This window comes from Pleuronectes platessa, chromosome 13 (assembly GCF_947347685.1).
Source record: "Pleuronectes platessa chromosome 13, fPlePla1.1, whole genome shotgun sequence".
Classification (NCBI taxonomy): domain Eukaryota; kingdom Metazoa; phylum Chordata; class Actinopteri; order Pleuronectiformes; family Pleuronectidae; genus Pleuronectes; species Pleuronectes platessa.
This window is the reverse complement of record NC_070638.1, coordinates 11,186,279-11,257,584: the sequence shown is the minus strand read 5'-3', so window position 1 is coordinate 11,257,584 and position 71,306 is coordinate 11,186,279. Positions and strand designations below refer to the sequence as shown.

Here is a 71,306-nt window from a genome sequence, read left to right as displayed (position 1 = left end):
ACATTAAATCATCACAGTACTCTTTTTGATTCGTTATAAGCAAAGAGGTAAATGTACAAAAACCAGGCAGGTCATCTGTAGTCAATAGAAAATGTACTCAGTACAGTTTAATCATAAATATCAGAGTTTAAGTAAACACTTAATCATGTCTAAAACATACTTTTAAATTGTTAACAGCAGTAAACAGTTGTTATAGAAGTCACAATTAATCCAGGTGAACTGCAGGTTGTCCAGTTCCAGCTGTTTAAATGAGTAAACACTTACCTCCAGATGCAGGTTGTGACTGCTGAAGTTGATCCATTTATTAATTCTAGGTAAATCGTTTTCAAGCCATGTTTTAGAAATGTTACTAGCACCTCTAAAAACAGCAGAAAGTAAGTTAAAGGTGATCAACTGAATCTAAGAATATAGAGAATCAAACAAAAAGTGCTGTTGGTCTGTCATCTCAGAAGGAAGTGAAGGTGGTTTATTGACATCATCACTACACGTGTGAAGTGTTTGAGTCCACAAAGCACTTCGAGAGTTTCAGGTGTAAACAGCGTTGCAGCCAAATCCAATACAATTGAAGTAACTGGCGACCACTTCGGAAATTAACATGGATAATTTAGATGCAAATATGCAACACAAAAGAACAAGTGGCGCCTCACATCAGCTCAGTTTAATCTACTTGTATTCGGTCGGATCAGTCAACAGGATTCAAAGTATCTGGAAAGTAACAATGGACAAACAAAACAGTTTGAACCAAGGAATAGGAGTTTAGTTTGTCATCGTACCTAATTGTTAGACCAACGATTTGATGGGAAAAGTCCAGTTCTGTTTGATACTGTAAATTATACTTCTCCTAAAACAACACTTGGTAACTTTTAATGAGCAACAGCTACCTCTGCAGCCACATGTAGGGATTACTTTTGTTGGGCTCAGAGAATCACTGTTGACCCGAGCACTGAATGTGAAGTCCCACTCGCTGCACTGTGGAAATCACCCATGATCCCCAGCTTCCTGAACCAGAAGAGCTGCAACAGGTACAACTAAACCAAACTGGGTTTAAAATGTTTGATATTTTAAGGTTCCTTCCTGAAAATTGGAGGGAAACACAAGTTGTTTATGATCTCAAGTTAAGCATTACTCTTACACTTGCTGTGTTTGATTCGGACAATTTTTAAACTATGACTATCAGTCAGTTACACACTTCTCACAGTAGATAGTACCCATGTATCAAAGTTGCATGACAAGGGCGTTCAGGGAGAGGAGTGGGAAAGAAGGCGGCACCAGTCTCCCTATTCCAAGTCAGTGAACCATCAAAGTAATTTAAAAGTTGATGTTTTAAGGTAAAATAAAGTTGCACAGTGTTGCTTAAACAAAAGGTGAGTTGGTTTAGTGCAGTTTAATGTTTAACGTCTTTATATATTTGATTCCACTGCTCTATCAGCTGTTCTTCTTTCTCTTCCTTTGAGTCTTCTGGGTCAAAGTCCGTGTCAGGGTCAGACATTCTGGGGCTTCCTCTTGATCTGCTTGGGCTCGATGTTACTTTCTCACTCATAAAATCCTCCTCGTTATTTGAGTCATAAGACATGTTGCTTTCGGGCGGCTCCTCCTCACTCTCTTCATCACTGCCCCCTGTTCTCTTTGACGTCCGTGCCTCTGATATTTCGGTCTCTGTGTATGAATCCAGCTCTTGATTTTCCTCATCCAGGATCAAGTGGCCTTCTTCATTTCTCTTAGGCCTTCCTATGGGTCTACCTGTGCTCCTTTTGCTTTTTGGCTTCAATTTTCTCTTCTTCTTCAATGGCTGTTCTTCATCGTGCTCTTCCCCTGGCCCCGGCACTGGCTCTGCACCTGTCTCGTCACATTTCTCCTGAGAATCAGTCTCGTCGGTGCTGACAGTTTTGCTTTTCCTGCCTCTCTTACGTTCGTGCGCAGGATTGGAAGTGTGATAACGCTGGATGTGACTCTTTAAGCTCACGTTGTGATTGAAGCACTTTTCGCACTTGTCACACTTGAAAGGCCTCTCCCCCGTGTGCAGGCGCATGTGGGATTTGAGGTGACTTGCCTGGTTGAAGCCGCGTTGGCACACAGCACACACAAACGGCTTTTGGCCCGTGTGCACCATTAAGTGTCTCTGAATAGACAGGGTACGGTTAAATTCAATCCCACAAAAGGGACATGTTAACTGCTTGGGGCCTCTGTGATCCTCCAGGTGGATTTCGCGATCCTTGTTTGAGGCAAAGGTCTCTGGACAGTCAGGGCATTTATAGGGCTTTCCTTCAGTCACGTGAATCTGTTGGTGGGTGATTTTGTCCACCTTTGTTTTGAACGTTCTGTGGCAGTATTTGCACCGATGCTCGTAGTTTTCATTGTGGACTCTGCTGTGTCGGTTTAGAGCAACCTCACTGACACATCTCTTGCCACAAATGTTGCAGGAATACGGCTTCACCTTGTGCTCGCACGTGTGAGGCCAACGTTTACTGAAAAACTTCCCACACTCTGTGCAGAGCTCGCTGTGGGTGGGCGCGAATACATAATAATTGTCCACTTCTTCCCCCTCGTCCTCTTCGGTCTCATCCGATCCGTTAGGAAGCTCGGCAGCCAGTGAACGCTGCTCTACTGGCTTCCAGTCATCATCTGATTCCACGGGACCCGGATCACTGGAATCATCCGTTTCGTTCCTACGATCGCTCTCCTCCGACTGCGGGGTACATCAAACCATTTATCAATATCAAAGCCAAACAAACAGGGAGGTGCATGGGTTCAAATACAAACTCAACTATTTGTCTCGTTAGAGCAACCACACAGTTAACTGCATATTCAACGAAAATTATAGTTAAAAAATTGTTTTTATAACATACACAAAATATTTTAGATCCAGTTTAAGCCCTCGGCACCCGATTGCTGATGTCTTACCTCTGAAATTAGTTTTGAGTCATATGATAGGTGTTGACCTTCAGCTCCTTGGACATCGACCCCGATCAGGCTTTTCCACTGGTGTCTGTATTTACACTGGAGGCACTGCCGTTTCACGATGATGAGTCCGCCATGGATAATCTTCTCCATCTTAACGTTAGAATCACATAAAGGGCACCTACTGCCAAACAACTGGAGGAGCTGCTTTTCATTCACAACAAACCTCCCCTTCTTCTGGAGAAGTGCAGCCCTGAAAAATAAAGAGTTCAATGAAATAGTTAAATGAGATCCAGGTTTTAAAACCATAACCTGGTGTTATCAATGTAAGCACTTACTTTTCCCTGATCATATCAACATTCTCAACCTTTCGCAGCATCTGAACATAATCCTCTTCGGGAATTTGGCTTGGCACGGGGCTAACTGGCTCATCTGCAAATACAATTTTGAGTTAATATCTTACATGATAATATTTGAATGTATACCTTATTAATTTGAAGGTTCTTACCAACAGTAGGGGTATTGTACAGGGATATTGATTCTTCTGAACCTTCAGATTGTTGTCGTTCATACTGGGAATCAGACTCTAAGATTTCCACAGGCTCCTGCACGTGAACAAAACAACAAGCTCTTAGTGGAACATCAGCAGATCATCGTGCTCAGGTAACGATCTCATTCACACAACAAGACAACGGCAAGTGCTCATTATCGAGTCAGTTGTACTACAAAAGCTGGTCGATACAAACATTTCTACTGAGACACATTAGATATTTATAATATAGATGTTATAGTAATATAATAGATATTATAACGCGATCAACTGAGTTTCACCATCTCCATTAGCTTTTTTCTATGTAGTTACGTTGCATATTTTGTTTGTATCTTAATAACTATGGCCTTTTTCAACATAGTAATTTTTTATAAGCTTTTTTCAATTTCTTTTATTTTGTATTTGTCTCTTGACCACCCATGCCAATAAAGCTTATTGAATCTGAAATGGAATTGATGCAGGAACAAACTCTGTAGAAAATACAACGTCAGCTGCTGTCTCTAGTGTTTGTGTTGATAAGGTGTGTGGGGACTATAGGGCTGGACCTTGTGGCCAAAACCAGTATCAAGATACACAATTTCAATCAGTCAGTATAGATAATTATCACAATAACTATCGCAATATTTCTTTAAGTTTAAAGGTTCAGTGTGTAAGATTAAGGTACAAGGGATGAAATTGTCCTAGTGATGTTTTCACTAATGTGTTTCATCTAAACTTTACGAATTGTGGTTTTCATTACCCTGGAATGGGTTATTTGTGTTTTCTGAATACTTTATATTTACGTCAGGAGCGGGTCCTCTCTACGGAGGCCGCCATGTTTGTTTACATATGTCAACTGAGGGTTACCACAGGTTCTCCATCATGTTGGGAAGGAGAGTTTGAGATCAGGGGTATTCAGCTGCAACACCACTAGATGTGACAAAATTATAGACAGTGAACCTTTAAAGACAGATTTTTGCTTCTGATTGTGGGATCAAACTTTTCTTTATGATCAGAGAAAAACATTTAATCTGAAGTGGATCAATCATGTGTCCCCCCCCCCCACACACACACACTCACTGTGCAGGACATTGCAGAACGATACATTTTGTTATACAACTATTGATGATAGAAACTCATTATTATTGATACTGCTTTATTGCTCCGCTTGAGTTGACACTTGTTTCTCCTCACACTTCACCTGCTCCTGCTGCTCCTCCTCCGGCTCGGACTTGATGCACAGTGACGGCACAGCGCTGCTCTTCATCTGAACCGCGCCGGTCTTAGTTTTACCGAAGCAGTCCTCGGTGAAGTGTTCCCTGCAGATGGTGATATCGGTCCAGTGCGACTCTCTGAGCCGCTGGCCGTTCGCCTCGAACACGAACTGAACCCACTCCAGCCTCTTCTCTGGGTCCTTCGGCAACTTGAACCGCTGCGCCCCGCGACGCGACGAACCGCAGCGGAAGACGGAGCACATCCCGGCGACAGGTCCCGACCCTACCCCGCGGAACGAAGAGGTCACACCAGGAGATGTCGGAGTTTTGCGGGGAACTGGAAGGTGGTGATCGGGCTGGGTCTGTAACCAGGATCCACAGAGAGGAACTACAGGGCAGCCATTACTGGTAGTGACGAGGAGGGGGCGGGGCTTCACGGCGGGGTAAGCGCGATTTGTTCTTCTTTTTGTCACTGATCATATTAACTTGTAGGTGTGGGACTTCCCCTGGCGTACCGGAGGATGTAGAGCAGGATCTTTTTATAATAATCAAATAACAAAATAATATCAATAACCTAGCTCTCTATAGATTACTTAAATAAATACATAAAAATATAGCTCTCTATAGTTGACTTAAGTATATTATAAAAACATTTATAATGATAATTATATTTTAAAAACATTTATAATATAATTATCATTAGGTTACTACAAAATAAATAAATAAATAATAATTAGCTATGTATATATACTTGACTTCCTCTCAAGCAGTTTAAACGCGTTATGAAGGCAGTAGTCCAGGTTTTATTTGTTTGTCTGGTCATGATACACATGTGTATCGATTTTCTTCCCCTGGTCTGATCACAGAGGTCTTCTGACGATGCTACGGCAACTTCCAACACAACACAATTGTCTCAGTTCATCACACACAGACACACACACATACACTGAGTCATATCCCCTATAAGCACCAAACCATGGAAAGAACAAATCATGAGAACGAGCATTTTTTAAATACTTTTTATTGTCTTTGCAAAAGAAAAGTAATAAAAAAGACATAAACATGTCGTCCTTCTGTAAGGACGTAGTTCTAATACGCCCTGTCCCCCTCGTCAATTAACTTTGGACTCCGCCTCCCGCAGCCAGGTGAAGAAGGCCGTGACGGTCTTAAGGGCCACGCCATTACCCAGCTGATTGGCCGGGTCTTTGCTCTAGCCCGACTTGCAGAACGCGTCATTGGAACTGACGTCCTTGTCATACATACACTGGAAGTAAATCCGGAGGAGGTCTGGAGAACAAACACATGTCAGTCATCGTTTCAGCTGTGACGAAATGGAAATAAATCACATTTTTCTGTGGAGTGAGAACAATTCCTAATCTTATCAATTAAATGAATGCGATTTGTATCGAGATAGGAATAAAAAAATGGATGGTTTAGAAATGACTGAAGACGGCATTGTGTTTTGCAAAAGTTAATTGGAGTCGGAGTGATGTTCCGAAAATTACCAAATCAAGTTAATGTCAGTGGAGAACAAATTTGAGATTCAACCTTTTAATCCAAATTGTTCCAAATGTCCTTAAAGTGCTTAAAAAATAAACTGAAATATGAAAATCTACAATTCCATATAACAAGGCAAAGTTCTTCTGCTGATGAGAATCATGTGACAAGAAGCAAAGCTCCAGAGAAGCTACTAAATGGACCTTGTAGTGAGATATTTTGGAGTGAACTCTGATGCAGAACTTACTTGGAGGCCGATCGAGGGTGATGATCAGCACCTGAAGTTCTTCAAGCGCTTTCTTCTGTTGCTCCCTCTCTCCGAGTGACGGTCCTCGAGTACTACAGGCAGTCCCTTCTGAAGGAGGGCCGCGTGCACTCGGCAGGTGGTGTTTTCTGCACAGTGAAGCAGGAGGCAGAGTAAATTCATTCGCTCGGCAGAGAGTACATATTGTAATCAGCGGTGCGATTTGAGCAGAGCAGAGGAGTCTCTGCTCCGGCTGGTGGGGAGCTTACCTTTCACTGCTGCCTGACTCACAGCCGTCATCAACTCCGTCAGGTAGGGAGACGAGCTCATTTCAGTTCTCTCCATCTTCTCCTGAGAAACGGAGAACAGAGGAGTATGTTTTCATTGGTTTAGTCAGTTTGTCAGCAGGATTCATCAAAAACTACTGAAGTGATTTCCAGGAATGTTTGTGGACCCGGGGAGGAAACCGTAACATTTTGGAGCACAGGTGGATCCAGGAATTGTATTGATGAGATCTTATCAACAGTAGTGGACCAACATTATAGCCTCAAGGTCCGAAATAGAAGTATATTCCGTTACTTTACAACGAGGTGTAACTCAGCCCTACTCCGTCTGCCCTTCAGGATTTTTACCACTAACTCGCAGAGAATGGTTGATGTCACTTTTCGTACCTTAGCACAGTTGAAGATGTCCTTGTCAGTGACCATGTCTTCCAGCATGATTCCCATCATCTGTTGCGTCAGCTCCCCGGGACACCAGCTTCCCTCAGACAGAGTCGCGTCCGAATGAAGACACTGGAGCTTCTGTTCAAGTGGAGACAACATTGATATGGTGAGGAAGTATAGAACAGAAGGACGGCATGGAAACAATAAAAACATTAGAAAGTAAACTCATTAGAAAACAAAGACGTATGTTCAAGACTTATACATTGAGTCTTCCCTTTAAGAGGGTTTATCTATGAAATTGAAATGAAAAAATCAGTTATCAGTTGACTGAATCTCAGCACCTTCAAATTGTTAAAGTGCAGGAGCTCCTCGACAATGGACGCGGGCTTCCTCACGATCAACTTCTCGGCTGAGGACAAGTCAGAAGAGAGTGACTCCCTCTCTGAGGGACGTTCACTTGAGTTTGCCCATGGGAGATTGAGCGGGGGGCTGAGCGAGGCGGGGAGAGGAAGCTCCGGTTCACTAGCTGGAGGAGTCGGCTGAGCTTCCGGTGTCTCCACGGGGGCTTCAGCTTGCACAAGCCCAGGTGAGGGAGACCTTTGACCAACTGGCTTCAGCTTTGGCGCATCGTCTGGAAGAAGGGAGTACAGATGAAAACATGTCTTCAGGATTCAATCAGCAAAAGGTGATATTTGTATCACAAACTACACTTAACAGTTCTTCACATATAAGTAATGTAAGAAAAAAATATAAATCTGTTTACAAGCTGTGACATTTTGTGACTGTGACAGCTTCAAGTTCAACAAGCCTCCTAATTAATGGATATTTGGGCTTTCCAAGTTTATAATTTAGGGGTTCTCTGACTTTGACTGGTCATATCTCCTTTAACATGAGAAATAAAGAAGCACAGTCACAACAGTGTGATGAATGGCAGAGAGTGAATGTGTCAGTACTATCGTCCTGTCTGTCCCGTGTTGGGCAGTGACGTGCGTCTCACCAAGCTCTGGGCCGCTGCTGCTGAGCTCCTGCTCAGGTTGGTCCTTGTTGACCACTGATGATGTTGATGGCGTCTTGGTGATCAGCGGCTTGTTCTTACGCTTCCTGCGGTTCCTGGCCTTCTTGCCTGAACTGCTTCGACTGGTGGGGGACGAATAAACAAAGAGTCAGGAAGGATGTGAGTATAAAAGAGAAACAGTGAATATCAAGCTTTTCAACCAATTTGGAACCTACTGCAAATTATTATCACTGACCTAACCAGAAGTGAAAAAAATCCCATATAACAAAACTAATTTATTTTTAAGTCAATGGAAACTAGTTAATCAGAGTTATAGATATCCTGCTAACAGGAGAGATAAATATCCGAATCACAGAGACACTCTCCTCATGTTTCAGAGAAACCTAACACCAACAGGATCCTGAAAATCAGACAGAGTTGTCATCTCATACCTTTCCAGAGTTATCCTGGCTTCAGAGTCCTGGTTCGGTGGAGGAGTTGGAATCTGTGCAGGACTAGAGGCGTGGGGCTGGAGTGCAGCAGGGGGCACGAGAGAGGGCTCATGGGCCGCTGTCTCCAGCTCAGTCCCGCACTCTGCAAGGCCGTGCAAAGCCTTGGGGGCTGCTTCACACAAGGCAGCCAGAGTTCTTGGGGCGGAGGGTGTCTGCTCCTTGGCTGAGGACAAGTCAGAATAGGCTGACTCCCTGTCTGAGGGACCTTCGCTTGAGTTGGCCTGTGGAGGTGGGAGATTGATCAGGGGGCTGAGCGAGGCGGGGAGAGGAAGCTCCGGTTCACTAGCGGGAGGAGTGGGCTGAGCTTCCGGTGTCTCCACGGGGGCTTCATCCTGCACAAGCCCAGGTGAGGGAGACCTCTGACCAACTGGCTCCAGCTTTGTCGCATCGTCTGGAAGAAGGGAGTACAGATGAAAACATGTCTTCAGGATTCAATCAGCAAAAGGTGATATTTGTATCACAAACTACACTTAACAGTTCTTCACATATAAGTAATATAATAAAAAAATATAAATCTGTTTACAAGCTGTGACATTTTGTGACTGTGACAGCTTCAAGTTCAACAAGCCTCCTAATTAATGGATATGTGGGCTTTCCAAGTTTATAATTTAGGGGTACTCTGACTTTGACTGGTCATATCTCCTTTAACATGAGAAATAAACAAGCACAGTCATAACAGTGTGATGAATGGCAGAGAGTGAATGTGTCAGTATTATCATCCTGTCTGTCCCGTGTTGGGCAGTGACGTGCGTCTCACCAGGCTCTGGGCCGCTGCTGCTTAGCTCCTGCTCAGGTTGGTCCTTGTTGACCACTGATGACGTTGATGGCGTCTTGGTGATCAGCGGCTTGTTGTTACGCTTCCTGCGTTTCCTGCCCTTCTTGCCTGAACTGCTTCGACTGGTGGGGGACGAATAAACAAAGAGTCAGGAAGGATGTGAGTATAAAATAGAAACAGTGAATATCAAGCTTTTCACCCAATTTGGAACCTACTGCAAATTATTATCACTGACCTAAACAGAAGTGAAACAAATCCCATATGACGAAACTAATTTCTTTTTAATTTAATGTAAACTAGTTAATCAGAGTTATAGATATCCCGCTGACAGGAGAGATAAATATCCGAATCACAGAGACACTCTCCTCATGTTTCAGAGAAACCTAACACCAACAGGATCCTTAAGATCAGACAGCATTGTCATCTCATACCTTTCCAAAGTTATCCTGGCTTCAGAGTCCTGGTTCGGTGGAGGAGTTGGAATCTGTGCAGGACTAGAGGCCTGGGGCTGGAGTGCAGCAGGGGGCACGAGAGAGGGCTCATGGGCCGCTGTCTCCAGCTCAGTCCCCCCCTCTGCAAGGCCGTTCAAAGCCTTGGGGGCTGCTTCACACAAGGCAGCCAGAGTTCTTGGGGGGGAGGGTGTCTGCTCCTTGGCTTCAGCCTGCACAAGCCCAAGTGAGGGAGACCTCTGACCTACTGGCTGCAGCTTTGGCGCATCGTCTGGAAGAAGGGAGTACAGATGAAAACATGTCTTCAGAATTCAATCAGCAAAAGGTGATATTTGTCTCACAAACTACACTTAACAGTTCTTCACATATAAGTAATGTAATAAAAAAATATAAATCTGTTTACAAGCTGCACATTTTGTGACTGTGACAGCTTCAAGTTCATAAAGCCTCCTAATTATTGGAGATATTGGCTTTCCAAGTTTATTATTTAGGGGTTCTCTGACTTTGACTGGTCATATCTCCTTTAACATGAGAAATAAACAAGCACAGTCACAACAGTGTGATGAATGGCAGAGAGTGAATGTGTCAGTATTATTGTCCTGTGTGTCCGGTGTTGGGCAGTGACGTGCGTCTCACCAGGCTCTGAGTCGCTGCTGCTGAGCTCCTGCTCAGGTTGGTCCTCGTGGTCGGGTTGTTGGGTTGATGGGCTGGACAGCAGCACTGGGAAGCAGTGCCGGCACACTGTGTAATATAGTTCTGTTCCAGAGATGAAACGTTACAAGAGAGATAAGTGAAAAATAACGATTGTTGATGGTCAGAGTCATGGCTAGGTCATTTAGAGGAAGATGCTTCACCTGACTCCATATACAGGATATGCTGTAAGTTACAGTTTTATTAATTTAAATTAAAACCTTTCTAAGAACATAATGAAGGAAATTCTCGTGAAATGTAATAGATATGAAAGACTGTCAGACTCCCAGCTTCTAACAGGTTTAATATCTTAGATGAATCAGTGACAACGACAGCTAACCAGAGCGGAACAGTTGAAACATTGTGAAGTGTGTGACACTCTGTCATCAAAAACTCTAAACAGCTACAACACAGCAGGTCATGTAGTGTGAACTGCACAGTGATCCGACAGCTTTAAAAGTCATGTGGTGTGACCTCACCTGATTCACTGTCCTCGTCCTCTCCACTGCCGCCCTCCACCCATGTGACTTGAGCCGGGGGGGCCAAATAAGTGTTCTTGTCCATTTGTGGCTGCAGAAAGAGAAGCGATTATGATCACTTGTACCATTTCCAGCAATAAAAACTACAGATCACAATAGTAGAAAATATGACAGGAACAGTCTAAAGGTTTAGACCGGAATCTACAGGTAAAGATTCCCACTCTTCCATGTTCTCAAAATGTCCAGCAGAGGGAGAACTAAGCTTCTTTCCAAAGCACTGTCTGAATTCCGAAAGACCATTGTTAATCAACAACAATTCCCAGCCACATTACTGCATCCATACCATATGTTGTATTTTGTAAACATGAACACGAGACGAACTTGTCACAGCATGAAGAACGAACTCACCACTTTATCTTAATTATAAAGCTGGCAATGTTTGACCGAAACGGAGTTTTCAAAACAGCCTCCAGATTCAGCACAGACCATCAGGCGCAAAAAATTTGCCTCACAACTTTTCAAAGTTAAAGTAATTTAAATATTTGAATTCTGTAGCCAATTCTCCCGATTTTAACCGGAGGTCACGTCTGATAATGGTTTTAGTTTCCATGGAACACAACCAGTTACCACATGGTAATTGTTTACAACGAGGTGTAACTCAGCCCTACTCCGTCTGCCCTTCAGGATTTTTACCACTAACTCGCAGAGAATGGTTGATGTCACTTTTCGTACCTTAGCACAGTTGAAGATGTCCTTGTCAGTGACCATGTCTTCCAGCATGATTCCCATCATCTGTTGCGTCAGCTCCCCGGGACACCAGCTTCCCTCAGACAGAGTCGCGTCCGAATGAAGACACTGGAGCTTCTGTTCAAGTGGAGACAACATTGATATGGTGAGGAAGTATAGAACAGAAGGACGGCATGGAAACAATAAAAACATTAGAAAGTAAACTCATTAGAAAACAAAGACGTATGTTCAAGACTTAAACATTGAGTCTTCCCTTTAAGAGGGTTTATCTATGAAATTGAAATGAAAAAATCAGTTATCAGTTGACTGGATCTCAGCACCTTCAAATTGTTAAAGTGCAGGAGCTCCTCGACAATGGACGCGGGCTTCCTCACGATCAACTTCTCGGCTGAGGACAAGTCAGAAGAGAGTGACTCCCTGTCTGAGGGACGTTCACTTGAGTTGGCCCGTGGAGGTGGGAGATTGAACGGGAGGCTGAGCAAGGCGGGAAGAGGAAGCTCCAGTTCACTAGCGGGAGGAGTGAGCTGAGCTTCCGGTGTCTCCACGGGGGCTTCATCCTGCACAAGCCCAGGTGAGGGAGACCTCTGACCAACTGGCTCCAGCTTTGGCGCATCGTCTGGAAGAAGGGAGTACAGATGAAAACATGTCTTCAGGATTCAATCAGCAAAAGGTGATATTTGTATCACAAACTACACTTAACAGTTCTTCACATATAAGTAATGTAAGAAAAAAAGATAAATCTGTTTACAAGCTGTGACATTTTGTGACTGTGACAGCTTCAAGTTCAACAAGCCTCCTAATTAATGGATATGTGGGCTTTCCAAGTTTATAATTTAGGGGTACTCTGACTTTGACTGGTCATATCTCCTTTAACATGAGAAATAAACAAGCACAGTCACAACAGTGTGATGAATGGCAGAGAGTGAATGTGTCAGTATTATCGTCCTGTGTGTCCCGTGTTGGGCAGTGACGTGTGTCTCACCAGGCTCTGGGCCGCTGCTGCTGAGCTCCTGCTCAGGTTGGTCCTTGTTGACCACTGATGACGTTGATGGCTTCATGGTGATCAGCGGCTTGTTTTTACGCTTCCTGCGGTTCCTGCCCTTCTTGCCTGAACTGCTTCGACTGGTGGGGGACGAATAAACAAAGAGTCAGGAAGGATGTGAGTATAAAAGAGAAACGGTGAATACCAAGCTTTTCACCCAATTTGGAACCTACTGCAAATTATTATCACTGACCTAAACAGAAGTGAAACAAATCCCATATAACAAAACTAATTTATTTTTAAGTCAATGGAAACTAGTTAATCAGAGTTATAGATATCCTGCTAACAGGAGAGATAAATATCCGAATCACAGAGACACTCTCCTCATGTTTCAGAGAAACCTAACACCAACAGGATCCTTAAGATCAGACAGCGTTGTCATCTCATACCTTTCCAGAGTTATCCTGGCTTCATAATCCTGGTTCGGTGGAGGAGTTGGAATCTGTGCAGGACTAGAGGCCTGGGGCTGGAGTGCAGCAGGGGGCACGAGAGAGGGCTCATGGGCCGCTGTCTCCAGCTCAGTCCCCCACTCCTCAAGGCCGTTCAAAGCCTTGGGGGCTGCTTCACACAAGGCAGCCAGAGTTCTTGGGGCGGAGGGTGTCTGCTCCTTGGCTTCAGGCTGCATAAGCCCAGGTGAGGGAGACCTCTGACCAACTAGCTGCAGCTTTGGCGCATCGTCTGGAAGAAGGGAGTACAGATGAAAACATGTCTTCAGGATTCAATCAGCAAAAGGTGATATTTGTCTCACAAACTACACTTAACAGTTCTTCACATATAAGTAATGTAATAAAAAAATATAAATCTGTTTACAAGCTGCACATTTTGTGACTGTGACAGCTTCAAGTTCAACAAGCCTCCTAATTATTGGAGATATTGGCTTTCCAAGTTTATTATTTAGGGGTTCTCTGACTTTGACTGGCCATATCTCCTTTAACATGAGAAATAAACAACCACAGTCACAACAGTGTGATGAATGGCAGAGAGTGAATGTGTCAGTATTATCGTCCTGTGTGTCCGGTGTTGGGCAGTGACGTGCGTCTCACCAGGCTCTGAGTCGCTGCTGCTGAGCTCCTGCTCAGGTTGGTCCTCGTGGTCGGGTTGTTGGGTTGATGGGCTGGACAGCAGCACTGGGAAGCAGTGCCGGCACACTGTGTAATATAGTTCTGTTCCAGAGATGAAACGTTACAAGAGAGATAAGTGAAAAATAACGATTGTTGATGGTCAGAGTCATGGCTAGGTCATTTAGAGGAAGATGCTTCACCTGACTCCATATACAGGATATGCTGTAAGTTACAGTTTTATTAATTTAAATTAAAACCTTTCTAAGAACATAATGAAGGAAATTCTCGTGAAATGTAATAGATATGAAAGACTATCAGACTCCCGGCTTCTAACAGATTTAATATCTTAGATGAATCAGTGACAACGACAGCTAACCAGAGCGGAACAGTCGAAACATTTTGAAGTGTGTGACACTCTGTCATCAAAAACTCTAAACAGCTACAACACAGCAGGTCATGTAGTGTGAACTGCACAGTGATCCGACAGCTTTAAAAGTCATGTGGTGTGACCTCACCTGATTCACTGTCCTCGTCCTCTCCACTGCCGCCCTCCACCCATGTGACTTGAGCCGGGGGGGCCAAATAAGTGTTCTTGTCCATTTGTGGCTGCAGAAAGAGAAGCGATTATGATCACTTGTAACATTTCCAGCAATAAAAACTACAGATGACAATAGTAGAAAATATGACAGGAAAAGTCTAAAGGTTTAGACTGGAATCTACAGGTAAAGATTCCAACTCTTCCATGTTCTCAAATTGTCCAGCAGAGGGAGAACTAAGCTTCTTTCCAAATCACTGTCTGAATTCCGAAAGACCATTGTTAATCAACAACAATTCCCAGCCACATTACTGCATCCATACCATATGTTGTATTTTGTAAACATGAACTGTCACAACGAACTGTGACACGAACTTGTCACAGCATGAAGAACGAACTCCCCACTTTATCTTAATTACAAAGCTGGCAATGTTTGACCGAAACGGAGTTTTCAAAACAGCCTCCAGATTCAGCACAGACCATCAGGCACAAAAAATTTGCCTCACAACTTTTCAAAGTTAAAGTAATTTAAATATTTGAATTCTGTAGCCAATTCTCCCGATTTTAACCGGAGGTCACGTCTGATAACGGTTTTAGTTTCCATGGAACACAACCAGTTACCACATGGTAATTGTTTGTCATTGTTTTGTGATTCCAATGTAGAAATATGAGCAAATCAACTATGAGGGACAGAAAGTAAATAGCAGCTTCACGTCTCCTGTATGAAGTACAATCCTCAAAGAATCAGAATCAGAATCAGAATGGAAGGTAAGAAAAAGGTAGAATAGTAAGATCTGCTTCGAAGCCTCAGATAGTTCGTCTCACCTTTGAGAACTTTGGCATCTTGCTGGGGTCGATGTTGTTCACTTTGCGTGCTGATCCTTTAAATCTGTGGAGACACACCCACACAAAAAAACAAAACAACAAACAAAAAGGGAAATACACGTTTAAGATTAGTTCACAGGAGATACAGTGGAGTCAAAGGGCTGTGAAAGGGGCAGACAGAGTGACATGTCTGTGGCATGCTGCGTTACAATATGAAATATTATAGCTCAGCTAGCAGATAGGAGGGAGTGAGGGGGCTTCCGTGTCTGCTGTTGGGTACTATAGCATCTCTGCAGTCTATAGGGACAGGAGGTCACTATAGCTGTGCCGATGTGATTCTAAGCATTAAAGAGGATTTAGACTGCAGGCCTCACCTGACTGTCTCTTGGCTCTGGAGAAGACTTGCCGCTGAAGGTTTTTCTGAAAAAAAATGTACAGAACCACAATGACATCAAACCCTGAATCAGACAGATTATGCAGTGTTAAACAGATTTCTTTGCTCTTTATCTTTGGCAGATCAGAGAATTTAAGACTGGAGCGTGAATGGGTTTTATCACACAGTGCTAGATACATTTTAGCATAAACAGAGGAATCAGTCAATCACAGAGGAATATTCTAATGACTGGGGACACACTGATGAATTTATTAAAGATCAAAAGTTATCACGTCTTCCTCGATTATTTAATATTCATTAAATAGATATTTAATGAATAGATATAAACAGAATATGACCATAATATCCAGTATGATGTTCCTGGTCATCAATCAGATCAGACCCACTGCTTTGTGGATTTCAGTTTGTGTATATTTGGTCGTACCTGTCTTATGATGAACTTCCTGGTTGGTGATCGTCGTATTTGACAAAAAGATGATGTATGAGTCTAATCAAACTTCTCGCCTGACTACTGTGAAGATAATCGAGGAGAGTGATGGTTTGTTAGTTACTACTGGAGCACCTCGTCCTCTCACCTTTAATGGGAGATTTTTGCCTTTAAGTGTAAATGCAGTTTTTTGCCTTTACAAGTACGGTTCAACAAAGGAAAAGGACTCTAATTAAAAAGAGTCCTTTTCAAACAAAGGAAAAAGACTTTAGTGACATAGACAATAACTCAGGATGAAAAATCTGCCTATAAACTTTAATAAAAAAGCTGATTTCACATTTATCTTGGTAATTCTTGATATATCACCCAGCCCTTGGACAATGTTTAGAATTCCAAATTGTCTCACCAATCTTCAATCACATAGACTAACATTAATTATCAGAAAAGTGTGTATATGTAATTTCTATATATGCCCACTGCTTTGTGGATTTCAGTTTGTGTATATTTGGTCGTACCTGTCTTATGATGAACTTCCTGGATGAACTTTGGGAGAGTATTCGACAAAAAGAGGATGTATGAGTCTAATCAAACTTCTCGCCTGACTACTGTGAAGATAATCGAGGAGAGTGATGGTTTGTTAGTTACTACTGGAGCACCTGGTTCTCTCACCTTTAATGGGAGATTTTTGCCTTTAAGTGTAAATGCAGTTTTTTGCCTTTACAAGTACGGTTCAACAAAGGAAAAGGACTCTAATTAAAAAGAGTCCTTTTCAAACAAAGGAAAATGACTTTAGTGACATAGACAATCACTCAGGATCAAAAATCTGCCTATAAACTTTAAAAAAAAAGCTAATTTGACATTTATCGTGATAATTCTTGATATATCACCCAGCCCTTAATCAAATAAAGAAATAATATCAATAACCTAGCTCTCTATAGATTACTTAAATAAATACATACAAATATAGCTCTCTATAGTTGACTTAAGTATATCATTCTGAAATCCAAGATGGCCGCATGTCTTTTGTCTCTGTCAGGTGTCTGTCTTGCTTTATTGTTTTTATTTGGGATTTTTTAGGATTTTTTAGGATTTTTTAGGATTTTTGTGCTGATGAACGGTCAACTCTCAAAGGTCTGTGGATTATTCATGTTTTTGTCTGCTTTGGAAGGCTGCTCTGCCTCTTATGCTTCGGCCTGTTCCTTCTGATTGTGGATTGAGTTGCTAGCCATAGCCGTGGCCTGTTCTCAGCTTCTTGGAACTGTGAGGTGTGATTGACTTTCTGCCTGTTGCTGCTGTGGTTGGGCTTGAGATTGTTGCTAACAGCAGCATACAGCAGTCTCTTGTACACTGCCTTGGGATCCGCTTCATCCATTGTGCATTGCTTTTGAGGCCTGTGCCACTCACCCTGCTCTGCAGCCTGAGGCCTGTTGCATCCACCCTGCTCTGCAGCCTGAGGCCTGTTCCATCCACCCTGCTCTGCAGCCTGAGGCCTGTTGCATCCAGCCTGCTCTGCAGCCTGAGGCCTGTTCCATCTACCCTGCTCTGCAGCCTGAGGCCTGTTGCATCCAGCCTGCTCTGCAGCCTGAGGCCTGTTGCATCCAGCCTGCTCTGCAGCCTGAGGCCTGTTGCATCCAGCTTGCTCTGCAGCCTGAGGCCTGTTCCATCTACCCTGCTCTGCAGCCTGATGCCTGTTCCATCTACCCTGCTCTGCAGCCTGAGGCCTGTTCCATCTACCCTGCTCTGCAGCCTGAGGCCTGTTCCATCCACCCTGCTCTGCAGCCTGAGGCCTGTTCCATCCACCCTGCTCTGCAGCCTGATGCCTGTTCATCCACCCTGCTCTGCAGCCTGAGGCTCGCTTCAGTATCCTGCTCGGATACACCGTTTCTTGCCCCTGGTTTTCTCTTTGGGACTGAACTCTGTGCTGGTACTATGTGTTCTCTTTTCATGGTCCTCATCGCTACTGTGATTTTCTCGGATTCTGGGTTAACCTGCTACCATGGGGAGTGCACATCGGGTATTGTGCTCTCTCCTCCAATCATTCCAAACCCTGAAACCAATAACTTGCTCAGTGAACGAAGTGAACAAGTGCTGACCCATTCTTATTTGGATCCTTTTGTCTTTGCACAATGGTTATGTCTTGTTTGCACCTCTGTCCTGGAATCAAACTTTTTACAGTCTGATAAGTCTCTTGTCATGTTGCATGCTAGATTACACTCCAAAACAGATACCCTGAAATTAGTAGGAAAAGATTTCTGTTGCTACTTTTACTCTTGATTTCTGGTATCCAGCCAAATCCTGGTCCTGGCATTGCTATTTGTAACACACCTGCTGAATTTAAGGATAGGACCGGGCTAGGTTTAATACATCTGAATATTCGTAGTCTGCCATCAAAGATTGATATGCTGCATATCTGGGCAAAATCAACTGATGCAGATGTCATTGTTCTGTCGGAAACGTGGCTCAGTAAATCTTATTCTGACAAAGCAATCGCCATCAAAGGGTATAATGTATTTAGGGCTGACCGTCCTAGGAAAGGGGGCGGGGTTGCAATTTATTGTAAATCAAAATTTAATGTAAATGTCCTGCAGTCCAAATCAATCAGTAAACAGTTTGAATTCTTAGCCATAAAACTTGATATTTCAAATGGGTTTTCCATCACTGTTGTGGGCTGCTATAGACCCCCATCAGCTACTGCTGAAGCGCTAACTTCTCTGAATCAGCTATTAGCTGAACTGACCTATAATGAAATAATATTAACTGGTGATCTAAATTGGGATTGGCTAAATTCTAACTCTGATGCCTTCAAAGATTCCTGTGTTTCATTGAATCTTGCGCAGCTCATTGAAAGCCCCACACACCCAAATTTGAAGTGTCCAGATAAATCATCTTTAATTGACTTGGTCTTGACTAATGTACCGCACAAGTATTCCATGTCAGGTGTTTTTGCAAATGATATTAGTGACCACTGTGTGATTGCTGCAGTCAGAAATGCCAAAGTTCCAAAATCCAAACCTCGTATTTTGATAAAACGTAATATGAGGGCCTTTGTTGAACAGGCGTTCTTCCGTGATTTATATGATTTTAACTGGGATCGTATTGAATTAATTAATGATGTAGAGACTGCATGGCATTTTTTCTCTGAAGGTTTATCTTCCCTGCTTGATAAGCATGCTCCCTTCAGAAGATATAAGGTTAAGGGGAGGGATAATCCCTGGTTCACGCCCGATTTAGCCGATCTACTGCATAATAGAAATCTTGCCTGGGCTAAGGCCAGAAAGACACAGTCTGAGGCAGATAAACTTATATTTAGGCAACTCAGAAATAGTTTTACCTTTCTTATTAAAAAAGCAAAGTCTAGCTTTTATCTCTCTGCAATAACGAAAAATTTAAACGACCCTAAACATTTTTGGAAAGTGATCAAATCTATCTCAGCCACTGATAATCATAGCGAACTCCCACCCTGTATTGTTAATGATGCTACCACTGTAACTGACAGGGCAACTATACTTGATTGTTTTAATACTCATTTTTCTGCCTCTGGCTCCTTATTCTCTCGGTCTTCTTCCACGATTGCTATGCCTGCCCTTAATATTGCGTCTTCTGCCCCAGATGTTGGAAACATGTCTCAAGGCCTTATCTCTGCTGGTCAACCTTCCTTTGTTTTTAGGTTGTTTTCAGTGGAAGAGGTCCATAGAGCTCTTTGCTCTCTTGATATCAGTAAATCTGCAGCTCCAGATCACTTGGAACCATATTTCTTAACCTTTGTGTCGTGTTCGTTTCTCCCCCCTTACTTTGGTGCTCCCGGTCAAATTTGACCGGCCTGTTTTAACTGCCCTTACATTAACACAAAAACCATTGATCGTCACCAAATTGTATTTAACTCCCTTTTAACCTGTAAACAATGTCTCAGACTACTGGTTACATGAATAACTGCAGTGAATAGACACAGAAATTGAAAGTTGTATTCCAAAATTAACATTTATTGTAGAAAAATCAAAACAGAGACCAAATTCACAGAACATTAGAACATCAACATGAACACATTGTGTGTGTGTGTGTGTGTGTGTGTGTGTGTGTGTGTGTGTGTGTGTGTGTGTGTGTGTGTGTGTGTGTGTGTGTGTGTGTGTGTGTGTGTGTGTGTGTGTGTGTGTGTGTGTGTGTGTGTGTGTGTTTGTGTGTGTTTGTGTGTGTGTGTTCAGACACAGGAGTGGCATTTTGCAATCAGGTCACAGTGTGTCTTGCAAACGTAGGCATCACATTTGAAACATGTAAGACTTGTCTTATTGTCTCTAGGGGCACATAGCTTGCATCTCTTCCGTTTCTGCCCCTGTTTTGGGGGGAGAGTGGCCAGGGCCGTGGCTGGGGCTTGCAGACTCCTCACCAGACTGCAAGAGGCTGGTGTGGACTGGAATGTCACCTCAGGTGTGTCTTCCACAGGGGCCTCTTCCCCAGGTGCCTCTTCCTCAGGGGCCTCTTCCTCGCCATATGTTGACTGTTCGGTCTCATGATGGTCTGGATCAAAATCAGGATCTTTTGCTTCTATTTCTGAAACATCCTCCTCTATTTCTGGTTCAACTCCAATCCCGTCTTCATCAGTTTGAAAAAAAAGGTCAAGAGCCTCTCTGACAGAAAAACGTCTGATCGGGCGCCGACTCATTGTGTTCAGAGTAAAATAAGAGCAATGCACAAGCAAGCTATATATAGGGGATCTGTGAGAAGATATCATACGTTTTGTATCGAAAGTGTGGTTCACGTGGGGGGATGGACACATTAGCCCGGGAAAGAGCCAGGTTCCCATAACAAACACCTAATTGGTAACTTTGAAGTGTTACACGTTTAGTCTGGAAGGTGTGGTTCACGTAGGGGGACAGGCACATAAGCACGGGAAAGAGAGGACACATGGTCAGTCTGAAAGGGGTTCACGTGGGGTGGAGTGTGTGTGTGTGTGCGTGCGTGTATGTGCGTGCGTGCGTGCGTAGGTGTGTGTGTGTGCGTGTAGGTGTGTTTGTGTGTGTGTGTGTGTGTGTGTGTGTGCGTGTAGGTGTGTTTGTGTGTGCGTGTGGTGGTGGTGGTGGATTTGTGGTTGTGTACTATCTGATGAATGAACACAATCTAGGGTCACCCATTCATTTCCTATGGCGGTCATTTTTGACCGGGAACACCACAGGTGTTACAAAGTTGACTAAACAACTCAAAATTCAATGAAAGTAGTGATCAGCAATTGTAAATGTTCAAATGCCTAGTGTGGAGGATATCATAAGCCCTTGAGACAATAAAATGTAAAACACAATATTTATGATTGATCGAAATGGAAATCGGTCAGATTTGACCCGAACACGACACAAAGGTTAAAGTTAGCAGCTGATTTTATTGCCAAACCGCTCCAATATCTTTTTAACCTCACTATCACCACAAATTGTATTCCTGAAATTTGGAAAGTCGCTTACGTCCTTCCCCTTTTGAAAGGGGGGGACCCTACTTGCTTGAATAATTATCGACCACATCTCCAAGTTGTCCATCCTGTCAAAGGTCCTTGAAGGTCTAGTAAACAATCAGTTGAAAGATTTTCTCCATACTAACAACATTCTCTCCCCATACCAATCCGGCTTTAGGAAACAACACAGCACAACTACAGCCTCACTCAAACTCACTAATGATATAATAGACTGGCTGGATCAAAAGAAAGTGTGCACAGCTCTCTTTGTTGACCTTTCTAAGGCCTTTGACACAGTGGATCATTCCATTCTGAAGCAACGCCTGCTTGATATAGGTTTATCTGAGCAGGCTGTTGGCTGGTTTAATAATTATCTGTCTAATAGAAAACAATGTGTTTGTTTTGAAGGCAGCTCATCCACACTGCTAAATGTCTCTACTGGTGTGCCACAGGGCTCAGTTCTTGGTCCGATTCTGTTTGTTATTTATGTAAATACATTGGGCAGTAACGTCCCAAATGCCAAATTTCATTTTTATGCTGATGACACAGTTATATACTGTTGTGGCACCACTCTTGCCGAAGCCCTTGGCAACTTACAAATTGCTTTTAACCTTGTGGAAAATCAGCTCATTGAACTAAGACTTGTCTTGAATGCCGCCAAAACCAAACTGTTGATATTTTCCAATGGCAGAAAAGTGCCTGTGTCTCCACCCAGCATTTTGTCATTGCAAGGGTATGAAATTGAACTTGTGAACTGTTACAAGTATCTCGGCATTTTAATTGATGATCGACTTTCTTTTAAACCACATGTAGAAAATCTGGTAAAAATATTAAGAGTGAAACTGGGATTCTTCTTCCGTCACAAATCTTGTTTTTCTTTTTTTACCAGAAAAAAGTTGATTGCTACCACTTTCCTCCCTGTACTTGATTACAGTGATCTCTTGTATATGAATGCCCCAGCTAACTGTCTGCGCTCTCTAGACACTGTATATCATGGTGCCTTAAGGTTTGTCACTGGTTGTAAAGCCCTCACTCACCACTGCATCTTATATGCTCGAGTTGAGTGGCCATCTCTGGCAGCACGCCGCCTTATACATTGGCATATTTTTATTTATAAAGCTATCTTGGGTCTGCTCCCCCACTACTTATGTAAGTACATCTTTAAATCCCAGAGCAATTACTGCTTACGTTCAAATGAGCTTTATTTATTAGTTATGCCCAAAGTAAACACTGAATTTGGTAAGCACTGTTTTAAGTTCGCTGCACCTGCTGCTTGGAATGCACTGCAAAAAACTCTTAAGTTAAAGGAGCTCATAAACCTTGAAACTTTGAAGACTCGTGTGAGAGAAATTGGAGCGGCTTCATACCGCACTTGTTCTTGTTTTGGTGGGAATCCGGAGCTTTAGTCCTGTTGCCTTATCTTAAGGGAACAGGGAACTTATCTTATTTGATCTGTGTTATGTGAATTTTGTGTGCCTTGTGACTGTTGACATTTTTTGTATGCTGCTGTCTTGGCCAGGCTTCCCTTGGAAAAGAGGTCATTGTATCTCAACGGGACCGACCTGGTTAAATAAAGGCAAATAAAAAATAAAAATAAAAAATAATTATAAAAACATTTATAATATAATTATCATTAGGTTACTACAAAATAAATAAATAAATAATAATTAGCTATGTATATATACTTGACTTCCTCTCAAGCAGTTTAAACGCGTTATGAAGGCAGTAGTCCAGGTTTTATTTGTTTGTCTGGTCATGATACACATGTGTATCGATTTTCTTCCCCTGGTCTGATCACAGAGGTCTTCTGACGATGCTACGGCAACTTCCAACACAACACAATTGTCTCAGTTCATCACACACAGACACACACACATACACTGAGTCGTATCCCCTATAAGCACCAAACCATGGAAAGAACAAATCATGAGAACGAGCATTTTTTAAATACTTTTTATTGTCTTTGCAAAAGAAAAGTAATAAAAAAGACATAAACATGTCGTCCTTCTGTGAGGACGTAGTTCTAATACGCCCTGTCCCCCTCGTCAATTAACTTTGGACTCCGCCTCCCGCAGCCAGGTGAACAAGGCCGTGACGTTCTTAAGGGCCACGCCATTACCCAGCTGATTGGCCGGGTCTTTGCTCTGCCCCGACTTGCAGAACGAATCATTGGAACTGACGTCCTTGTCATACATACACTGGAAGTAAATCCGGAGGAGGTCTGGAGAACAAACACATGTCAGTCATCGTTTCAGCTGTGACGAAATGGAAATAAATCACATTTTTCTGTGGAGTGAGAACAATTCCTAATCTTATCAATTAAATTAATGCGATTTGTATCTAGATAGGAAACAAAAAATGGATGGTTTAGAAATGACTGAAGACGGCATTGTGTTTTGCAAAAGTTAATTGGAGTCGGAGTGATGTTCCTAAAATTACCAAATCAAGTTAATGTCAGTGGAGAACAAATTTGAGATTCAACCTTTTAATCCAAATTGTCCCAAATGTCCTTAAAGTGCTTAAAAAATAAACTGAAATATGAAAATCTACAATTCCATATAACAAGGCAAAGTTCTTCTGCTGATGAGAATCATGTGACAAGAAGCAAAGCTCCAGAGAAGCTACTAAATGGACCTTGTAGTGAGATATTTTGGAGTGAACTCTGATGCAGAACTTACTTGGAGGCCGATCGAGGGAGACGATCAGCACCTGAAGTTCTTCAAGCGCTTTCTTCTGTTGCTCCCTCTCTCCGAGTGACGGTCCTCGAGTACTACAGGCAGTCCCTTCTGAAGGAGGGCCGCGTGCACTCGGCAGGTGGTGTTTTCTGCACAGTGAAGCAGGAGGCAGAGTAAATTCATTCGCTCGGCAGAGAGTACATATTGTAATCAGCGGTGCGATTTGAGCAGAGCAGAGGAGTCTCTGCTCCGGCTGGTGGGGAGCTTACCTTTCACTGCTGCCTGACTCACAGCCGTCATCAACTCCGTCAGGTAGGGAGACGAGCTCATTTCAGTTCTCTCCATCTTCTCCTGAGAAACGGAGAACAGAGGAGTATGTTTTCATTGGTTTAGTCAGTTTGTCAGCAGGATTCATCAAAAACTACTGAAGTGATTTCCAGGAATGTTTGTGGACCCGGGGAGGAAACCGTAACATTTTGGAGCACAGGTGGATCCAGGAATTGTATTGATGAGATCTTATCAACAGTAGTGGACCAACATTATAGCCTCAAGGTCCGAAATAGAAGTATATTCATTTACTTTACAACGAGGTGTAACTCAGCCCTACTCCGTCTGCCCTTCAGGATTTTTACCACTAACTCGCAGAGAATGGTTGATGTCACTTTTCGTACCTTAGCACAGTTGAAGATGTCCTTGTCAGTGACCATGTCTTCCAGCATGATTCCCATCATCTGTTGCGTCAGCTCCCCGGGACACCAGCTTCCCTCAGACAGAGTCGCGTCCGAATGAAGACACTGGAGCTTCTGTTCAAGTGGAGACAACATTGATATGGTGAGGAAGTATAGAACAGAAGGACGGCATGGAAACAATAAAAACATTAGAAAGTAAACTCATTAGAAAACAAAGACGTATGTTCAAGACTTATACATTGAGTCTTCCCTTTAAGAGGGTTTATCTATGAAATTGAAATGAAAAAATCAGTTATCAGTTGACTGAATCTCAGCACCTTCAAATTGTTAAAGTGCAGGAGCTCCTCGACAATGGACGCGGGCTTCCTCACGATCAACTTCTCGGCTGAGGACAAGTCAGAAGAGAGTGACTCCCTGTCTGAGGGACGTTCACTTGAGTTGGCCCGTGGGAGATTGAGCGGGGGGCTGAGCGAGGCGGGGAGGGGAAGCTCCGGTTCACTAGCTGGAGGAGTCGGCTGAGCTTCCGGTGTCTCCACGGGGGCTTCAGCTTGCACAAGCCCAGGTGAGGGAGACCTCTGACCAACTGGCTTCAGCTTTGGCGCATCGTCTGGAAGAAGGGAGTACAGATGAAAACATGTCTTCAGGATTCAATCAGCAAAAGGTGATATTTGTATCACAAACTACACTTAACAGTTCTTCACATATAAGTAATGTAAGAAACAAATATAAATCTGTTTACAAGCTGTGACATTTTGTGACTGTGACAGCTTCAAGTTCAACAAGCCTCCTAATTAATGGATATTTGGGCTTTCCAAGTTTATAATTTAGGGGTTCTCTGACTTTGACTGGTCATATCTCCTTTAACATGAGAAATAAAGAAGCACAGTCACAACAGTGTGATGAATGGCAGAGAGTGAATGTGTCAGTACTATCGTCCTGTCTGTCCCGTGTTGGGCAGTGACGTGCGTCTCACCAGGCTCTGGGCCGCTGCTGCTGAGCTCCTGCTCAGGTTGGTCCTTGTTGACCACTGATGACGTTGATGGCGTCTTGGTGATCAGCGGCTTGTTGTTACGCTTCCTGCGTTTCCTGCCCTTCTTGCCTGAACTGCTTCGACTGGTGGGGGACGAATAAACAAAGAGTCAGGAAGGATGTGAGTATAAAATAGAAACAGTGAATATCAAGCTTTTCACCCAATTTGGAACCTACTGCAAATTATTATCACTGACCTAAACAGAAGTGAAACAAATCCCATATGACGAAACTAATTTCTTTTTAATTTAATGTAAACTAGTTAATCAGAGTTATAGATATCCTGCTGACAGGAGAGATAAATATCCGAATCACAGAGACACTCTCCTCATGTTTCAGAGAAACCTAACACCAACAGGATCCTTAAGATCAGACAGCATTGTCATCTCATACCTTTCCAGAGTTATCCTGGCTTCATAATCCTGGTTCGGTGGAGGAGTTGGAACCTGTGCAGGACTAGAGGCCTGGGGCTGGAGTGCAGCAGGGGGCACGAGAGAGGGCTCATGGGCCGCTGTCTCCAGCTCAGTCCCCCCCTCTGCAAGGCCGTTCAAAGCCTTGGGGGCTGCTTCACACAAGGCAGCCAGAGTTCTTGGGGGGGAGGGTGTCTGCTCCTTGGCTTCAGCCTGCACAAGCCCAAGTGAGGGAGACCTCTGACCTACTGGCTGCAGCTTTGGCGCATCGTCTGGAAGAAGGGAGTACAGATGAAAACATGTCTTCAGAATTCAATCAGCAAAAGGTGATATTTGTCTCACAAACTACACTTAACAGTTCTTCACATATAAGTAATGTAATAAAAAAATATAAATCTGTTTACAAGCTGCACATTTTGTGACTGTGACAGCTTCAAGTTCATAAAGCCTCCTAATTATTGGAGATATTGGCTTTCCAAGTTTATTATTTAGGGGTTCTCTGACTTTGACTGGTCATATCTCCTTTAACATGAGAAATAAACAAGCACAGTCACAACAGTGTGATGAATGGCAGAGAGTGAATGTGTCAGTATTATCGTCCTGTGTGTCCGGTGTTGGGCAGTGACGTGCGTCTCACCAGGCTCTGAGTCGCTGCTGCTGAGCTCCTGCTCAGGTTGGTCCTCGTGGTCGGGTTGTTGGGTTGATGGGCTGGACAGCAGCACTGGGAAGCAGTGCCGGCACACTGTGTAATATAGTTCTGTTCCAGAGATGAAACGTTACAAGAGAGATAAGTGAAAAATAACGATTGTTGATGGTCAGAGTCATGGCTAGGTCATTTAGAGGAAGATGCTTCACCTGACTCCATATACAGGATATGCTGTAAGTTACAGTTTTATTAATTTAAATTAAAACCTTTCTAAGAACATAATGAAGGAAATTCTCGTGAAATGTAATAGATATGAAAGACTGTCAGACTCCCAGCTTCTAACAGGTTTAATATCTTAGATGAATCAGTGACAACGACAGCTAACCAGAGCGGAACAGTCGAAACATTGTGAAGTGTGTGACACTCTGTCATCAAAAACTCTAAACAGCTACAACACAGCAGGTCATGTAGTGTGAACTGCACAGTGATCCGACAGCTTTAAAAGTCATGTGGTGTGACCTCACCTGATTCACTGTCCTCGTCCTCTCCACTGCCGCCCTCCACCCATGTGACTTGAGCCGGGGGGGCCAAATAAGTGTTCTTGTCCATTTGTGGCTGCAGAAAGAGAAGCGATTATGATCACTTGTACCATTTCCAGCAATAAAAACTACAGATGACAATAGTAGAAAATATGACAGGAACAGTCTAAAGGTTTAGACTGGAATCTACAGGTAAAGATTCCAACTCTTCCATGTTCTCAAAATGTCCAGCAGAGGGAGAACTAAGCTTCTTTCCAAAGCACTGTCTGAATTCCGAAAGACCATTGTTAATCAACAACAATTCCCAGCCACATTACTGCATCCATACCATATGTTGTATTTTGTAAACATGAACACGAGACGAACTTGTCACAGCATGAAGAACGAACTCACCACTTTATCTTAATTATAAAGCTGGCAATGTTTGACCGAAACGGAGTTTTCAAAACAGCCTCCAGATTCAGCACAGACCATCAGGCGCAAAAAATTTGCCTCACAACTTTTCAAAGTTAAAGTAATTTAAATATTTGAATTCTGTAGCCAATTCTCCCGATTTTAACCGGAGGTCACGTCTGATAATGGTTTTAGTTTCCATGGAACACAACCAGTTACCACATGGTAATTGTTTACAACGAGGTGTAACTCAGCCCTACTCCGTCTGCCCTTCAGGATTTTTACCACTAACTCGCAGAGAATGGTTGATGTCACTTTTCGTACCTTAGCACAGTTGAAGATGTCCTTGTCAGTGACCATGTCTTCCAGCATGATTCCCATCATCTGTTGCGTCAGCTCCCCGGGACACCAGCTTCCCTCAGACAGAGTCGCGTCCGAATGAAGACACTGGAGCTTCTGTTCAAGTGGAGACAACATTGATATGGTGAGGAAGTATAGAACAGAAGGACGGCATGGAAACAATAAAAACATTAGAAAGTAAACTCATTAGAAAACAAAGACGTATGTTCAAGACTTAAACATTGAGTCTTCCCTTTAAGAGGGTTTATCTATGAAATTGAAATGAAAAAATCAGTTATCAGTTGACTGGATCTCAGCACCTTCAAATTGTTAAAGTGCAGGAGCTCCTCGACAATGGACGCGGGCTTCCTCACGATCAACTTCTCGGCTGAGGACAAGTCAGAAGAGAGTGACTCCCTGTCTGAGGGACGTTCACTTGAGTTGGCCCGTGGAGGTGGGAGATTGAACGGGAGGCTGAGCAAGGCGGGAAGAGGAAGCTCCAGTTCACTAGCGGGAGGAGTGGGCTGAGCTTCCGGTGTCTCCACGGGGGCTTCAGGCTGCATAAGCCCAGGTGAGGGAGACCTCTGACCAACTGGCTCCAGCTTTGGCGCATCGTCTGGAAGAAGGGAGTACAGATGAAAACATGTCTTCAGGATTCAATCAGCAAAAGGTGATATTTGTATCACAAACTACACTTAACAGTTCTTCACATATAAGTAATGTAAAAAAGATAAATCTGTTTACAAGCTGTGACATTTTGTGACTGTGACAGCTTCAAGTTCAACAAGCCTCCTAATTAATGGATATGTGGGCTTTCCAAGTTTATAATTTAGGGGTACTCTGACTTTGACTGGTCATATCTCCTTTAACATGAGAAATAAACAAGCACAGTCACAACAGTGTGATGAATGGCAGAGAGTGAATGTGTCAGTATTATCGTCCTGTGTGTCCCGTGTTGGGCAGTGACGTGCGTCTCACCAGGCTCTGGGCCGCTGCTGCTGAGCTCCTGCTCAGGTTGGTCCTTGTTGACCACTGATGACGTTGATGGCGTCTTGGTGATCAGCGGCTTGTTTTTATGCTTCCTGCGGTTCCTGGCCTTCTTGCCTGAACTGCTTCGACTGGTGGGGGACGAATAAACAAAGAGTCAGGAAGGATGTGAGTATAAAAGAGAAACGGTGAATACCAAGCTTTTCACCCAATTTGGAACCTACTGCAAATTATTATCACTGACCTAAACAGAAGTGAAACAAATCCCATATAACAAAACTAATTTATTTTTAAGTCAATGGAAACTAGTTAATCAGAGTTATAGATATCCTGCTAACAGGAGAGATAAATATCCGAATCACAGAGACACTCTCCTCATGTTTCAGAGAAACCTAACACCAACAGGATCCTTAAGATCAGACAGCGTTGTCATCTCATACCTTTCCAGAGTTATCCTGGCTTCATAATCCTGGTTCGGTGGAGGAGTTGGAATCTGTGCAGGACTAGAGGCCTGGGGCTGGAGTGCAGCAGGGGGCACGAGAGAGGGCTCATGGGCCGCTGTCTCCAGCTCAGTCCCCCCCTCTGCAAGGCCGTTCAAAGCCTTGGGGGCTGCTTCACACAAGGCAGCCAGAGTTCTTGGGGGGGAGGGTGTCTGCTCCTTGGCTTCAGCCTGCACAAGCCCAAGTGAGGGAGACCTCTGACCTACTGGCTGCAGCTTTGGCGCATCGTCTGGAAGAAGGGAGTACAGATGAAAACATGTCTTCAGAATTCAATCAGCAAAAGGTGATATTTGTCTCACAAACTACACTTAACAGTTCTTCACATATAAGTAATGTAATAAAAAAATATAAATCTGTTTACAAGCTGCACATTTTGTGACTGTGACAGCTTCAAGTTCATAAAGCCTCCTAATTATTGGAGATATTGGCTTTCCAAGTTTATTATTTAGGGGTTCTCTGACTTTGACTGGTCATATCTCCTTTAACATGAGAAATAAACAAGCACAGTCACAACAGTGTGATGAATGGCAGAGAGTGAATGTGTCAGTATTATCGTCCTGTGTGTCCGGTGTTGGGCAGTGACGTGCGTCTCACCAGGCTCTGAGTCGCTGCTGCTGAGCTCCTGCTCAGGTTGGTCCTCGTGGTCGGGTTGTTGGGTTGATGGGCTGGACAGCAGCACTGGGAAGCAGTGCCGGCACACTGTGTAATATAGTTCTGTTCCAGAGATGAAACGTTACAAGAGAGATAAGTGAAAAATAACGATTGTTGATGGTCAGAGTCATGGCTAGGTCATTTAGAGGAAGATGCTTCACCTGACTCCATATACAGGATATGCTGTAAGTTACAGTTTTATTAATTTAAATTAAAACCTTTCTAAGAACATAATGAAGGAAATTCTCGTGAAATGTAATAGATATGAAAGACTGTCAGACTCCCAGCTTCTAACAGGTTTAATATCTTAGATGAATCAGTGACAACGACAGCTAACCAGAGCGGAACAGTCGAAACATTGTGAAGTGTGTGACACTCTGTCATCAAAAACTCTAAACAGCTACAACACAGCAGGTCATGTAGTGTGAACTGCACAGTGATCCGACAGCTTTAAAAGTCATGTGGTGTGACCTCACCTGATTCACTGTCCTCGTCCTCTCCACTGCCGCCCTCCACCCATGTGACTTGAGCCGGGGGGGCCAAATAAGTGTTCTTGTCCATTTGTGGCTGCAGAAAGAGAAGCGATTATGATCACTTGTAACATTTCCAGCAATAAAAACTACAGATCACAATAGTAGAAAATATGACAGGAACAGTCTAAAGGTTTAGACTGGAATCTACAGGTAAAGATTCCCACTCTTCCATGTTCTCAAAATGTCCAGCAGAGGGAGAACTAAGCTTCTTTCCAAAGCACTGTCTGAATTCCGAAAGACCATTGTTAATCAACAACAATTCCCAGCCACATTACTGCATCCATACCATATGTTGTATTTTGTAAACATGAACACGAGACGAACTTGTCACAGCATGAAGAACGAACTCACCACTTTATCTTAATTATAAAGCTGGCAATGTTTGACCGAAACGGAGTTTTCAAAACAGCCTCCAGATTCGGCACAGACCATCAGGCACAAAAAATTTGCCTCACAACTTTTCAAAGTTAAAGTAATTTAAATATTTGAATTCTGTAGCCAATTCTCCCGATTTTAACCGGAGGTCACGTCTGATAATGGTTTTAGTTTCCATGGAACACAACCAGTTACCACATGGTAATTGTTTACAACGAGGTGTAACTCAGCCCTACTCCGTCTGCCCTTCAGGATTTTTACCACTAACTCGCAGAGAATGGTTGATGTCACTTTTCGTACCTTAGCACAGTTGAAGATGTCCTTGTCAGTGACCATGTCTTCCAGCATGATTCCCATCATCTGTTGCGTCAGCTCCCCGGGACACCAGCTTCCCTCAGACAGAGTCGCGTCCGAATGAAGACACTGGAGCTTCTGTTCAAGTGGAGACAACATTGATATGGTGAGGAAGTATAGAACAGAAGGACGGCATGGAAACAATAAAAACATTACAAAGTAAACTCATTAGAAAACAAAGACGTATGTTCAAGACTTAAACATTGAGTCTTCCCTTTAAGAGGGTTTATCTATGAAATTGAAATGAAAAAATCAGTTATCAGTTGACTGGATCTCAGCACCTTCAAATTGTTAAAGTGCAGGAGCTCCTCGACAATGGACGCGGGCTTCCTCACGATCAACTTCTCGGCTGAGGACAAGTCAGAAGAGAGTGACTCCCTGTCTGAGGGACGTTCACTTGAGTTGGCCTGTGGAGGTGGGAGATTGATCAGGGGGCTGAGCAAGGCGGGAAGAGGAAGCTCCGGTTCACTAGCGGGAGGAGTGGGCTGAGCTTCCGGTGTCTCCACGGGGGCTTCATCCTGCACAAGCCCAGGTGAGGGAGACCTCTGACCAACTGGCTCCAGCTTTGTCGCATCGTCTGGAAGAAGGGAGTACAGATGAAAACATGTCTTCAGGATTCAATCAGCAAAAGGTGATATTTGTATCACAAACTACACTTAACAGTTCTTCACATATAAGTAATATAATAAAAAAAGATAAATCTGTTTACAAGCTGTGACATTTTGTGACTGTGACAGCTTCAAGTTCAACAAGCCTCCTAATTAATGGATATGTGGGCTTTCCAAGTTTATAATTTAGGGGTACTCTGACTTTGACTGGTCATATCTCCTTTAACATGAGAAATAAAAAAGCACAGTCATAACAGTGTGATGAATGGCAGAGAGTGAATGTGTCAGTATTATCATCCTGTCTGTCCCGTGTTGGGCAGTGACGTGTGTCTCACCAGGCTCTGGGCCGCTGCTGCTGAGCTCCTGCTCAGGTTGGTCCTTGTTGACCACTGATGACGTTGATGGCGTCTTGGTGATCAGCGGCTTGTTTTTACGCTTCCTGCGGTTCCTGCCCTTCTTGCCTGAACTGCTTCGACTGGTGGGGGACGAATAAACAAAGAGTCAGGAAGGATGTGAGTATAAAATAGAAACAGTGAATATCAAGCTTTTCACCCAATTTGGAACCTACTGCAAATTATTATCACTGACCTAAACAGAAGTGAAACAAATCCCATATGACGAAACTAATTTCTTTTTAATTTAATGTAAACTAGTTAATCAGAGTTATAGATATCCTGCTGACAGGAGAGATAAATATCCGAATCACAGAGACACTCTCCTCATGTTTCAGAGAAACCTAACACCAACAGGATCCTTAAGATCAGACAGCATTGTCATCTCATACCTTTCCAGAGTTATCCTGGCTTCAGAGTCCTGGTTCGGTGGAGGAGTTGGAACCTGTGCAGGACTAGAGGCCTGGGGCTGGAGTGCAGCAGGGGGCACGAGAGAGGGCTCATGGGCCGCTGTCTCCAGCTCAGTCCCCCCCTCTGCAAGGCCGTTCAAAGCCTTGGGGGCTGCTTCACACAAGGCAGCCAGAGTTCTTGGGGGGGAGGGTGTCTGCTCCTTGGCTTCAGCCTGCACAAGCCCAAGTGAGGGAGACCTCTGACCTACTGGCTGCAGCTTTGGCGCATCCTCTGGAAGAAGGGAGTACAGATGAAAACATGTCTTCAGAATTCAATCAGCAAAAGGTGATATTTGTCTCACAAACTACACTTAACAGTTCTTCACATATAAGTAATGTAATAAAAAAATATAAATCTGTTTACAAGCTGCACATTTTGTGACTGTGACAGCTTCAAGTTCAACAAGCCTCCTAATTATTGGAGATATTGGCTTTCCAAGTTTATTATTTAGGGGTTCTCTGACTTTGACTGGTCATATCTCCTTTAACATGAGAAATAAACAACCACAGTCACAACAGTGTGATGAATGGCAGAGAGTGAATGTGTCAGTATTATCGTCCTGTGTGTCCGGTGTTGGGCAGTGACGTGCGTCTCACCAGGCTCTGAGTCGCTGCTGCTGAGCTCCTGCTCAGGTTGGTCCTCGTGGTCGGGTTGTTGGGTTGATGGGCTGGACAGCAGCACTGGGAAGCAGTGCCGGCACACTGTGTAATATAGTTCTGTTCCAGAGATGAAACGTTACAAGAGAGATAAGTGAAAAATAACGATTGTTGATGGTCAGAGTCATGGCTAGGTCATTTAGAGGAAGATGCTTCACCTGACTCCATATACAGGATATGCTGTAAGTTACAGTTTTATTAATTTAAATTAAAACCTTTCTAAGAACATAATGAAGGAAATTCTCGTGAAATGTAATAGATATGAAAGACTATCAGACTCCCGGCTTCTAACAGATTTAATATCTTAGATGAATCAGTGACAACGACAGCTAACCAGAGCGGAACAGTCGAAACATTTTGAAGTGTGTGACACTCTGTCATCAAAAACTCTAAACAGCTACAACACAGCAGGTCATGTAGTGTGAACTGCACAGTGATCCGACAGCTTTAAAAGTCATGTGGTGTGACCTCACCTGATTCACTGTCCTCGTCCTCTCCACTGCCGCCCTCCACCCATGTGACTTGAGCCGGGGGGGCCAAATAAGTGTTCTTGTCCATTTGTGGCTGCAGAAAGAGAAGCGATTATGATCACTTGTAACATTTCCAGCAATAAAAACTACAGATCACAATAGTAGAAAATATGACAGGAACAGTCTAAAGGTTTAGACTGGAATCTACAGGTAAAGATTCCCACTCTTCCATGTTCTCAAAATGTCCAGCAGAGGGAGAACTAAGCTTCTTTCCAAAGCACTGTCTGAATTCCGAAAGACCATTGTTAATCAACAACAATTCCCAGCCACATTACTGCATCCATACCATATGTTGTATTTTGTAAACATGAACACGAGACGAACTTGTCACAGCATGAAGAACGAACTCACCACTTTATCTTAATTATAAAGCTGGCAATGTTTGACCGAAACGGAGTTTTCAAAACAGCCTCCAGATTCGGCACAGACCATCAGGCACAAAAAATTTGCCTCACAACTTTTCAAAGTTAAAGTAATTTAAATATTTGAATTCTGTAGCCAATTCTCCCGATTTTAACCGGAGGTCACGTCTGATAATGGTTTTAGTTTCCATGGAACACAACCAGTTACCACATGGTAATTGTTTACAACGAGGTGTAACTCAGCCCTACTCCGTCTGCCCTTCAGGATTTTTACCACTAACTCGCAGAGAATGGTTGATGTCACTTTTCGTACCTTAGCACAGTTGAAGATGTCCTTGTCAGTGACCATGTCTTCCAGCATGATTCCCATCATCTGTTGCGTCAGCTCCCCGGGACACCAGCTTCCCTCAGACAGAGTCGCGTCCGAATGAAGACACTGGAGCTTCTGTTCAAGTGGAGACAACATTGATATGGTGAGGAAGTATAGAACAGAAGGACGGCATGGAAACAATAAAAACATTAGAAAGTAAACTCATTAGAAAACAAAGACGTATGTTCAAGACTTAAACATTGAGTCTTCCCTTTAAGAGGGTTTATCTATGAAATTGAAATGAAAAAATCAGTTATCAGTTGACTGGATCTCAGCACCTTCAAATTGTTAAAGTGCAGGAGCTCCTCGACAATGGACGCGGGCTTCCTCACGATCAACTTCTCGGCTGAGGACAAGTCAGAAGAGAGTGACTCCCTGTCTGAGGGACGTTCACTTGAGTTGGCCTGTGGAGGTGGGAGATTGATCAGGGGGCTGAGCAAGGCGGGAAGAGGAAGCTCCGGTTCACTAGCGGGAGGAGTGGGCTGAGCTTCCGGTGTCTCCACGGGGGCTTCATCCTGCACAAGCCCAGGTGAGGGAGACCTCTGACCAACTGGCTCCAGCTTTGTCGCATCGTCTGGAAGAAGGGAGTACAGATGAAAACATGTCTTCAGGATTCAATCAGCAAAAGGTGATATTTGTATCACAAACTACACTTAACAGTTCTTCACATATAAGTAATATAATAAAAAAAGATAAATCTGTTTACAAGCTGTGACATTTTGTGACTGTGACAGCTTCAAGTTCAACAAGCCTCCTAATTAATGGATATGTGGGCTTTCCAAGTTTATAATTTAGGGGTACTCTGACTTTGACTGGTCATATCTCCTTTAACATGAGAAATAAACAAGCACAGTCATAACAGTGTGATGAATGGCAGAGAGTGAATGTGTCAGTATTATCATCCTGTCTGTCCCGTGTTGGGCAGTGACGTGTGTCTCACCAGGCTCTGGGCCGCTGCTGCTGAGCTCCTGCTCAGGTTGGTCCTTGTTGACCACTGATGACGTTGATGGCGTCTTGGTGATCAGCGGCTTGTTTTTACGCTTCCTGCGGTTCCTGCCCTTCTTGCCTGAACTGCTTCGACTGGTGGGGGACGAATAAACAAAGAGTCAGGAAGGATGTGAGTATAAAATAGAAACAGTGAATATCAAGCTTTTCACCCAATTTGGAACCTACTGCAAATTATTATCACTGACCTAAACAGAAGTGAAACAAATCCCATATGACGAAACTAATTTCTTTTTAATTTAATGTAAACTAGTTAATCAGAGTTATAGATATCCTGCTGACAGGAGAGATAAATATCCGAATCACAGAGACACTCTCCTCATGTTTCAGAGAAACCTAACACCAACAGGATCCTTAAGATCAGACAGCATTGTCATCTCATACCTTTCCAGAGTTATCCTGGCTTCAGAGTCCTGGTTCGGTGGAGGAGTTGGAACCTGTGCAGGACTAGAGGCCTGGGGCTGGAGTGCAGCAGGGGGCACGAGAGAGGGCTCATGGGCCGCTGTCTCCAGCTCAGTCCCCCCCTCTGCAAGGCCGTTCAAAGCCTTGGGGGCTGCTTCACACAAGGCAGCCAGAGTTCTTGGGGGGGAGGGTGTCTGCTCCTTGGCTTCAGCCTGCACAAGCCCAAGTGAGGGAGACCTCTGACCTACTGGCTGCAGCTTTGGCGCATCCTCTGGAAGAAGGGAGTACAGATGAAAACATGTCTTCAGAATTCAATCAGCAAAAGGTGATATTTGTCTCACAAACTACACTTAACAGTTCTTCACATATAAGTAATGTAATAAAAAAATATAAATCTGTTTACAAGCTGCACATTTTGTGACTGTGACAGCTTCAAGTTCAACAAGCCTCCTAATTATTGGAGATATTGGCTTTCCAAGTTTATTATTTAGGGGTTCTCTGACTTTGACTGGTCATATCTCCTTTAACATGAGAAATAAACAACCACAGTCACAACAGTGTGATGAATGGCAGAGAGTGAATGTGTCAGTATTATCGTCCTGTGTGTCCGGTGTTGGGCAGTGACGTGCGTCTCACCAGGCTCTGAGTCGCTGCTGCTGAGCTCCTGCTCAGGTTGGTCCTCGTGGTCGGGTTGTTGGGTTGATGGGCTGGACAGCAGCACTGGGAAGCAGTGCCGGCACACTGTGTAATATAGTTCTGTTCCAGAGATGAAACGTTACAAGAGAGATAAGTGAAAAATAACGATTGTTGATGGTCAGAGTCATGGCTAGGTCATTTAGAGGAAGATGCTTCACCTGACTCCATATACAGGATATGCTGTAAGTTACAGTTTTATTAATTTAAATTAAAACCTTTCTAAGAACATAATGAAGGAAATTCTCGTGAAATGTAATAGATATGAAAGACTATCAGACTCCCGGCTTCTAACAGATTTAATATCTTAGATGAATCAGTGACAACGACAGCTAACCAGAGCGGAACAGTCGAAACATTTTGAAGTGTGTGACACTCTGTCATCAAAAACTCTAAACAGCTACAACACAGCAGGTCATGTAGTGTGAACTGCACAGTGATCCGACAGCTTTAAAAGTCATGTGGTGTGACCTCACCTGATTCACTGTCCTCGTCCTCTCCACTGCCGCCCTCCACCCATGTGACTTGAGCCGGGGGGGCCAAATAAGTGTTCTTGTCCATTTGTGGCTGCAGAAAGAGAAGCGATTATGATCACTTGTAACATTTCCAGCAATAAAAACTACAGATGACAATAGTAGAAAATATGACAGGAAAAGTCTAAAGGTTTAGACTGGAATCTACAGGTAAAGATTCCAACTCTTCCATGTTCTCAAATTGTCCAGCAGAGGGAGAACTAAGCTTCTTTCCAAATCACTGTCTGAATTCCGAAAGACCATTGTTAATCAACAACAATTCCCGGCCACATTACTGCATCCATACCATATGTTGTATTTTGTAAACATGAACTGTCACAACGAACTGTGACACGAACTTGTCACAGCATGAAGAACGAACTCCCCACTTTATCTTAATTACAAAGCTGGCAATGTTTGACCGAAACGGAGTTTTCAAAACAGCCTCCAGATTCAGCACAGACCATCAGGCACAAAAAATTTGCCTCACAACTTTTCAAAGTTAAAGTAATTTAAATATTTGAATTCTGTAGCCAATTCTCCCGATTTTAACCGGAGGTCACGTCTGATAACGGTTTTAGTTTCCATGGAACACAACCAGTTACCACATGGTAATTGTTTGTCATTGTTTTGTGATTCCAATGTAGAAATATGAGCAAATCAACTATGAGGGACAGAAAGTAAATAGCAGCTTCACGTCTCCTGTATGAAGTACAATCCTCAAAGAATCAGAATCAGAATCAGAATGGAAGGTAAGAAAAAGGTAGAATAGTAAGATCTGCGTCGAAGCCTCAGACAGTTCGTCTCACCTTGGAGAACTTTGGCATCTTGCTGGGGTCGATGTTGTTCACTTTGCGTGCTGATCCTTTAAATCTGTGGAGACACACCCACACAAAAAAACAAAACAACAAAAAAAAAGGGAAATACAGGTTTAAGATTAGTTCACAGGAAATACAGTGGAGTCAAAGGGCTGTGAAAGGGGCAGACAGAGTGACATGTCTGTGGCATGCTGCGTTACAATATGAAATATTATAGCTCAGCTAGCAGATAGGAGGGAGTGAGGGGGCTTCCGTGTCTGCTGTTGGGTACTATAGCATCTCTGCAGTCTATAGGGACAGGAGGTCACTATGGCTGTGCCGATGTGATTCTAAGCATTAAAGAGGATTTAGACTGCAGGCCTCACCTGACTGTCTCTTGGCTCTGGAGAAGACTTGCCGCTGAAGGTTTTTCTGAAAAAAAATGTACAGAACCACAATGACATCAAACCCTGAATCAGACAGATTATGCAGTGTTAAACAGATTTCTTTGCTCTTTATCTTTGACAGATCAGAGAATTTAAGACTGGAGCGTGAATGGGTTTTATCACACAGTGCTAGATACATTTTAGCATAAACAGAGGAATCAGTCAATCACAGAGGAATATTCTAATGACTGGGGACACACTGATGAATTTATTAAAGATCAAAAGTTATCACGTCTTCCTCGATTATTTAATATTCATTAAATAGATATTTAATGAATAGATATAAACAGAATATGACCAGAATATCCAGTATGATGTTCCTGGTCATCAATCAGATCAGACCCACTGCTTTGTGGATTTCAGTTTGTGTATATTTGGTCGTACCTGTCTTATGATGAACTTCCTGGTTGGTGATCGTCGTATTTGACAAAAAGATGATGTATGAGTCTAATCAAACTTCTCGCCTGACTACTGTGAAGATAATCGAGGAGAGTGATGGTTTGTTAGTTACTACTGGAGCACCTCGTCCTCTCACCTTTAATGGGAGATTTTTGCCTTTACAAGTACGGTTCAACAAAGGAAAAGGACTCTAATTAAAAAGAGTCCTTTTCAAACAAAGGAAAAAGACTTTTACATTTATCTTGGTAATTCTTGATATATCACCCAGCCCTTGGACAATGTTTAGAATTCCAAATTGTCTCACCAATCTTCAATCACATAGACTAACATTAATTATCAGAAAAGTGTGTATATGTAATTTCTATATATGCCCACTGCTTTGTGGATTTCAGTTTGTGTATATTTGGTCGTACCTGTCTTATGATTAACTTCCTGAATGAACTTTGGGAGAGTATTCGACAAAAAGAGGATGTATGAGTCTAATCAAACTTCTCGCCTGACTACTGTGAAGATAATCGAGGAGAGTGATGGTTTGTTAGTTACTACTGGAGCACCTCGTCCTCTCACCTTTAATGGGAGATTTTTGCCTTTAAGTGTAAATGCAGTTTTTTGCCTTTACAAGTACGGTTCAACAAAGGAAAAGGACTCTAATTAAAAAGAGTCCTTTTCAAACAAAGGAAAAAGACTTTAGTGACATAGACAATAACTCAGGATGAAAAATCTGCCTATAAACTTTAATAAAAAAGCTGATTTGACATTTATCTTGGTAATTCTTGATATATCACCCAGCCCTTGGACAATGTTTAGAATTCCAAATTGTCTCACCAATCTTCAATCACATAGACTAACATTAATTATCAGAAAAGTGTGTATATGTAATTTCTATATATGCCCACTGCTTTGTGGATTTCAGTTTGTGTATATTTGGTCGTACCTGTCTTATGATGAACTTCCTGGATGAACTTTGGGAGAGTATTCGACAAAAAGAGGATGTATGAGTCTAATCAAACTTCTCGCCTGACTACTGTGAAGATAATCGAGGAGAGTGATGGTTTGTTAGTTACTACTGGAGCACCTGGTTCTCTCACCTTTAATGGGAGATTTTTGCCTTTAAGTGTAAATGCAGTTTTTTGCCTTTACAAGTACGGTTCAACAAAGGAAAAGGACTCTAATTAAAAAGAGTCCTTTTCAAACAAAGGAAAATGACTTTAGTGACATAGACAATCACTCAGGATCAAAAATCTGCCTATAAACTTTAAAAAAAAAGCTAATTTGACATTTATCGTGATAATTCTTGATATATCACCCAGCCCTTAATCAAATAAAGAAATAATATCAATAACCTAGCTCTCTATAGATTACTTAAATAAATACATACAAATATAGCTCTCTATAGTTGACTTAAGTATATCATTCTGAAATCCAAGATGGCCGCATGTCTTTTGTCTCTGTCAGGTGTCTGTCTTGTTTTATTGTTTTTATTTGGGATTTTTTAGGATTTTTTAGGATTTTTTAGGATTTTTGTGCTGATGAACGGTCAACTCTCAAAGGTCTGTGGATTATTCATGTTTTTGTCTGCTTTGGAAGGCTGCTCTGCCTCTTATGCTTCGGCCTGTTCCTTCTGATTGTGGATTGAGTTGCTAGCCATAGCCGTGGCCTGTTCTCAGCTTCTTGGAACTGTGAGGTGTGATTGACTTTCTGCCTGTTGCTGCTGTGGTTGGGCTTGACATTGTTGCTAACAGCAGCATACAGCAGTCTCTTGTACACTGCCTTGGGATCCGCTTCATCCATTGTGCATTGCTTTTGAGGCCTGTGCCACTCACCCTGCTCTGCAGCCTGAGGCCTGTTGCATCCACCCTGCTCTGCAGCCTGAGGCCTGTTCCATCCACCCTGCTCTGCAGCCTGAGGCCTGTTGCATCCAGCCTGCTCTGCAGCCTGAGGCCTGTTCCATCTACCCTGCTCTGCAGCCTGAGGCCTGTTGCATCCAGCCTGCTCTGCAGCCTGAGGCCTGTTGCATCTAGCTTGCTCTGCAGCCTGAGGCCTGTTCCATCTACCCTGCTCTGCAGCCTGATGCCTGTTCCATCTACCCTGCTCTGCAGCCTGAGGCCTGTTCCATCTACCCTGCTCTGCAGCCTGAGGCCTGTTCCATCCACCCTGCTCTGCAGCCTGAGGCCTGTTCCATCCACCCTGCTCTGCAGCCTGATGCCTGTTCATCCACCCTGCTCTGCAGCCTGAGGCTCGCTTCAGTATCCTGCTCGGATACACCGTTTCTTGCCCCTGGTTTTCTCTTTGGGACTGAACTCTGTGCTGGTACTATGTGTTCTCTTTTCATGGTCCTCATCGCTACTGTGATTTTCTCGGATTCTGGGTTAACCTGCTACCATGGGGAGTGCACATCGGGTATTGTGCTCTCTCCTCCAATCATTCCAAACCCTGAAACCAATAACTTGCTCAGTGAACGAAGTGAACAAGTGCTGACCCATTCTTATTTGGATCCTTTTGTCTTTGCACAATGGTTATGTCTTGTTTCAACATGGTCTCACGAAACGGTTCGTAAGATATCTTACTAAAGACGCAATGTACAAATATCCGTACAGAGATGACGAAATGCTCCAAACGACCAGTGCGCCTGCGCAGACCTCTGCCGTGCTCTCGCTCTGCGGTGCTCTGATAAAGCAACATGGCGGAGATTGCTGTATTCTTTTTTGGAAAACGCTATGTTCAAGCAATGTTTCTGTATAAAAATGTGTTTTGAAGATATTTATGGCGAGATATGTGTGTTTCAGTTTCAATATTTTCATTCAGTGACCTTCTACGATGTTTGGTTTGTTAGTTATTCCGAAGAGTTTCTGTCGTATCTAAGAGGGTTGCTATGGACGCTTTTGTCGCTCCTTGCCGTCAAACCGGAACACTTTGTAAATTGCCCCCGTTACTATCTTTTCATATAGTGCAAGGCATCGGTAGAAGGACACACAAGATGTGTATTCAATCAGGACAAAATGCCTTTTTATTTTCCTCGCCCCGTAAATTCCTCGCTCTACAGCACATAACCACGTCCGTAACAAGAGCCGTGCGCCGGACGTCGCGTCATTCTCCTTCGCCCCCCCCCACTGCCTCGCGCCGGATGTTGAGTCATTCTTCTCCTTCACCTACCGCACCTTACCTGTCCCTTGCTCCTAACTCCGACCTCAACCAAGTCCTTTATAGATAAAAAAAACGGCTTTTAAGAGCCAACATCTGTCCTTTGTCCTCTCTCTTTGTGTGAGACAGTGTGTCTCATTTGTTTGTATGTGTTTGTGTGTGGTTTTTATTTGTCTGTCTCCCTGTAAGACCTGTTACCCCAATTTCAGTGGCATACTAAGTCTCTGGTAAGTAGTGTCGTGGCTTGTTTAGGCAATATGTCATCACTACAGGAGGCAGAGGCTCATCTTGAAGAGATGGAGAAGGCAGCACTATCTATGATCAAGGAGCTCAACGCAACTCTGGTATTGTAACACTTTCGATACACTTTCCATTTTCCTGTTTTCATTAAAGAATTTGCTATGCCAGTCTATATGGTTTTATTTTCTTTAATTCGATTTTTGTCCTTCTTAGTCACCTAAGAAAAAGAGAAAATCAAAACCAAAACCAAAACCTTTGGTTCGATGGAGGAAACGGGACAAAGACGGCAACATTGTTCCCCTAAGACGCAAGTCCCCCTCATCAAACTCATGTGGTTAGTTCAATACTCGAATTGGCATGCTGCACAAACTATTTGCTGAGAAAAAATTGCTGGTGATTGTTGTGAAATATTGCACAATAACAAAGGTATGCCATAATTAAGCAGAGTATCTTCTAACGCAAACAGAAGTGTTTACATCTCAATACAACCTAAACATCCTCTCCTCACTCTTCAACAAATGCGACCAAGGGCCACACTTTGGCTTGGTATGAAATACTGAAACATTGTATTTATTTTTTTATCAGGGACCATTCACATTAACAAACACATTTTAACTCCGCTATTTCCAAGAGTACCATTAATATACTGTACTGTGAACTCTGCCATAATGTCTGTCTATGTTTTGTTGTCATATACTATGACAACTGAAATAGTAACCTGACCAAACCTATAAATAGCAAAGAGATCCACAGACAAGGGCAGTTCCATTGAGAACTAATAAGATTAGTAGTGATTGACATTAAAACTGCAATGAAATGTTGGCATACTTCACATTAAACTTTCTCTTCTTAGCGAAACGGGTCAGATCATCCACTCCCAGTGTTCCTGAGGGGGTTTCTGTACAGATGCCCGATGACCAAGAGGAAGGACTTGGTAAGTGATGATAGTTTCTATATTTTTATTTCTGTGCCATGTTTGATTGGCAAACAAATTTGATGGCCCAGCCCATACTTTTCCTTATATACACCATTTTCTCTTTCTGAAACAGAGAATGCACTAAAAGAACTTGAGAGTCTTCTCAGTGTTTCACACGATGACACCGATGTCGTTATTGATGCCAGCACACCAACAACAGCCAGCGACTGGAAGACTCGAAACATCTTCTCGTCAGAGAGATGGAAGGAAGCCAGACCACAGCTTGTGGACAATATGCTCAGAGCAAACTGCATCAAACCACAGCTCTGTCAGAGATGCTTAAAGAAGGATGCCACAATCAGATGCGCTGAATGCATGCCCATGCAATACTTCTGCTGTGATTGTGACATTAGCCATCATCAGTCCCAAGCACTTCACAATCGGGCATCCAGGATTCATGGCTTCCACAAGCCACTGCCGCCAACAGTTGTGGTGAAAGATGATGCTGACGGGCACTATTCTCATCACATATGTGGTAAATAAATATATTTTCTTTTCTTTTTAAAAACACAAATCTATTTATTTATGTTTTTAATCTCTTTTCCCTTAGTAAGAATATTGCCAATGGAAATGCCAGACCATATTTGTGAATGCCCTCCAGAGAGTCTAAATGTTGTTCCAGGGAGACCTATAGTCTTCATAAACATGAAAGGTAACTCATTAGCATGAACATTCCATACTGTCAGACAAGTTTAGGCTTTTGACCACCTTTTCTTTATATTCTTATCAGAGGATATAACAAGTTTTGTTTTTTACCAAGGGCGATATGATCTGAACCTCCCAGAGCTGCGGTGTGGAAGCTGCTGTGCTAGCTGGAAACCGGAGCTCAAAGATGTACAAGTTAGCGGCTACTGGCCGGCCACAATAAGTTTTTACACACTTTATGATGTAGCCATATTTCAAGGGTTCAAAGAAATGAAGCTGGTTGCTCCAGGGAATTCTCGCTTGAGCTTCATGAGAATGCTCGATGCACAAACAACAGAGTGTGGCAGGGTGGGTTGGCATATATTATATGTTTACAATATTTATCAATGTTTCCTTATAATTCTGCATACGTATAACTTAAATTGTAATGGATATTTCAACAGACTGGTAAAGTGTGTTCTGACACATTCTACAAGAGCTTCATGGAGTGGGTGATAAGCTCTTACGAGGTGAACAAATTGTGTTCGGAGCAGCCGTTCATCTGCCCAGCCTGTTGTCCACAAATGCTGGCTGTGTCCGTCGATGGAAACAGGAAGCACTACCGCTTCAAAAAGGATGGGTGGTGTGTCTATGTTTTTATGTTACATTGTCCTATCATGTCCATGTATCAGCTCTTTTTTGTTATGTCAAGAGTGTTTGTGTAAATTCTTAAGCAATGCAAACTGTTATAGTGGGAGCCAAACAAAAAAAAAAAACACTTGAGGGATTCTTAACACATTCAACCTGTTGTGCTCAAGTGACGGAACCTTCTATTTGCATTTAAATTGTTAATGTTAACATATTTTATTTCAATGCCTACAAATAATGAGCTTGTGAGTATCTATCAAGATACTCATAGATCCACATGTGGTTGAAAATCTGTGTTTTCCTCAGATTAGGATTTCCCACAGCTGGGACTCCCAAATATAGATTACGTGACTGCTGAAGCAGCAGCCGCAATATTTATGTATATTTGTGTATTTATGTTAAAATGATCATATATTGCTATGTATGTTCTCTAGTACTGATGAAGCAGGTTACTTTGAGGGTGTAGTTCTCTGCAAAGATGATGAGGTGGCAGCCTTTGTGGAAGACATCCAAAGGAGGACCAAGCATGTAAGAGTGTCTGTTTTTAATCACATAATTTGTCATTGTACTTTTTATACTGCAAGCCCAATTTTATTTTAGATGAGTACTACCATTTGCAAAAGTATATCCTGCAAAATTACACCCAAAATTTTCATAAATTAATTAAAATGACTACTGTGACGATGTTTTGTCATTTTTAGGTGCCAGGAAAGGGGGTTTGTGGCAGGTCTCAGCTGAATGCAGCCAAAGAGACGAGTAAGAGGAGTAGCTCCAGCCTTGATGAGCAGGTATGTGTTGTAAGAGATTTCTCTTGGAATTACTATTTACCATACTAAGTCCCTAATAAACATGCTAATTCTGTTACAAACTTATGTAGATGGTATCAGACTTAATCTATATTATATTAAGATGTATGTCATTTTTGTGTGCGCAGTTTTATTTTGTTCCTCAGTAACATTGTTTTTTTAGCAATTTCTTTGCTGGAAGGGTAGATAACTTTTCTACTATGCAGATAAATTATGTGAAATTAAGTGTACCATTGTTCGACAGGGTATAGAAGTAGCTGTGTGCCGACATGGGATTATTCTTCGTGCTCTGAATATGTTCAGGCAAGTTTGATAACCCTCTTACTAACATCTATTCCAAAAAGGTTTCACCCTTTCAGGACATATACTTGCTAACACCATAAACTCATCTATTAATCGTAAACCTAACTTCTGTCTTTTTGTCAGTTTATTATGTATTGTTGACATAATGCTGTGATGCAATCCTACAGGGGTGAGATCTTCGCTTATCCCATGTTCCTGCAGAAGGAAGTCTCTGCCATCAGTCCTCCAACCTTCTTTTGCATGGACGTTATTTGCAAATATTGGTCTTACATAAGCAGAATTTGTGAAGCCTACCCTGAATATCATCACCTCACTACCATGAAACCCTTTCTGTCTGTGCTCCATGCTAAAGCACACGGTATCAAGTGTGAGGTAATTTTAGACATCAATTTCATTTTAATTTGTTAAATTACTTGTGGGGTTAACTAATATGCATGTAAATCACCTCAGGTTAAAGCTTAAACTACACACTTTATTCTTATTATTATTATCTATATTTAAATGTGCTGGATCACAGAGCCAAAACAACAGCGAATGTTTCTCTGGCCTTCTACTAATGGGATGCACGGTATCATCCTAAAATGATAGATAAAATGGGGAGGAGGAAATCAGGATGGAGCTGGTTCCACCTTGGGAGAGGAGGTGGAAATGGTCAACTCCTTCCTCTCCAGGACTGCCATAAACACCAAGTTTATGGGAAAAGGAGGTTGGTTGCAGTTTCTGACTTATCTAATATAATATTTGCACATCCAGGCTAATCATTCAATAGCATTACACGACAATTAGCATAATTAAGAGTGTATCATTGATTGTATTGAAAAAATCTGTTTGTTACAGCCCGCACAGACATGCTGACTGTCCAGATCATGGACTGGAACAAAAGGAAGGTGAAAAACATGTGCAATACCTTATGCTCCAGATTTCATAAGGTAATTGTCATTTATTTTTTAAAAGGCCACATTGCAATCTCAGTGAGGAATAGATAATATTTATATTCTCTATTTTCCCCACAGACACAAAGGGATCTTCAGAGGGAGAGGCAGAACCTAGAGGCTATCAAGGAGGACCTGTCTTTGAATGATGAGACTGTGCGGCAGTGGGTCACAGATGTACAGGATTGGGCTGAACATGGTAGGTGTCTTAATATCTCCGTGCTCAAATAAGATCAGAAAACATACTTGGTAAGATTGCATTACACAATGTACATCAAATTACATTATTGCTTTGTGTTGTTCAGATTCACCAGCTGGCAGCAGTGATTCTCTCCTGGAAGTGAGGAGAAGAATTGAGGAGAATTCACTGGGCCTGAGACAACGTAGAGCCCGTCTCTACAGTCATACAGGTACACACATTGTGGGATACATGAAATCTTAAAAAAATGTTTTAACAATGAAATATTTCATTGTACCGCAGACACCAACTCAGGACGCTCTGTGATTCGCAGCCGCATGTGGAGGGAAAGGAACCAGCTTGAGGTCCATGTGGCTCAGCACGACGAGATGGTCCAGCCACAACAGCAAATTGGCGCTGTTGAAAATCTCTTAAATGCTGGCTACATCTTTCCGTGGCTGTTGCCGCCCAGTGGTATATTACCTATTTAATTATTTGTCATGATTCTGATTGAGGGTGTCCCAGGTGCCAGCAGGTGAACTAATCATTGTGGACGATATAGACACAGCTTGATTGGTATTGTTGTAGCATATACATTGGTCAATGGTTTGCTACGTCCACCTGCCTTAACTTTTGGTGAATATTGGGAGAGAAGAGTCATAGGGAAAAATTATGATCCTATTATTTTTTAAATAATGTATCCCATTTGTTTTTTAGTTTTAAATCTGTTTTCCTCAATGGTTTTTCCCCTTCCACCACTGTGAACTAATGCATGGAATTTTCATGGATGCATTTTTAGATGGCATTGATTTCCTTGCAAAAAAGAAGGTGTTTGACAATGTCATGCATGTGAAAAGACTTGAGGAGGAGGTCAAAATCCTTGCTACCGAAGTAAGGCAGCATTGGGAGTACCTCAAGAAAAGGGAGCTTGACTTGAGTGGTCTTTTAACCAGCATAGAGGGTAAGCATTGATCCACAAATTGTTAGGAGTTGTCTCTGTTTATGCACCATATCAAAATTTAATCGTAATTTTTTTTTGTCTTCATGATTAAGGTAGCCACAGGAGTCTCTCCAAAGAAGGCCTTCAAGGTCTCCAGGGAGAGCTCAAGTGCAAATTGTTTCAGCAGCGTTCTCAACTTGCCTTAGTGAGGCAAAAGTACTTGGAGCTAATAAAGGCAGGGCTTCAAGGGTCAATGCTGGACCTTGTTTGGGGGGAAGAGCCTGAAGAGTCTGAGGAGCAAGCTTTAAGAAGTGCTAATGAAAGCTCCTCAGATGAGGAGGACATTGACATGCAGGTGATTAATGACATTTTAACATGGGACAGTAATCATAGATACTGTGATTAGTTGAATATTGTTTTAAACATTTATGAGAAATGCATTTTTCTGTGGATCATACACATTGAACTAAATGCAAATTACCATGTATTTCCTTATATTTTCCTATATAGGGTCTTGACAGTGGACAGCAGATTCCAGAGGAGGACGTTGTTGACCCTTAGCAATCCTAAATACTACTGTTAGGTTTAGGGTTAAATAGTTAAGTTTACTTTAAGTGTTTTTAATTGTCAGATCTGATAAAGCGGCATCAGTTGCACTTCTGTCCATCCTGGGAGAGGGATCCCTCACATGTGGCTCTCTCTGAGGTTTCTACATTTTTTACCCTCTGGTAATAGTTTTTTTTTTCGTAGTTTTTCCTTACTCCTTTGAGGGTTATGGACAGAGGATGTCGAACTTTTGTATTCATTGTATATTTGTATAAATAATATCAATGTAGGGAAAGCCATTGAATACCTCGATATTAAAACATATTTTTCAACAACACAATTAAGCCATCATAATTTAGTATGTTTTCCAATGTATTGATGTTCTACTTGTATTCAATAAAATATTGTCACTGCATATCTGAGTTATTCCTAAATCAATGTGTAATTTTTATTGCCAAGAAAGTAGTTTTAAACAGGCGTACGACCAGTCTACATTATTATTCAATCTGTTAAACAAATCTTATTTCCTGCAAGATTAAAACCTTTTGTGGTTACTCTATATTGTCAATGCTCGAACGTGAGTTGTCTGACTGAACTTGAGGTATGTTCACAAGCCATCTGATTCCATTAGTCATCCGAAATAACTGGTTGATTATTAATCAATTTCTATGCTTTTATATGGTTTTGTTTGGAAGGCAGATTGTATATAAACAAATTGTTAACCATTTTAACACTTTATACCAATAAATAATTCTGCTAATAGTTCCTGAAGATTTGTGTGAAAACGGTGATAAATCCGTTGGGAAGTGAATGCACCCTTTTCTGTCCGCGGAACAGCGCGGTAACAATAAAGTGTGAAAAAGCATTGGTAAACGTTTATGTGTCTGTTTTTTATAACGATATTTATTTCAAAATGTTAACACATATGCTTTGCTTAAGCATATTTGGTTAAAAACAAACCGCTAATATGTTTTCCAAACCCTAGTTTTAGAACCCTAATCTGAACCCGGAAGAAGGATACAAAGAACTACAAATCGGAATGGTGGTCCCGTACGTGTGTGTGTGTTGTTCTCACCTTTTGTAGTTCTAAGGTATTTTCACTATTTTGTGAGATTGTGACATGTGACCTTGCATGCTTCTTTATGGTATTTTGGTCTAAGAAAAACACCTGTTAGGTCAGATTTAGTTTTTCTTACTAATAAAACGGTAAAATCGCGTTTTTTCAAGGTTTTGGCCCTACTCAGTGGCGCCCCCCATAGTTTGGCATTGGGCTATGGTCGTGGAGTTCAAGACCTTTCCAAAACAGTTCATACCATGTCTGTTGCATATTTAGTTTCCATCCTGTAAGCCATCAAAGCTGACTCAGGTGCAAGGTTCAAAAGTCACCCCTTAGGAGCAGGAGCCATCCACAATTTTCCCAGTGACATAATGTTACTACAGAGGCCAAGACCTTTACAACGATGTCTTTGCTTTTGTTCTACGACAAAGTTTACATTTCATCTTGCTCCAAACACAGGCCCTCTGCGGTGTACATTCTCAGACCCCATTGAGGTCCAAGCTGGATCAAATCTGTCAAATCGGTTTTAAGTGGTATTTAATGGCCAGATATGGTCAAAATATGTGTATTTGCTTCATACACAATCATATGTTTCAGTTTTGGACCAACTTAGACCCCTTTGTTCCTTAACAAACCAATTTCTCACACCCCAGTTTCAGACTGTTGCCCTCCTCACCTCTGGGAGGCGCTACAGAGTCCTCCGTTCCCGGACCAGCAGGTTCAGGAACAGGTTCTTCCTGTGGCTGTCACCCTGCTGAATCACCGTGGTGCAGAGTTCATATGTATTTTTTTTATATTAACTTGATATGACCAACCATCCCTTGGCTGACAGAGAGGTCATATATGGCCAAGATTAAAGTGTGTAATAGTTCAATTAGAAATATGAGGAAAAAGTCAATGTTGCACACATATTGTTGAAAATTACTGTAGCATGACCTCTATTAAATAGCTTGGTAGGCCTTTTCCATACAAGAACATGCTGTGCTGGAGATGGGAGTTGCGATACAATTGCCTTCTGTGAGGTGCAGATGATTAACCCATTTTAAGTCACAAAAACACAGTTTTTAAATAACATTTTATTTAAAAACAGTAAAATAGAACAAGAAACAGTAAATGTAACATTAACACAATATACAATAACATCTAAAATAACAAATTACACGTCAAACAAGCAGAAATATAAGCTGCATCCTCCTCTGTCCGGATTATTCCAGCTCTGTTTTAGGGACCCAAGAATCTTTCCACCTCAAATTGCTACAACAAAAAGGGAAAGAGAAAATATGTTTAGTGTAAATGGATCTTTAATCGCTATGGGCATATAAATGCACAGGAACATGTAAACAGAGAACCAATGGAGGTAAATATGGTATGGTATGGTATTGTAAATAGTTTCCATTACATTATAAACAATGTCATCAATTGGATATATTTCTTTCAACATCTTTGTAATCTCTCTATAAATTATTGTAAGGATTAGTAATCAGTATTGCTAGAGGGTTTGCAACTGGCCAGTATATATAGTTTATATATAATGATATTTCCCATGGTTGACCTTAAAATTACAGACCAATCAAATAATTATAAACGCATCCAGATTTAGATTGACTAAAAACATCATAACAGAGCTACCTTCTATGGAGTAAAATAAAAATTCAGAACTTGTGATGGTGCATCATGATGTGGCATCAGATATGAAGCATTATACATACCATTTGGGGCATGGCAGCCACCTCACCTTCACCTCCTTTACCCCCTGAAAACAATCAGTGGTCATAAAGAATACAAATTTAAATCATTAACAATGAAAAAATCATGGGTATATGAAGCAGTTCATGTGCATATTCCACTACAATATGAAAATTGACAGTAGAAGCCCTGAAAGGATCTTCCTGCAAAGGTCAGTCAGATGTCAAATATAAAGTACCACATTAGTAATCTGTGTAAACTGAATATTTTATGTATTTCACAAAACTAGTGGTGAGTAAGAATTCACCTGGATAATTGCACACAGGGCATTCTTATCTGCATGTATACTGTTGAAATCCAAATCAAACCATCTTTTAAGTCAGCATCCCCTACTGCATAAGATGTTTTCTAACCAGATTAACAAACACATATCATGTCTGATCCAGGAATGCACATACATAATAGTGTACCATAAAATATTTTAATTCAGTGCAAATGTGCAATATTCAACTTACATCTCGAACTCTTTCTGCGCAGATTTTAGAATATGGGTAACTTCCCATTGAGTCGTGGTAATTGCAGTCTGAAAAATTAAAAGAAACAATTCATTTCCTAGTCAGAGGAATATAAATATAATTAGTTAGCCACAACTCTAAATGTCATATTTAGATCTAACTTGATAAAGAATTTGCTTAACTCTGTTAAAGATGTGAAATTAAAATCTGGAAAATGCAAAATAGTGTTTAAATCTTACTTTTTGGGTTGACTTTTGTTCCACCTTTGCGGGTCCCTAGGGAGTTAGGGGAAGAAAATGTTTGAGATCCAACACATAAAAGAATGTTTCTGGAAATCTTTTCAAGGTTTCACTTATTAATACCTAAATTTATCTGCCAGGCACAGAAATAGGGAAGTAGATTCTGTATCCATTTGGCACGTGAAATATCATACTTTCAAAGTCTATGCTCCTTTAAGTTTAAGTTCAAATTCTTCTCATCAAAACCAATGTGATCTGTTGTTGAAAACTGAAAATGTAGCAATTTTTTCTGGCCCCTAATTTTTTTTTTTTATTTACCCTGCTAATACTTATTTGCAGGGTCTTACGTGGATGTTTTGCTGGACAGCTCTCTCTGCAGTTGGAGAGCGGGGGAGATGAGGGTGGGGAACTTGGTCCAGGTGGTGAATAGGAGGTGGATGGGGCTGTGGCAGGAGCTGTAGGTGCAGGGTCTAATGTACAGTTGGCAAAAGAGAAAAAAGTTATATAAGGTAAAGGTATTTTAATATGATATTAAAGGGTGACAAATTACCATTATATGCTAGTAAGAACAGCTTTTATGAAAAAGGACAGTGTTACACATTGTGTCCAAGTGTCTTGTGGTGTCATGGACTAAATTGTCTCTAAAACAGGAGTCAGATTTATCATGATCATCCTTATGATGAACTCAAAATTGTATGAACCTTGTTTTACGTAAATGGTTGATTTGCAGAGTCTTACCGGGATGTTTTGGTGGAAAGCTCTCTTTTGAGTTGGAGAGCGGGGGAGATGAGGGTGGGGAACTTGGTCCAGGAGGTGAATGCGAGGTGGATGGGGCTGTGGCAGGAGCTGTAGGTGCAGGGTCTAATGTACAGTTGGCAAAAGAGAAAAAACATAAATGACAAAGTAAATACACACTGAATGTATTCCAGGATGTTTATTGAAACTAACTTGGATGTTAGTAAGATAAGACTTGTAAACATAAACATAAACATAAACTTCTTCTTACCACAAGGTGTCAACAAGAGGTTGAATGTCTCTTCCTCCTCCCCCTCCTCCCCTTCCTCCCCCTCCTCACCCTCCTCCTCCGTGGCTTCTGGATGAAGAGGGGATTCAGCAAGTTCCCTCGGTCCCTCTGGGTCCACCGGAGTTAATGGGTTGGCCCTCTCTCTTTTAACCATCACTGTTTGAAAAAGAGTTATCTTAGGTCATGATTAAATATTGACACCATTCATGTCTTCTGCACATGTCATGGAATATGTAGCTGTATTATGCCATACTGTTGTATAAGGGCACTCAATTTATTAACAATTATAATAATAGGCTGTCTCAAGTACTGACAAAGTGTAAGTAAAGGTAAGTATCTACACTATTACCTATTTGGGAGTGTTAATCTGTCTTGATCCTGTACATTAAACGAGGACAATTAATGATACTGTCTCTATTCACAACATGTCTGGCATTATTAGACATTCCTTATAAACGCCTAGATAGAAATTACATAGCTGCAAGTGATATCTCAAAAATTATATAAACATTTGCACACATAGAAGTGTACACAAAGATGGACACATACAGACCTAAAAAATGCCTGACCCTCATAAAACCATACTGAGCTACATTTGGTAGGATGACTGTGGCTTCTGTGGCTGGGTTGGCTTGCTGATACAGCAAAAAAGTGATCTTAAGGGAGTTCTATATTTAAATAATGTTGTTGTTTGATTCAGTAAAAGTCCATTCTACTGAGATGGAAGTCTGGTGACATTATAAAACTGTCAACTTTTAGTTCTGATTATTGTGACTATCCTACTTTTTAATTCCACGTTTATAATTTTCAAATTTGTACTTCATCTCACAATATTAAACATCTCCTGATACACAATGGCAATCTTAGTGTAGTGAAGCCTGTGAAAGATATAGTCAGCAGCACAGGAGCTAGGTCAAGAATAAAGGCTAAAGCGTATTCAGTGTGCTGTGTTGTGTTTAGGATCTAATTTGTGCTTATTAAAAAATATAATGAGTCAGTTGTTAAGGGAGTAACATTTTTATAAGCTTAAAGAATCCTTATCACATATGTAAACTGCATATGTAAAAATAAAGCTACAAAAAATGTTGTGCAAATTTAACCCTGGAATTTGGATAGCTTGGACAATTTGTGAAGAAAGTGCAGCAGTTGGATAAGGCAGCATGAAGTCATGAAAAACATTGTTGATAAAACGAAGGCAGAATACAAATATTGCAAAAGAATATTTATAATTTGATTTTCATGTTAAATGCTGGCATTGCTGCCAGTAGTGTATGCTTATTAATAATGTCCATACACCAAGAATGACTTTGTAAATTCAAAGAGAGAAAGATTTAAAAGAAATAGACATATTTGGATGAAAACTCTGTAATTCTATATATCTGGTCCAAGGGGTTGCGGTTTTCTTCTAATATGGTTTCTGATCACAAAATGTATAATGAATCAATGACGGTTCAAAGCTCACTGTAGACTCTATCCCCCCAGAGTTGGTGTCGTGAGATCTTGAATTGTAACTAAAAATATTTAATAAAGACTACACTAGCACAAACAAAACATTTGTGGACTAACCTGTCACAAGGCTTCCATACAGTCCTTCTATGATTTTCAAGGACTTGTAATCGTTGTCTGAATCTAGCTCCAGGCCACTGATTGACTCACAGGACACAGAGCCCTTCTTCTCCCTCCCAAAGAGAAGCATTGGATGCAACCCCGCCATTTTCAATTTGTGAACCTGAAAACAAATCGGGAACATAATAAAAATGGATTAACTATTAAAAACAAAAAGCATTATATTGTCAGTACCTCCATATCCTTGTTGTTCGAATTGACCATGGCCCTGATCTGGTCAAACAGTATGGCCTATAACCTGTCCACCTTATAGCATTAAAAAGATTTTAATAGAGTTTTTTTTACAGTTTTCTGGAAAGTAAATTTAGTAAGAAATGGGGCTATGACCTTGGGAGGGTAGAAAAAACAATGACTATCAATTTTATATGTTGTATTATACGATTGTCCGATTTGAGCATGAATGTTACAAATGTTCTATACAAATAAAATTAATTATAATAATTATGATAATTATTACTATTATACATCCATTCGACCGGGATATGTAACTAGTGTGAAGAGTCGGCAGGCTACAGGTAGTGAAGAGCTTACCAGAACCCGGGCAGTATTCATCAATTTGTTTAAATTTCCACCTTTTATAAGCTTGGCTCCCCATTCCCTGTCGGCTTTACCCTTAGCTTTGTCAACAGCCTTTTTCAGGTGCTGTTGGGCTCCACAAAGTTTGCATATCTTGCATGCAACACGTATATGCTGCATGCAAGATATGCAGGTTTTCATTGTAGACCCGGGCATTTTGACTGAAAAGGAAAAGAGAAAAAAATATTAGAGTTCGTCCATCAGAGGCCATTTTATCTATAATAAATTTGTATTTCAATAACTATAGTGTTGTCCTATTAGTGATCAATTGGTCATGAGTGAACAGTTTTATCAAGATTGTCAGAATAACATCTTGGTGTGCAAAGATAGATATAGCAATCTGAGGGAAAACAGACAAAACTTAGGTTGCTATAAAACACCTATGACCTAATTTACAGTTATTAACAATTCTCAGCTGCAAATAGTGATCAGGATACAGGATCATATTATCGTAGGTCCGGGTTTATTTGTGAGTGGAAACCTATGTAAAGGTTCATTACAGAATATTACCCTACTTCTTCCAAAGCAACTTTAAGCATTTTATGATAAGCATTTGATTTAACTAACTACTTGTAAACAATCGTAAACATATGGAGAACATGTTTTTCCACATTTGTTGGTTATTATCATCATTATTATAATTATTATTATTAGAGTATATTTTAGATCGAGGACAGCCATTGTAGCTGTACATCGTAACTTGAGTATAAGAACATCCCTGTATGAGAATCCTCAACTCTAAGATTCTTCCTGGACTTTGCAGACATATTACTTCTGCTAGTCAATACAACACAATGTGTGGCCTGAACTTTTAATGGAGCTAAGTAGCTTTAGCAGTTACAATTGACTAATGTTGGTCTTCAAACCACCGCGACAGAGAAATAAATAGAATTTGAATAATCAATACATGCAGACTGTCGCATTGATTAATCATTTTCATAGAGCCGAGTTTTGCTTTAAGTGTCATTAGCAGTTAACGATAAACAACTTACTTACTTGTCAATGATGTGTGACCAGGCCGCGAATGATGCATTCTCACTCGTTTGCATTCTCAGTCGGTAGAGTTGAGCCCACACAACATCTGCAGCGCCATCGCGCGACATGTTGACGTAGCAACATCTGTACTATCGTTTCGAATAGTATGTGAGAATCATTGCTTATTTGCAGAGTAAAATATAGACTTTGTTCGCTCTCACACTGTCTCCTCTTTAGCTAAGTTCCATCGTGCCATATCCTAGCTCTCCCCTCTCTTATCATGGGACGTACGTCCCCTTCTCTGCTGTTTTCAGCCATTCGGCGTCCGGACTCGGTAGTCAGAAGAAAACCTAAAAATCTCAGGGACGTGAATAATTCCAGGCGGATGTTCAGCAGTACAATGAACAGACGTCCCAGTTTACCCGGGCATGTTCCGGTTTCTTGATCTAGATATCTGTAAAATACTAGATGTTTTCAATTTCAATCAGAATCTAAATAACAATTACATAGAGTAATACATACACGTTCCAGGGCTAACATGCGGGTTTAGCAGGTTCTGGCATTATTATAGTTACGTAACCCTATTAAAAAAAGGTAAACAAGACACCACGTGGTGTTCAGTTGTCACGGCTATGGCTAGCTTATGAGCTTGCATCTCTCTCTGACAGGACCTGTCCGAGTGATACTAGTTGGCAGGCAAGCCTGTCAATCACTCATTTCCATGTCCGTTACTAGCCAATGGCTTTGAGGCTGAACAGACCGAAACGCCCATGCTGGCGGTTCGCTGTAATGCTAGGTTACGTTTTTCAAGGAGCTCCAGGACGCTCACTCATTCCATCACAAAGTACACGTCAACGGCATGCGACAATGGTCCCGGTTTGGGAGTTTTAAACTGCGGTTGCCTTATATGTGAGAGCCGGACTATGGTGGCAGAGGGAAGCGTCCATAGCAACAACAAAATAAATCCGTTAAAATTAAACTAACAACAAAAGATCATACAAACCATCTGAAAAAAGATTATGAAAATAATCCTAAAATGGGCTGCTTCAAAGTTGATCAAACACACTTATAAACGATGAAAATATTTAATTTACCATAAAGAATAAAGTGATTATCCGCCATGTATTTTGTTTCCACGGAGAGAGCAGCGCATAGGGCACCTGTCCCCAGCCGCCTGACTCACGATTAAGTCGAATTCATACGAATTTTTGCGGATGTTCTTTAGTAACATTTCAAACGAAATTTTGATGAGACCAGGCTGCTTGTTTGCACCTCTGTCCTGGAATCAAACTTTTTACAGTCTGATAAGTCTCTTGTCATGTTGCATGCTAGATTACACTCCAAAACAGATACCCTGAAATTAGTAGGAAAAGATTTCTGTTGCTACTTTTACTCTTGATTTCTGGTATCCAGCCAAATCCTGGTCCTGGCATTGCTATTTGTAACACACCTGCTGAATTTAAGGATAGGACCGGGCTAGGTTTAATACATCTGAATATTCGTAGTCTGCCATCAAAGATTGATATGCTGCATATCTGGGCAAAATCAACTGATGCAGATGTCATTGTTCTGTCGGAAACGTGGCTCAGTAAATCTTATTCTGACAAAGCAATCGCCATCAAAGGGTATAATGTATTTAGGGCTGACCGTCCTAGGAAAGGGGGCGGGGTTGCAATTTATTGTAAATCAAAATTTAATGTAAATGTCCTGCAGTCCAAATCAATCAGTAAACAGTTTGAATTCTTAGCCATAAAACTTGATATTTCAAATGGGTTTTCCATCACTGTTGTGGGCTGCTATAGACCCCCATCAGCTACTGCTGAAGCGCTAACTTCTCTGAATCAGCTATTAGCTGAACTGACCTATAATGAAATAATATTAACTGGTGATCTAAATTGGGATTGGCTAAATTCTAACTCTGATGCCTTCAAAGATTCCTGTGTTTCATTGAATCTTGCGCAGCTCATTGAAAGCCCCACACACCCACATTTGAAGTGTCCAGATAAATCATCTTTAATTGACTTGGTCTTGACTAATGTACCGCACAAGTATTCGATGTCAGGTGTTTTTGCAAATGATATTAGTGACCACTGTGTGATTGCTGCAGTCAGAAATGCCAAAGTTCCAAAATCCAAACCTCGTATTTTGATAAAACGTAATATGAGGGCCTTTGTTGAACAGGCGTTCTTCCGTGATTTATATGATTTTAACTGGGATCGTATTGAATTAATTAATGATGTAGAGACTGCATGGCAATTTTTCTCTGAAGGTTTATCTTCCCTGCTTGATAAGCATGCTCCCTTCAGAAGATATAAGGTTAAGGGGAGGGATAATCCCTGGTTCACGCCCGATTTAGCCGATCTACTGCATAATAGAAATCTTGCCTGGGCTAAGGCCAGAAAGACACAGTCTGAGGCAGATAAACTTATATTTAGGCAACTCAGAAATAGTTTTACCTTTCTTATTAAAAAAGCAAAGTCTAGCTTTTATCTCTCTGCAATAACGAAAAATTTAAACGACCCTAAACATTTTTGGAAAGTGATCAAATCTATCTCAGCCACTGATAATCATAGCGAACTCCCACCCTGTATTGTTAATGATGCTACCACTGTAACTGACAGGGCAACTATACTTGATTGTTTTAATACTCATTTTTCTGCCTCTGGCTCCTTATTCTCTCGGTCTTCTTCCACGATTGCTATGCCTGCCCTTAATATTGCGTCTTCTGCCCCAGATGTTGGAAACATGTCTCAAGGCCTTATCTCTGCTGGTCAACCTTCCTTTGTTTTTAGGTTGTTTTCAGTGGAAGAGGTCCATAGAGCTCTTTGCTCTCTTGATATCAGTAAATCTGCAGCTCCAGATCACTTGGAACCATATTTCTTAAAGTTAGCAGCTGATTTTATTGCCAAACCGCTCCAATATCTTTTTAACCTCACTATCACCACAAATTGTATTCCTGAAATTTGGAAAGTCGCTTACGTCCTTCCCCTTTTGAAAGGGGGGGACCCTACTTGCTTGAATAATTATCGACCCATCTCCAAGTTGTCCATCCTGTCAAAGGTCCTTGAAGGTCTAGTAAACAATCAGTTGAAAGATTTTCTCCATACTAACAACATTCTCTCCCCATACCAATCCGGCTTTAGGAAACAACACAGCACAACTACAGCCTCACTCAAACTCACTAATGATATAATAGACTGGCTGGATCAAAAGAAAGTGTGCACAGCTCTCTTTGTTGACCTTTCTAAGGCCTTTGACACAGTGGATCATTCCATTCTGAAGCAACGCCTGCTTGATATAGGTTTATCTGAGCAGGCTGTTGGCTGGTTTAATAATTATCTGTCTAATAGAAAACAATGTGTTTGTTTTGAAGGCAGCTCATCCACACTGCTAAATGTCTCTACTGGTGTGCCACAGGGCTCAGTTCTTGGTCCGATTCTGTTTGTTATTTATGTAAATACATTGGGCAGTAACGTCCCAAATGCCAAATTTCATTTTTATGCTGATGACACAGTTATATACTGTTGTGGCACCACTCTTGCCGAAGCCCTTGGCAACTTACAAATTGCTTTTAACCTTGTGGAAAATCAGCTCATTGAACTAAGACTTGTCTTGAATGCCGCCAAAACCAAACTGTTGATATTTTCCAATGGCAGAAAAGTGCCTGTGTCTCCACCCAGCATTTTGTCATTGCAAGGGTATGAAATTGAACTTGTGAACTGTTACAAGTATCTCTGCATTTTAATTGATGATCGACTTTCTTTTAAACCACATGTAGAAAATCTGGTAAAAATATTAAGAGTGAAACTGGGATTCTTCTTCCGTCACAAATCTTGTTTTTCTTTTTTTACCAGAAAAAAGTTGATTGCTACCACTTTCCTCCCTGTACTTGATTACAGTGATCTCTTGTATATGAATGCCCCAGCTAACTGTCTGCGCTCTCTAGACACTGTATATCATGGTGCCTTAAGGTTTGTCACTGGTTGTAAAGCCCTCACTCACCACTGCATCTTATATGCTCGAGTTGAGTGGCCATCTCTGGCAGCACGCCGCCTTATACATTGGCATATTTTTATTTATAAAGCTATCTTGGGTCTGCTCCCCCACTACTTATGTAAGTACATCTTTAAATCCCAGAGCAATTACTGCTTACGTTCAAATGAGCTTTATTTATTAGTTATGCCCAAAGTAAACACTGAATTTGGTAAGCACTGTTTTAAGTTCGCTGCACCTGCTGCTTGGAATGCACTGCAAAAAACTCTTAAGTTAAAGGAGCTCATAAACCTTGAAACTTTGAAGACTCATGTGAGAGAAATTGGAGCGGCTTCATACCGCACTTGTTCTTGTTTTGGTGGGAATCCGGAGCTTTAGTCCTGTTGCCTTATCTTAAGGGAACAGGGAACTTATCTTATTTGATCTGTGTTATGTGATTTTTGTGTGCCTTGTGACTGTTGACATTTTTTGTATGCTGCTGTCTTGGCCAGGCTTCCCTTGGAAAAGAGGTCATTGTATCTCAACGGGACCGACCTGGTTAAATAAAGGCAAATAAAAAATAAAAATAAAAAATAATTATAAAAACATTTATAATATAATTATCATTAGGTTACTACAAAATAAATAAATAAATAATAATTAGCTATGTATATATACTTGACTTCCTCTCAAGCAGTTTAAACGCGTTATGAAGGCAGTAGTCCAGGTTTTATTTGTTTGTCTGGTCATGATACACATGTGTATCGATTTTCTTCCCCTGGTCTGATCACAGAGGTCTTCTGACGATGCTACGGCAACTTCCAACACAACACAATTGTCTCAGTTCATCACACACAGACACACACACATACACTGAGTCATATCCCCTATAAGCACCAAACCATGGAAAGAACAAATCATGAGAACGAGCATTTTTTAAATACTTTTTATTGTCTTTGCAAAAGAAAAGTAATAAAAAAGACATAAACATGTCGTCCTTCTGTGAGGACGTAGTTCTAATACGCCCTGTCCCCCTCGTCAATTAACTTTGGACTCCGCCTCCCGCAGCCAGGTGAAGAAGGCCGTGACGTTCTTAAGGGCCACGCCATTACCCAGCTGATTGGCCGGGTCTTTGCTCTGCCCCGACTTGCAGAACGAATCATTGGAACTGACGTCCTTGTCATACATACACTGGAAGTAAATCCGGAGGAGGTCTGGAGAACAAACACATGTCAGTCATCGTTTCAGCTGTGACGAAATGGAAATAAATCACATTTTTCTGTGGAGTGAGAACAATTCCTAATCTTATCAATTAAATTAATGCGATTTGTATCTAGATAGGAAACAAAAAATGGATGGTTTAGAAATGACTGAAGACGGCATTGTGTTTTGCAAAAGTTAATTGGAGTCGGAGTGATGTTCCTAAAATTACCAAATCAAGTTAATGTCAGTGGAGAACAAATTTGAGATTCAACCTTTTAATCCAAATTGTCCCAAGTGTCCTTAAAGTGCTTAAAAAATAAACTGAAATATGAAAATCTACAATTCCATATAACAAGGCAAAGTTCTTCTGCTGATGAGAATCATGTGACAAGAAGCAAAGCTCCAGAGAAGCTACTAAATGGACCTTGTAGTGAGATATTTTGGAGTGAACTCTGATGCAGAACTTACTTGGAGGCCGATCGAGGGAGACGATCAGCACCTGAAGTTCTTCAAGCGCTTTCTTCTGTTGCTCCCTCTCTCCGAGTGACGGTCCTCGAGTACTACAGGCAGTCCCTTCTGAAGGAGGGCCGCGTGCACTCGGCAGGTGGTGTTTTCTGCACAGTGAAGCAGGAGGCAGAGTAAATTCATTCGCTCGGCAGAGAGTACATATTGTAATCAGCGGTGCGATTTGAGCAGAGCAGAGGAGTCTCTGCTCCGGCTGGTGGGGAGCTTACCTTTCACTGCTGCCTGACTCACAGCCGTCATCAACTCCGTCAGGTAGGGAGACGAGCTCATTTCAGTTCTCTCCATCTTCTCCTGAGAAACGGAGAACAGAGGAGTATGTTTTCATTGGTTTAGTCAGTTTGTCAGCAGGATTCATCAAAAACTACTGAAGTGATTTCCAGGAATGTTTGTGGACCCGGGGAGGAAACCGTAACATTTTGGAGCACAGGTGGATCCAGGAATTGTATTGATGAGATCTTATCAACAGTAGTGGACCAACATTATAGCCTCAAGGTCCGAAATAGAAGTATATTCCGTTACTTTACAACGAGGTGTAACTCAGCCCTACTCCGTCTGCCCTTCAGGATTTTTACCACTAACTCGCAGAGAATGGTTGATGTCACTTTTCGTACCTTAGCACAGTTGAAGATGTCCTTGTCAGTGACCATGTCTTCCAGCATGATTCCCATCATCTGTTGCGTCAGCTCCCCGGGACACCAGCTTCCCTCAGACAGAGTCGCGTCCGAATGAAGACACTGGAGCTTCTGTTCAAGTGGAGACAACATTGATATGGTGAGGAAGTATAGAACAGAAGGACGGCATGGAAACAATAAAAACATTAGAAAGTAAACTCATTAGAAAACAAAGACGTATGTTCAAGACTTATACATTGAGTCTTCCCTTTAAGAGGGTTTATCTATGAAATTGAAATGAAAAAATCAGTTATCAGTTGACTGAATCTCAGCACCTTCAAATTGTTAAAGTGCAGGAGCTCCTCGACAATGGACGCGGGCTTCCTCACGATCAACTTCTCGGCTGAGGACAAGTCAGAAGAGAGTGACTCCCTGTCTGAGGGACGTTCACTTGAGTTGGCCCGTGGGAGATTGAGCGGGGGGCTGAGCGAGGCGGGGAGGGGAAGCTCCGGTTCACTAGCTGGAGGAGTCGGCTGAGCTTCCGGTGTCTCCACGGGGGCTTCAGCTTGCACAAGCCCAGGTGAGGGAGACCTCTGACCAACTGGCTTCAGCTTTGGCGCATCGTCTGGAAGAAGGGAGTACAGATGAAAACATGTCTTCAGGATTCAATCAGCAAAAGGTGATATTTGTATCACAAACTACACTTAACAGTTCTTCACATATAAGTAATGTAAGAAAAAAATATAAATCTGTTTACAAGCTGTGACATTTTGTGACTGTGACAGCTTCAAGTTCAACAAGCCTCCTAATTAATGGATATTTGGGCTTTCCAAGTTTATAATTTAGGGGTTCTCTGACTTTGACTGGTCATATCTCCTTTAACATGAGAAATAAAGAAGCACAGTCACAACAGTGTGATGAATGGCAGAGAGTGAATGTGTCAGTACTATCGTCCTGTCTGTCCCGTGTTGGGCAGTGACGTGCGTCTCACCAGGCTCTGGGCCGCTGCTGCTGAGCTCCTGCTCAGGTTGGTCCTTGTTGACCACTGATGATGTTGATGGCGTCTTGGTGATCAGCGGCTTGTTCTTACGCTTCCTGCGGTTCCTGGCCTTCTTGCCTGAACTGCTTCGACTGGTGGGGAACGAATAAACAAAGAGTCAGGAAGGATGTGAGTATAAAAGAGATACAGTGAATATCAAGCTTTTCAACCAATTTGGAACCTACTGCAAATTATTATCACTGACCTAACCAGAAGTGAAAAAAATCCCATATAACAAAACTAATTTATTTTTAAGTCAATGGAAACTAGTTAATCAGAGTTATAGATATCCTGCTAACAGGAGAGATAAATATCCGAATCACAGAGACACTCTCCTCATGTTTCAGAGAAACCTAACACCAACAGGATCCTGAAAATCAGACAGAGTTGTCATCTCATACCTTTCCAGAGTTATCCTGGCTTCAGAGTCCTGGTTCGGTGGAGGAGTTGGAATCTGTGCAGGACTAGAGGCCTGGGGCTGGAGTGCAGCAGGGGGCACGAGAGAGGGCTCATGGGCCGCTGTCTCCAGCTCAGTCCCGCACTCTGCAAGGCCGTGCAAAGCCTTGGGGGCTGCTTCACACAAGGCAGCCAGAGTTCTTGGGGGGGAGGGTGTCTGCTCCTTGGCTGAGGACAAGTCAGAATAGGCTGACTCCCTGTCTGAGGGACCTTCACTTGAGTTGGCCTGTGGAGGTGGGAGATTGATCAGGGGGCTGAGCGAGGCGGGGAGAGGAAGCTCCGGTTCACTAGCGGGAGGAGTGGGCTGAGCTTCCGGTGTCTCCACGGGGGCTTCATCCTGCACAAGCCCAGGTGAGGGAGACCTCTGACCAACTGGCTCCAGCTTTGTCGCATCGTCTGGAAGAAGGGAGTACAGATGAAAACATGTCTTCAGGATTCAATCAGCAAAAGGTGATATTTGTATCACAAACTACACTTAACAGTTCTTCACATATAAGTAATATAATAAAAAAATATAAATCTGTTTACAAGCTGTGACATTTTGTGACTGTGACAGCTTCAAGTTCAACAAGCCTCCTAATTAATGGATATGTGGGCTTTCCAAGTTTATAATTTAGGGGTACTCTGACTTTGACTGGTCATATCTCCTTTAACATGAGAAATAAACAAGCACAGTCATAACAGTGTGATGAATGGCAGAGAGTGAATGTGTCAGTACTATCGTCCTGTCTGTCCCGTGTTGGGCAGTGACGTGCGTCTCACCAGGCTCTGGGCCGCTGCTGCTGAGCTCCTGCTCAGGTTGGTCCTTGTTGACCACTGATGACGTTGATGGCGTCTTGGTGATCAGCGGCTTGTTGTTACGCTTCCTGCGTTTCCTGCCCTTCTTGCCTGAACTGCTTCGACTGGTGGGGGACGAATAAACAAAGAGTCAGGAAGGATGTGAGTATAAAATAGAAACAGTGAATATCAAGCTTTTCACCCAATTTGGAACCTACTGCAAATTATTATCACTGACCTAAACAGAAGTGAAACAAATCCCATATGACGAAACTAATTTCTTTTTAATTTAATGTAAACTAGTTAATCAGAGTTATAGATATCCTGCTGACAGGAGAGATAAATATCCGAATCACAGAGACACTCTCCTCATGTTTCAGAGAAACCTAACACCAACAGGATCCTTAAGATCAGACAGCATTGTCATCTCATACCTTTCCAGAGTTATCCTGGCTTCAGAGTCCTGGTTCGGTGGAGGAGTTGGAACCTGTGCAGGACTAGAGGCCTGGGGCTGGAGTGCAGCAGGGGGCACGAGAGAGGGCTCATGGGCCGCTGTCTCCAGCTCAGTCCCCCCCTCTGCAAGGCCGTTCAAAGCCTTGGGGGCTGCTTCACACAAGGCAGCCAGAGTTCTTGGGGGGGAGGGTGTCTGCTCCTTGGCTTCAGCCTGCACAAGCCCAAGTGAGGGAGACCTCTGACCTACTGGCTGCAGCTTTGGCGCATCGTCTGGAAGAAGGGAGTACAGATGAAAACATGTCTTCAGAATTCAATCAGCAAAAGGTGATATTTGTCTCACAAACTACACTTAACAGTTCTTCACATATAAGTAATGTAATAAAAAAATATAAATCTGTTTACCAGCTGCACATTTTGTGACTGTGACAGCTTCAAGTTCAACAAGCCTCCTAATTATTGGAGATATTGGCTTTCCAAGTTTATTATTTAGGGGTTCTCTGACTTTGACTGGTCATATCTCCTTTAACATGAGAAATAAACAACCACAGTCACAACAGTGTGATGAATGGCAGAGAGTGAATGTGTCAGTATTATCGTCCTGTGTGTCCGGTGTTGGGCAGTGACGTGCGTCTCACCAGGCTCTGAGTCGCTGCTGCTGAGCTCCTGCTCAGGTTGGTCCTCGTGGTCGGGTTGTTGGGTTGATGGGCTGGACAGCAGCACTGGGAAGCAGTGCCGGCACACTGTGTAATATAGTTCTGTTCCAGAGATGAAACGTTACAAGAGAGATAAGTGAAAAATAACGATTGTTGATGGTCAGAGTCATGGCTAGGTCATTTAGAGGAAGATGCTTCACCTGACTCCATATACAGGATATGCTGTAAGTTACAGTTTTATTAATTTAAATTAAAACCTTTCTAAGAACATAATGAAGGAAATTCTCGTGAAATGTAATAGATATGAAAGACTATCAGACTCCCGGCTTCTAACAGATTTAATATCTTAGATGAATCAGTGACAACGACAGCTAACCAGAGCGGAACAGTCGAAACATTTTGAAGTGTGTGACACTCTGTCATCAAAAACTCTAAACAGCTACAACACAGCAGGTCATGTAGTGTGAACTGCACAGTGATCCGACAGCTTTAAAAGTCATGTGGTGTGACCTCACCTGATTCACTGTCCTCGTCCTCTCCACTGCCGCCCTCCACCCATGTGACTTGAGCCGGGGGGGCCAAATAAGTGTTCTTGTCCATTTGTGGCTGCAGAAAGAGAAGCGATTATGATCACTTGTAACATTTCCAGCAATAAAAACTACAGATGACAATAGTAGAAAATATGACAGGAAAAGTCTAAAGGTTTAGACTGGAATCTACAGGTAAAGATTCCAACTCTTCCATGTTCTCAAATTGTCCAGCAGAGGGAGAACTAAGCTTCTTTCCAAATCACTGTCTGAATTCCGAAAGACCATTGTTAATCAACAACAATTCCCGGCCACATTACTGCATCCATACCATATGTTGTATTTTGTAAACATGAACTGTCACAACGAACTGTGATACGAACTTGTCACAGCATGAAGAACGAACTCCCCACTTTATCTTAATTACAAAGCTGGCAATGTTTGACCGAAACGGAGTTTTCAAAACAGCCTCCAGATTCAGCACAGACCATCAGGCACAAAAAATTTGCCTCACAACTTTTCAAAGTTAAAGTAATTTAAATATTTGAATTCTGTAGCCAATTCTCCCGATTTTAACCGGAGGTCACGTCTGATAACGGTTTTAGTTTCCATGGAACACAACCAGTTACCACATGGTAATTGTTTGTCATTGTTTTGTGATTCCAATGTAGAAATATGAGCAAATCAACTATGAGGGACAGAAAGTAAATAGCAGCTTCACGTCTCCTGTATGAAGTACAATCCTCAAAGAATCAGAATCAGAATCAGAATGGAAGGTAAGAAAAAGGTAGAATAGTAAGATCTGCGTCGAAGCCTCAGACAGTTCGTCTCACCTTGGAGAACTTTGGCATCTTGCTGGGGTCGATGTTGTTCACTTTGCGTGCTGATCCTTTAAATCTGTGGAGACACACCCACACAAAAAAACAAAACAACAAACAAAAAGGGAAATACAGGTTTAAGATTAGTTCACAGGAAATACAGTGGAGTCAAAGGGCTGTGAAAGGGGCAGACAGAGTGACATGTCTGTGGCATGCTGCGTTACAATATGAAATATTATAGCTCAGCTAGCAGATGGGAGGGAGTGAGGGGGGTTCCGTGTCTGCTGTTGGGTACTATAGCATCTCTGCAGTCTATAGGGACAGGAGGTCACTATAGCTGTGCCGATGTGATTCTAAGCATTAAAGAGGATTTAGACTGCAGGCCTCACCTGACTGTCTCTTGGCTCTGGAGAAGACTTGCCGCTGAAGGTTTTTCTGAAAAAAAATGTACAGAACCACAATGACATCAAACCCTGAATCAGACAGATTATGCAGTGTTAAACAGATTTCTTTGCTCTTTATCTTTGGCAGATCAGAGAATTTAAGACTGGAGCGTGAATGGGTTTTATCACACAGTGCTAGATACATTTTAGCATAAACAGAGGAATCAGTCAATCACAGAGGAATATTCTAATGACTGGGGACACACTGATGAATTTATTAAAGATCAAAAGTTATCACGTCTTCCTCGATTATTTAATATTCATTAAATAGATATTTAATGAATAGATATAAACAGAATATGACCAGAATATCCAGTATGATGTTCCTGGTCATCAATAAGATCAGACCCACTGCTTTGTGGATTTCAGTTTGTGTATATTTGGTCGTACCTGTCTTATGATGAACTTCCTGGTTGGTGATCGTCGTATTTGACAAAAAGATGATGTATGAGTCTAATCAAACTTCTCGCCTGACTACTGTGAAGATAATCGAGGAGAGTGATGGTTTGTTAGTTACTACTGGAGCACCTCGTCCTCTCACCTTTAATGGGAGATTTTTGCCTTTAAGTGTAAATGCAGTTTTTTGCCTTTACAAGTACGGTTCAACAAAGGAAAAGGACTCTAATTAAAAAGAGTCCTTTTCAAACAAAGGAAAAAGACTTTAGTGACATAGACAATAACTCAGGATGAAAAATCTGCCTATAAACTTTAATAAAAAAGCTGATTTGACATTTATCTTGGTAATTCTTGATATATCACCCAGCCCTTGGACAATGTTTAGAATTCCAAATTGTCTCACCAATCTTCAATCACATAGACTAACATTAATTATCAGAAAAGTGTGTATATGTAATTTCTATATATGCCCACTGCTTTGTGGATTTCAGTTTGTGTATATTTGGTCGTACCTGTCTTATGATGAACTTCCTGGATGAACTTTGGGAGAGTATTCGACAAAAAGAGGATGTATGAGTCTAATCAAACTTCTCGCCTGACTACTGTGAAGATAATCGAGGAGAGTGATGGTTTGTTAGTTACTACTGGAGCACCTGGTTCTCTCACCTTTAATGGGAGATTTTTGCCTTTAAGTGTAAATGCAGTTTTTTGCCTTTACAAGTACGGTTCAACAAAGGAAAAGGACTCTAATTAAAAAGAGTCCTTTTCAAACAAAGGAAAATGACTTTAGTGACATAGACAATCACTCAGGATCAAAAATCTGCCTATAAACTTTAAAAAAAAAGCTAATTTGACATTTATCGTGATAATTCTTGATATATCACCCAGCCCTTAATCAAATAAAGAAATAATATCAATAACCTAGCTCTCTATAGATTACTTAAATAAATACATACAAATATAGCTCTCTATAGTTGACTTAAGTATATCATTCTGAAATCCAAGATGGCCGCATGTCTTTTGTCTCTGTCAGGTGTCTGTCTTGTTTTATTGTTTTTATTTGGGATTTTTTAGGATTTTTTAGGATTTTTTAGGATTTTTGTGCTGATGAACGGTCAACTCTCAAAGGTCTGTGGATTATTCATGTTTTTGTCTGCTTTGGAAGGCTGCTCTGCCTCTTATGCTTCGGCCTGTTCCTTCTGATTGTGGATTGAGTTGCTAGCCATAGCCGTGGCCTGTTCTCAGCTTCTTGGAACTGTGAGGTGTGATTGACTTTCTGCCTGTTGCTGCTGTGGTTGGGCTTGAGATTGTTGCTAACAGCAGCATACAGCAGTCTCTTGTACACTGCCTTGGGATCCGCTTCATCCATTGTGCATTGCTTTTGAGGCCTGTGCCACTCACCCTGCTCTGCAGCCTGAGGCCTGTTGCATCCACCCTGCTCTGCAGCCTGAGGCCTGTTCCATCCACCCTGCTCTGCAGCCTGAGGCCTGTTGCATCCAGCCTGCTCTGCAGCCTGAGGCCTGTTCCATCTACCCTGCTCTGCAGCCTGAGGCCTGTTGCATCCAGCCTGCTCTGCAGCCTGAGGCCTGTTGCATCTAGCTTGCTCTGCAGCCTGAGGCCTGTTCCATCTACCCTGCTCTGCAGCCTGATGCCTGTTCCATCTACCCTGCTCTGCAGCCTGAGGCCTGTTCCATCTACCCTGCTCTGCAGCCTGAGGCCTGTTCCATCCACCCTGCTCTGCAGCCTGAGGCCTGTTCCATCCACCCTGCTCTGCAGCCTGAGGCCTGTTCCATCCACCCTGCTCTGCAGCCTGATGCCTGTTCATCCACCCTGCTCTGCAGCCTGAGGCTCGCTTCAGTATCCTGCTCGGATACACCGTTTCTTGCCCCTGGTTTTCTCTTTGGGACTGAACTCTGTGCTGGTACTATGTGTTCTCTTTTCATGGTCCTCATCGCTACTGTGATTTTCTCGGATTCTGGGTTAACCTGCTACCATGGGGAGTGCACATCGGGTATTGTGCTCTCTCCTCCAATCATTCCAAACCCTGAAACCAATAACTTGCTCAGTGAACGAAGTGAACAAGTGCTGACCCATTCTTATTTGGATCCTTTTGTCTTTGCACAATGGTTATGTCTTGTTTGCACCTCTGTCCTGGAATCAAACTTTTTACAGTCTGATAAGTCTCTTGTCATGTTGCATGCTAGATTACACTCCAAAACAGATACCCTGAAATTAGTAGGAAAAGATTTCTGTTGCTACTTTTACTCTTGATTTCTGGTATCCAGCCAAATCCTGGTCCTGGCATTGCTATTTGTAACACACCTGCTGAATTTAAGGATAGGACCGGGCTAGGTTTAATACATCTGAATATTCGTAGTCTGCCATCAAAGATTGATATGCTGCATATCTGGGCAAAATCAACTGATGCAGATGTCATTGTTCTGTCGGAAACGTGGCTCAGTAAATCTTATTCTGACAAAGCAATCGCCATCAAAGGGTATAATGTATTTAGGGCTGACCGTCCTAGGAAAGGGGGCGGGGTTGCAATTTATTGTAAATCAAAATTTAATGTAAATGTCCTGCAGTCCAAATCAATCAGTAAACAGTTTGAATTCTTAGCCATAAAACTTGATATTTCAAATGGGTTTTCCATCACTGTTGTGGGCTGCTATAGACCCCCATCAGCTACTGCTGAAGCGCTAACTTCTCTGAATCAGCTATTAGCTGAACTGACCTATAATGAAATAATATTAACTGGTGATCTAAATTGGGATTGGCTAAATTCTAACTCTGATGCCTTCAAAGATTCCTGTGTTTCATTGAATCTTGCGCAGCTCATTGAAAGCCCCACACACCCACATTTGAAGTGTCCAGATAAATCATCTTTAATTGACTTGGTCTTGACTAATGTACCGCACAAGTATTCGATGTCAGGTGTTTTTGCAAATGATATTAGTGACCACTGTGTGATTGCTGCAGTCAGAAATGCCAAAGTTCCAAAATCCAAACCTCGTATTTTGATAAAACGTAATATGAGGGCCTTTGTTGAACAGGCGTTCTTCCGTGATTTATATGATTTTAACTGGGATCGTATTGAATTAATTAATGATGTAGAGACTGCATGGCAATTTTTCTCTGAAGGTTTATCTTCCCTGCTTGATAAGCATGCTCCCTTCAGAAGATATAAGGTTAAGGGGAGGGATAATCCCTGGTTCACGCCCGATTTAGCCGATCTACTGCATAATAGA

General features: G+C 42.0%; 3 protein-coding genes and 1 long non-coding RNA gene across 4 annotated transcripts; 2 read left to right on the top strand and 2 right to left on the bottom strand.

Moving 5' to 3' along the window:
- Positions 1 to 432: 432 nt before the first annotated feature.
- On the bottom strand, positions 433 to 5,052 carry LOC128454329 (zinc finger protein 678). Its single transcript, XM_053437688.1, has 5 exons — positions 4,629 to 5,052; positions 3,407 to 3,503; positions 3,237 to 3,330; positions 2,902 to 3,151; positions 433 to 2,686 (listed from the first exon to the last, which is right to left on the bottom strand). The coding sequence occupies exons 1-5, from the start codon at positions 4,902 to 4,904 to the stop codon at positions 1,385 to 1,387; spliced, it is 2,019 nt and encodes a 672-aa protein (XP_053293663.1). The 5' UTR covers positions 4,905 to 5,052; the 3' UTR covers positions 433 to 1,384.
- A 37,642-nt stretch (positions 5,053 to 42,694) lies between these two features.
- Positions 42,695 to 43,720, top strand: LOC128455318 (uncharacterized). The gene is made up of 3 exons (XR_008341697.1): positions 42,695 to 42,868; positions 43,388 to 43,468; positions 43,584 to 43,720. It is a non-coding gene; the product is annotated as an uncharacterized LOC128455318 (long non-coding RNA).
- An 885-nt stretch (positions 43,721 to 44,605) lies between these two features.
- Positions 44,606 to 48,586, top strand: LOC128454974 (uncharacterized). The gene is made up of 13 exons (XM_053438592.1): positions 44,606 to 44,777; positions 45,217 to 45,310; positions 45,484 to 45,570; positions 45,833 to 45,891; positions 46,059 to 46,263; positions 46,480 to 46,597; positions 46,729 to 46,820; positions 46,905 to 47,022; positions 47,129 to 47,233; positions 47,305 to 47,475; positions 47,801 to 47,962; positions 48,055 to 48,296; positions 48,452 to 48,586. Exons 1-13 carry the CDS (start codon positions 44,638 to 44,640, stop codon positions 48,500 to 48,502), a joined length of 1,644 nt encoding a protein of 547 aa, XP_053294567.1. The 5' UTR covers positions 44,606 to 44,637; the 3' UTR covers positions 48,503 to 48,586.
- A 3,741-nt stretch (positions 48,587 to 52,327) lies between these two features.
- On the bottom strand, positions 52,328 to 55,194 carry LOC128454542 (uncharacterized). The gene is made up of 4 exons (XM_053437961.1): positions 54,575 to 55,194; positions 52,991 to 53,164; positions 52,686 to 52,845; positions 52,328 to 52,454 (listed from the first exon to the last, which is right to left on the bottom strand). The coding sequence occupies exons 1-4, from the start codon at positions 54,756 to 54,758 to the stop codon at positions 52,328 to 52,330; spliced, it is 645 nt and encodes a 214-aa protein (XP_053293936.1). The 5' UTR covers positions 54,759 to 55,194.
- Between the last annotated feature and the right edge of the window lie 16,112 nt (positions 55,195 to 71,306).

Excerpts from the sequence above, each read along its gene's own strand:
- LOC128454329 (XM_053437688.1), bottom strand. The coding sequence starts at position 4,904 with ATGTGCTCCGTCTTCCGCTGCGGTTCGTCGCGTCGCGGGGCGCAGCGG. Across the intron at positions 3,331-3,406 it reads GTACAATACCCCTACTGTTG|ATGAGCCAGTTAGCCCCGTG; the intron begins GTAAGAACCTTC and ends TTGTATTTGCAG. Across the intron at positions 3,152-3,236 it reads GTTGATATGATCAGGGAAAA|GGCTGCACTTCTCCAGAAGA; the intron begins GTAAGTGCTTAC and ends TTTATTTTTCAG.
- LOC128454974 (XM_053438592.1), top strand. The coding sequence starts at position 44,638 with ATGGAGTGGGTGATAAGCTCTTACGAGGTGAACAAATTGTGTTCGGAG. Across the intron at positions 45,311-45,483 it reads TCCAAAGGAGGACCAAGCAT|GTGCCAGGAAAGGGGGTTTG; the intron begins GTAAGAGTGTCT and ends TGTCATTTTTAG. Across the intron at positions 47,963-48,054 it reads TCTTTTAACCAGCATAGAGG|GTAGCCACAGGAGTCTCTCC; the intron begins GTAAGCATTGAT and ends TTCATGATTAAG.
- LOC128454542 (XM_053437961.1), bottom strand. The coding sequence starts at position 54,758 with ATGTTCCCGATTTGTTTTCAGGTTCACAAATTGAAAATGGCGGGGTTG. Across the intron at positions 53,165-54,574 it reads GTATGGAAGCCTTGTGACAG|TGATGGTTAAAAGAGAGAGG; the intron begins GTTAGTCCACAA and ends TTTTTCAAACAG. Across the intron at positions 52,846-52,990 it reads CCTCTTGTTGACACCTTGTG|ACCCTGCACCTACAGCTCCT; the intron begins GTAAGAAGAAGT and ends ACTGTACATTAG.